This window comes from Thamnophis sirtalis, unplaced genomic scaffold, assembly GCF_051295495.1.
Source record: "Thamnophis sirtalis isolate CommonGarterSnake01/CBP01778 unplaced genomic scaffold, rThaSir2_p1.2 scaffold_3, whole genome shotgun sequence".
In the NCBI taxonomy this organism is placed as follows: domain Eukaryota; kingdom Metazoa; phylum Chordata; class Lepidosauria; order Squamata; family Natricidae; genus Thamnophis; species Thamnophis sirtalis.
The window spans coordinates 15,877,611-15,949,699 of record NW_028261383.1 but is presented as its reverse complement, the minus strand read 5'-3'; the positions used below and the strand labels follow the sequence as shown (position 1 = coordinate 15,949,699).

Genomic DNA, 72,089 nt, shown 5'->3' with positions numbered 1-72,089 from the left:
CCAACAGTGGAAGCTTTAAAGAGATTAGATAACCATTTGTGTGAAATGGTATAAGATTTCCTGCCTAAGCAAGGGGTTGTACTAGAAGACCTCCAAGGTCCCTTCCAACTCTGTTATTCTATTCTATTCTGTTCTGTTCTGTTCTGTACTGTTCTGTTCTGTTCTGTTCTGTTTGTTCTGTTCTATTTTATTCTCATAACTTTCAAATACTCATAGTTGGGAGAAAAAGTGTTCCTACTACCTCCTAAAGTGCAGAATAATGTTCAAGCAAATTTTTTCCAATCATGTATTGACAAAATACATACTGAGAAAATATAATTGACCAAATTTCTCAATTATAGTAAATGTTCTGCATAAAATGAACAAAGAAACAAAAACATAGAAGGTCATCAACAACAAGGGATTAACAGAAAGCATGGATATATTTTTATAAAGTTACCAGACAATCTTCTTCCAGTACATCACTTGGAGAACATAATGAGATGAGCTAATTCTACCTCTTTGTAAGGTTAGGTTATGAGCAGCATTTAATATCAAAATATAATTGTCATTGTACGTTGATCATTATGCCCTGAGCAATTAGATTATCCAAACCTGCAGGTCATTGGTTGTACAAATTGCTTTATAAAGTCCCATCCACCCGCCTCATTTGGGTTAGTTCTATAAAGGAACTAAGTTTTTATGGGTCCTTGTTGGGCCCCCATACCTGCCATGGCTGCAGCTTTTGAGACATCAACATTTCTCTGCCTTCTTTCATTGTCTTTCTGGATCTGGAAGAATAAGCATTCAAGGCATGGGCCAGAGTCTTTACGACACTGTAGAAATGGTAGTCATTTCTGATCTTATACCATTTGCTTTTCCTTTGGGTGTCTAGTGGCGCTTTCTGGGTACATCTTTTCCGGCCTTTGACAGAGAAGATGTGCTTTGAAAAAGAACAATGAAAAGACTTTGATGCCGCTTCCACAAAGATAATTTCCTCAAAGGCATCATCCTTTGGCCATTTCTTTTCCTGAACACGAAAACTCCAAATACTATGGATGTATTTGTGAAATTTTTGAATTTCCTTTGGCAATTGTTCAAAGAGTGTGACAATCCAGATTTTCCCTTCAATGGGTGGTGGCAAACCTTCAAGCATGAAATGGACCTTCTGAAATCCATTAGACATGCTATTATAGTCTGTAAGGAAAAGAAAGACATTGACTTGCTTCCATTTAAGGATGGCATCCCCGAGGGGGGCTGTAAGTCTAGTCATTGACATTTTTTGAGATATAAAAACACAAATTCCATTGCTGAGAAGCAAAGGAGTTAAAGTCCTCATGAAATTCTCCCCATACTCTGTGTCTGGAGCAAAGAGACCAATCAAGGTCCATCTGAAATGGAGCAGCAGTTGGACGATTGCTGGGTACTGGATCACGTTCTTGGGTGCCATCCGGTAGAAAAAGGGGAACTGACTTTTATCACGCTGAGCCTCTGAAAATAATCCATAACTGATCTGAAAACCCCCCAATGAAGAATGCTTTGTTATATTGGGGGTCATGTCAAATCCAAAACATTAGCTTTTAATTAATCCCACTTTGTTCTCAAGAAAATATTAGTCTGTTGTTGATTAGCCCTAATCACAACTCAGATTACAAAACAACATAACATTAACAAGATCGTATGTAGCACTACAATTTACCACAAAGAAACCAATATTTACAGATCTCAACTGAAGTGTTTTAGAATATAGAATAACAGAGGAGGAAGGGACCTTGGAAATCTTCTAGTCCAACCCCCTGGTAGGAAACTCTACAACATTTCAAATAAATGGTTGTCCAATCTGTTCTTAAAAACTTTCAGTGTTTGAGCATTCTGTTATTCCACTGTTTGAGCATTCTGTTATTCCACTGTTGGAGCAGCAGGTTGTTCCACTGATTAATTGTTCTAATTATCAGGAATGTATCCTTACTTCTAGGTTGTATCTCTCCTTGATTAGTTTCCACCCATTGCTTCTAGTCTTGCCTTTAGATGCTTTGGAGGATAGTTTGACTCCCTCTTTGTGGCAACCCTTGAGCTATCAGAAGACTGCTATCATGTCTTCCCTAGTCCTTCTTTTCATTAAACTAGACAATTCCAGCAATCATTCTTCATCTGTTTTAGCCTCCAGTACCCTAATTATCTTGGTTCCTCTTCTCTGCACTCTCTCTAGTGTCTAGAACATGTTTTTTACATCATGGAAACCAAAACTGGATGCAGTATTCCAAGTGTGGCCTTACCAAGGGATCATAAAGTGGTATTTGGGCTAATACCATGTACAAAACATAAGCTTCCTGTAATTGCTGCACTTTGCTTTTATACAGAAGATACTTTTATAGGATATAAAGCCTCTCCTCATCTTTACAAGTAAACCAAAGCAATGGGATCATGAGTAGATTGGATTAGACTGTGGATTCCAATATCTAGCCATATAGCTACAACTGCCATGGTGAAAAGCAGCTCTTGAATTCCATAGAACATATGTATGGTTGGATCTATTAGTCACCTACCCATTTCCTTTACTAGAGAAAGAAAGACATACACAAACCTGTGGGACTTTGTAGGTTCCTGCTAATGTTGACATCTGGATGGAGATGTCCCTGTCAGCTCCGTCAATAAGAGCCAAAAGGTTGTCTTTCCTTCCACAGCTGTAGTTGGGAACATTGGCTTCTCCAGTTGAGAGCATGTCCAGCAAGGCGTCTGAAGTGACGAGGGTGTTCAAATAGTTGTCATGGATGTTGTAGCCAAGTGTGAGATTGCCCAGGAGCTGCGGATCCTTCTTGATGAATCGAATGCCGAAAATGAAAGGCAGCATTCTTGGCAGATTAATCTTTCTAGTACTGTGCAAATATGTTTATGTTATCATCATTATCATAAACAGGAACAACAAAATGCTTTTTAAATATTCCTCTTTTTCTCCACAGCCCTATTCAATTTTAAGCCAATGATGATTACAACCAGAAGTAAATGATATAGAATTTAATTTTTATGAGTGTTGAGACTATTGGTAGTCATCCAATAGGTTAATAGTCACAAATATCTCATTATTTGTAGTAGAGCTGATTTTCATATTTGGAATAACTAGGATTCAAAATAATTCAACTATTAAAGTATTGCCACTATTAAAGCTAGAACATGGATGAATAAGTCATTCAACAAAACACACTTGAAATTACATCCTCCTTATTCCTATGAGTAGAGGCATTTAAAATGCGTTGGCAGAGGCAACTAAAATCATTTCAAAAAGTGCATGAAATAGAATTCAGAATTCAAAGGATGAACTCAGAACTTGAAAAGAAGAACGTCATCTGGATTTCTGTGTCTCTTTTTCTCGGTTATTTTTAAAGTTCCTTCTGCCCCATCTTTGCATTTGAGACTTACACAAATTAGGCAAAAATGGGAGAGCCCTAGAAATCAAAAGGATCGAAGAACATACACCTGCCTTGCAATTTAAGAACAAGTGAAAGAAGAAGAAAGGAAGAAGAGTGTTAGAAATGCAGATGGAGGGAATGCAGCTCAATCACACTGCATGACTTACGGAAGAGAAGAAATATAACGAGCACCATTGAACTGTAACAGCTCAAGTGAAGGTTTGGTTGCAGAGACAACCACACTAATGAGATGGTCTCCTGCCCTGTACAAGTCCCATGGAGTTCCTCTCTCATTCAGCTTCAAAGTCGGTGGGCATTTGCTTCTGAGCCTCCCAGAATTTCTCTGGGTTAGCACAAACAGGAGCATCAGAAGGAGAAGCACAAGATCCATCCCTCTTTAGGCTGAATCAGCCAAGTCTCGGTTTCTAAACCACAAGAAGAGTTAGAAGAATTAAAAGCACAAGAGGGAAATGCCAGTTCCTTTCCTGATTTGGACAAAGAGAAACCTAGGAAAAAAGGGAAAGATATATCCAAGAGCACATCTCCTGCCTGTCTCCAAACCTGTGATAAACAACCAGCATAACTAGTGTCATTTATCCTTTTCTGATGCAAGATCCCTTCCATGTTGCTTCAGTCTGATGTTTACATCAAAGACAACTAATGGAAAAGTAGCAGAAGAGGTCTCAAAGACAGGATAATTACAGTCAGAAGCAACTTCTCCTCTGAGATCCTAAACTTCTTCAAAGACCAGGATAATTAAAGTTTAGAAGCAACTTCTCCTCTGAGATCCTAAACTTCTTCAAAGACCAGGATAATTAAAGTTTAGAAGCAACTTCTCCTCTGAGATCCTAAACTTCTTCAAAGACCAGGATAATTAAAGTTTAGAAGCAACTTCTCCTCTGAGGTCCTAAACTTCTTCAAAGACCAGGATAATTAAAGTTTAGAAGCAACTTCTCCTCTGAGGTCCTAAACTTCTTCAAAAACCAGGATAATTAAAGTTTAGAAGCAACTTCTCCTCTGATATCCTAAACTTCTTCAAGTTTATATGGGAAAGTGGCAGCCGGGGAAAAGAACATTACCATATTTTTTGAAGTATAAGGCGCACCAGAGTATAAGATGCACCAAGGCTTTGAAGAGGCAAATTTAAAAAAAAGTAGGTAGGTAGATAGAAGGAAAGAGAGGGAGAGAAAGAAAGAGAGAGAAATACAGTAGGTAGGGAGAGATAGGTAGGTAGATAAAGGGATAGAGAGAGAGAAATAAAGAGAGTTGGACAAATACAGTAGGTATGTAGGGAGAGAGAGAGAGTAGGTAGGTAGGTAGATGTTTCCAGGTGTATATATCCATGTGCTGGAGAAGGAAATCGCTGACAATCTGCAGCACCTTAGGACTTTGTTTCTGCTGGCATAACACTTGATCAATGTAATTCTCATCAATCAGTTAAAGAGCTTTCCAAAAGGAAAAAGAAAGTTTTTGCACTCTGCAAACCTCCCAAAAACAGCCCTTTCCCCCCCAAAAAAAGGCATGAATAGCCTTGGGAGGGGCTTGCTCCGGGGGAGGGGGGACGCAAAAAATGAGGAAAAAACAGTCCATTTTTCACAAAAACGGGCCCGTTTTTTGTCAAAAAAACAGATGCATAGCCTTATGGAGGTTTATAGAGTGCTGCTGGGGGCTGGGGGGGGGAGCAAAAACAGCCCATTGTCTGCTCATTTCTGCCCTCCACAACCCCCAGGAGCTCTCTGAAAGCCCCCACAAGGGTATGCATAGCCATTCTGGTGAAGGAGGAGGGGCTTCAGGAGGCAAAAAATGCTGTATTCGATGTATAAGACCCACCCAGATTTTCAGCCTCTTTTTTGAGAAAAAAAGGTGGGTCTCATACTCCAAAAATACGGTGGTTAAAAATCACAGAAACATTTCGTGCTGAAATGCACGAAACATTTTGTGCTGAAATGCACGAAACATTTCGTGCTGAAACACAGAAAAATAACAGAGGAAGAAGGTGGGGCTTAGCAGTGAGAAGACGGAGTTTCAGGCTATTCCTGAAATTCCCCTATTCCGAAGGAATTTTGGACGGGTCATCGGACCCTAGCTGTCCCGGAGAAGACAGTGAAAGGTGAGGGGAGATCCAGTGACCTCAGAGACGTTCGCAAAGTCTCTGGGGGGGCTTGGAATTAACCCCTCCTGCCAACTCCTTTCTGGATTAGCTGTATGCTAACTGAAAATGCAGGTTGCCCCTAAGAATGGTCTAAGTGGATTCAACTGGTAAGCTGATTTTATTACTCAAAGAGAGACGGTCCGCACTAAAACTTAAGCTAATTGAAACCAAAGAACAGAAGAATCTAGCGGCGAATTGGTTTTTTTTTAATGGATTTATGGCCGGTGGTTACCCTATTTCTTAAACGCCAGAAGAGGGCACCCTAAGCTCAACTGGAATAGTCATGGGTCCCGATCGGGAACTTACCCAGCGTTCATCGTCAGAGTCACTTCCTTCCGAAGAGTTGGGGGTGTCCTCCCTCCCTTCACCAGGGCTGAAACGCTGAGGAGGTTCCTTCCCCTTCAGGGCAGGTTCTTTCCTCTTGCTGGGTGGTTTTTCCAGCCTCTTCTCTCTCTGAGGGGGGGCCTTTTAGGTCATCTTGACTCAGCAATTAACTGCACGATGCCCCTCCTTCCCACAGCGGAAACACATGAAGGGTTTTGGTTTGTTTGCAGATCCACTTTTCCCTCCTTTCAGGGCTCCTGGGGGGGAGGTTGGCAGTGGGGGATTTTTCACCCTCACTCTCCCCTTGGTAATTCAGCCTGGCCAGGTCAATTTCCACATCAGCAGCCACTTCATACCAGGGCTGCAGTCTACAGGGAGGTCTACGGTTCACCCAATGCTGGTAAATTTCTTTGTTTAACCCATCAGCGAAATGGGTCTAAACAGATGGTAAGAAGAATTTCACTTCAGGCTTAGCAATTTTAAAATCAGCTGTAATTTGGGAATGATATATGGAGATCTAATAGAAAAGAAAACCCCAAACATTCTTAACAGGGATCAAGGACATGCCCTGGCAGGAAGGACCATAAGCAACAGTGCCCCAAAAATGTTACTGTGATTTTTAACTACCGTATTTTAGCAATAGCAGTTAGACTTATATACTGCTTCATAGGGCTTTCAGCCCTCTCTGACCGGTTTACAGAGTCAGCATATTGCCCCCAACAATCCGGGTCCTCATTTTACCCACCTCGGAAGGATGGAAGGCTGAGTCAGCCCTGAGCCAGTGAGATTTGAACAGCTGAACTGCAGAACTGCAGTCAGCTGAAGTAGCCTGCAGTGCTGCATTTAACCACTGCACCACCTCGGCTTTTTGGAGTATAAGATATATTTTTCCTCAAAAAAGAGGCTGAAAATCTGGGTGTGTCTTATACATCAAATACAGCATTTTTTGCCTCCTGAAGCCCCACCCCTTCACCAAAATGGCCGTGCATACCCTTATGGAGGCTTTCAGAGAGCTCCTGAGGGCTTTGGAGGGCAGAAATGAGCAAGAAATGGCCGCTTTTGACCCCCGCAGCCCCCAGCAGCACTCTATAAGACTCCAGGCTTATTGACATGAAACAGGCTGCTTTTTGCTCATTTTTGGCGCCAACCTCCCAGGAGCACTCTGCAAGCCCCCCAAGGCTATTCATGCCTCTTTTTTTTTTGGCGAAAATGGGCTTGTTTTCACGAAAAAGGGCCATTTTGGGGGGGTTTGCAGAGTGCAAAAACTGTTTTTGGGAGATTTGCAGAGTGCAAAAACTTTTTTTCCTTTTGGAAAGCTCTTTAACTGATTGATGAGAATTACACTGATCAAGTGCTATGCCAGCAGAAACGTCTTAAGGTGCTGCAGATTGTCAGTGATTTCCTTCTCCAGCACATGGATAAATACACCTGGAAACATCTCCCTACCTACCTACTGTGGGAAAGGTTGTTGAGAAGGTGGTGGCCTTTCAGCTCCAGCGGTCCTTGGAGGAAACCAGCTATCTGGATCCATTCCAGTCAGGCTTCAGGCCTGGCTACAGCACGGAAACTGCTTTGGTCGCATTGACCGATGATCTCTGGAGAGCCAGGGATGGAGGTTATGCCTCCATCCTAGTGCTCCTTGACCTCTCTGCGGCTTTCGATACCATCGACCATGGTATCCTTCTGCGACGACTGCGGGAGGTGGGGGTGGGAGGCATTGTCTTACAGTGGTTCTCCTCCTACCTCTCGGACAGGTCGCAGTCGGTGTTAGTTGGAGGGCAGAGATCGACCCCTAGGCCCCTAACATATGGGGTGCTGCAGGGTTCGGTCCTGTCCCCCCTTCTTTTCAATATCTACATGAAACCGCTGGGCGAGATCATTCGACGGCACGGGATAAAATACCACCAGTATGCGGACGATACACAGTTGTATCTGTCCGCCCCGTGCCAACTCAATGAAGCGATGGACGTGATGAGCCAGGGCCTTGAGGCCGTTAGAGACTGGATGGGGGTTAACAAGCTTGTACTCAACCCAGATAAAACCGAGTGGCTGCTGTGCTTCCCTCCCACTAATTGGCCAAGTGTTCCATCTCTCAGGCTGGGGGGGTCAAATTTTACACCCCTCAGATAGGGTTCGCAACTTGGGAGTCCTCCTGGACCCACAGCTGACCTTCGAACATCATTTGTCAGCTGTGACCAGGGGGGCATTTGCCCAGTTTCGCCTGGTGCACCAGTTGCGTCCCTACCTGAACCGGGAGGCACTCACAACAGTCACTCGTGTCCTTGTGACCTCTAGGCTGGAATACTGCAACGTGCTCTACATGGGGCTGCCCTTGAAGAGTATTCGGCGACTTCAGCTGGTCCAGAATGTGGCCGCGCGAGCAATCGTGGGTGCCCCTCGATTCACCCACGTAACACCTATCCTCCGCGAGCTGCACTGGCTGCCTGTTGATCTCCGGGTACGCTTCAAGGTGCTAGTTGTCACCTACAAAGCCCTTCATGGTATTGGATCTGGGTACTTGAGAGACCGCCTACTGCCAATTACCTCCTCTAGACCAATAAGATCGCATAGATTAGGCCTCCTCCGAATTCCATCAGCCAGCCAATGTCGACTGGCAACTACCCGGAGGAGAGCCTTCTTGGTGGCTGCTCCGACCCTCTGGAACGAACTCCCCGTGGAGATTCGTACCCTCACCACCCTCCAGACTTTCCACATAGCCCTTAAAAGCTGGCTGTTCCAACAGGCCTGGGGCTAACGACTTGTAACCCCACTCGAATGGTGTGACTGTTGTGTTTTTAATGGTGTATGACTCTATGTTTTGTAACCTGTCTGTCTCCCCCCCCCCCTTCAATTGTGAGCCGCCCTGAGTCCCCTCAGGGAAAAGGGCGGCATACAAATAAAGTATAAATGAAAAAAATGAAATGAAACTCTCTCTCTCTCCCTACATACCTACTGTATTTGTCCAACTCTCTTTATTTATCTCTCTCTCTATCCCTTTATCTACCTACCTCTCCCTACCTACCTACTGTATTTCTCTCTCTTTCTTTCTCTCCTTTTCTCTCCCTCTATCTACCTACCTACTTTTAAATTGCCTGTTCAAAACCTTGGTGCGTCTTATACTTAAAAAAATATGGTAATGTTCTTTTCCCTGGCTGCAGCTTTCCCCATATAAACTTGAAGACGTTTATGATATCAGAGAAGTTGCTTCTAAACTGTAATTATCCTGGTCTTTGAAAAAGTTTAGGATCTCAGAGGAGAAGTTGCTTCTAAACTTTAATTATCCTGGTCTTTGAAGAAGTTTAGGATCTCAGAGGAGAAGTTGCTTCTGACTGTAATTATCCTGTCTTTGAGACCTCTTCTGCTACTTTTCCATTAGTTGTCTTTGATGTAAACAGACTGAAGCAACATGGAAGGGATCTTGCATCAGAAAAGGATAAATGACACTAGTTATGCTGGTTGTTTATCACAGGTTTGGAGACAGGCAGGAGCTGTGCTCTTGGATGTATTTTTCCCTAGGTTTCTCTTTGTCCAAATCAGGAAAGGAACTGGCATTTCCCTCTTGTGCTTTTAATTCTTCTAACTCTTCTTGTGGTTTAGAAACCGAGACGTGGCTGATTCAGGCTAAGGAGGAATGGATCTTGTGCTTCTCCTTCTGATGCTCCTGTTTGTGCTAACCCGGAGAAATTCTGGGAGGCTCAGAAGCAAATGCCCACCGACTTTGAAGCTGAATGACAGACGAACTCCATGGGACTTGTACAGGGCAGGAGACCATCTCATTAGTGTGGTTGTCACTGCAACCAAACCTTCACTTGATCTGTTACAGTTCAATGGTGCTCGTTATATTTCTTCTCTTCCGTAAGTCATGCAGTGTGATTGAGCTGCATTCCCTCCATCTGCATTTCTAACACTCTTCTTCCTTTCTTCTTCTTTCACTTGTTCTTAAATTGCAAGGCAGGTGTATGTTCTTCGATCCTGTTGATTTCTAGGGCTCTCCCATTTTTGCCTAATTTGTGTGAGTCTCAAATGCAAAGATGGGGCAGAAGGAACTTTAAAAATACCCAAGAAAAAGAGACACAGAAGTCCAGAGGACGTTCTCCTTTTCAAGTTCTGAGTTCATCCTTTGAATTCTGAATTCTATTTCATGCACTTTTTGAAATGATTTTAGTTGCCTCTGCCAACCCATTTTAAATGCCTCTACTCATAGGAATAAGGAGGATGTAATTTCAAGTGTGTTTTGTTGACTGACTTATTCATCCATGTTCTAGCTTTAATAGTGGCACTACTTTAATAGTTGAATTATTTTGAATCCTAGTTATTCCAAATATGAAAATCAGCTCTACTACAAATAATGAGATATTTGTGACTATTAACCTATTGGATGACTACCAATATTCTCAACACTCATAAAAATTAAATTCTATATCATTTATCTCCGGTTGTGATCATCATTGGCTTAAAATTGAATAGGGCTGTGGAGAAAAAGAGGAATATTTAAAAATCATTTTGTTGTTCCTGTTTATGATAATGATGATAACATAAACATATTTCCACAGTACTAGATACATTAATCTGCCAAGTATGCTGCCTTTCATTTTCGGCATTCGATTCATCAAGAAGGATCCGCAGCTGCTGTGCAATCTCACACTTGGCTACAACATCCATGACAACTATTTGAACACCCTCGTCACTTCAGACGCCTTGCTGGACATGCTCTCAACTGGAGAAGCCAATGTTCCCAACTACAGCTGTGGAAGGAAAGACAACCTTTTGGCTCTTATTGACGGAGCTGACAGGGACATCTCCATCCAGATGTCAACATTAGCAGGAACCTACAAAGTCCCACAGGTTTGTGTATGTCTTTCTTTGTCTAGTAAAGGGAAGGGGTAAGTGACTAATAGATCCAACCGTACATATGTTCTATGGAATCCAAGAGTGCTTTTCACCATGGCAGTTGTAGCTATATGGCTAGATATTGGAATCCACTGTCCAATCCAATCTACTCATGATCCCATTGCTTTAGGGGCTTCTTCTGCATACTTGTAAAGATGAGGAGAGGCTTTATGTCGTATCAAAATATCTTCTGTATAAAAGCAAAGTGTAGCAATTACAGGAAGCTTATGTTTTGTACATGGTATTAGCCCAAATACCACTTTATAATGCCTTGGTAAGGCCACACTTGGAATACTGCATCCAGTTTTGGTTTCCACGATGTAAAAAACATGTTCTAGACTCTAGAAAGAGTGCAGAGAAGAGCAACAAAGAGCAGAGGTGGCGCAGTGGTTAGAGTGCAGTACTGCCGCCACTTCAGCTGACTGTTAGCTGCAGTTCGGCGGTTCAAATCTCACCGGCTCAAGGTTGCCTCAGCCTTCCATCCTTCCAAGGTGGGTAAAATGAGGACCCAGACTATGGGGGCAATATGCTGACTCTGCTTAGAGACGGCTGAAAGCCCTATGAAGCGGTATATACGTCTAACTGCTATTGCTATTGCTATTGATTAGGGTACTGGAGGCTAAAACAGATGAAAAACGATTGCTGGAATTGTCTAGTTTAATGAAAAGAAGGACAAGGGGAGACATGATAGCAGTCTTCTGATATCTCAGGGGTTGCCACAAAGAAGAGGGAGTCAAGCTATTCTCCAAAGCAACTGAAGGCAGGACAAGAAACAATGGATGGAAACTAATCAAGGAGAGATACAACCTAGAAGTAAGGATACATTCCTGATAATTAGAACAATTAATCAGTGGAACAACCTGCTGCTCCAACAGTGGAATAACAGAATGCTCAAACAGTGGAATAACAGAATGCTCAAACACTGAAAGTTTTTAAGAACAGATTGGACAACCATTTATCTGAAATGTTGTAGAGTTTCCTCCAACAGGGGGTTGGACTAGAAGATCTCCAAGGTCCCTTCCTCCTCTGTTTTTCTACATTCTAAAACACTTCAGTTGAGATCTGTAAATGTTGGTTTCTTTGTGTTATGTACACATACATACACATACATAAATTTGCATAAATACATTTGCATTTTTATTCTTATTCCTTTTTACTTAATTTGTGCATTTTATTTTTATATACGATCTTGTTAATGTTATGTTGTTTTGTAATCTGAGTTGTGATTAGGGCTAATCAACAACAGACTGATATTTTCTTGAGAACAAAATGGGATTAATTAAAAGCTAATGTTTTGGATTTGATATTACTCCCAATATAACAAAGCATTCTTCATTGGTTTTTTTTTCCAGATCAGTTATCGATTTTTTTCAGAGGCTCAGCGTGATAAAAGTCAGTTCTCCTTTTTCTACCGGATGGCACCCAAAAACAGGATCCAGTACCCAGCAATCGTCCAACTGCTCCTCCATTTCAGATGGACCTTGATTGGTCTCTTTGCTCCAGACACAGAGTATGGGGAGAATTTCATGAGGACTTTAACTCCTTTGCTTCTCAGCAATGGAATTTGTGTTTTTATATCTCAAAAAATGTCAATGACTAGACTTACAGCCCCCCTCGGGGATGCCATCCTTAAGTGGAAACAAGTCAATGTCTTTGTTTTCCTTACAGACTATAATAGCATGTCTAATGGATTTCAGAAGGTCCATTTCATGCTTGAAGGTTTGCCACCACCCATTGAAGGGAAAATCTGGATTGTCACACTCTTTGAACAATTACCAAAGGAAATTCAAAAATTTCACAAATACATCCATAGTATTTGGAGTTTTCGTGTTCAGGAAAAGAAATGGCCAAAGGATGACGCCTTTGAGGAAATTATCTTTGTGGAAGCGACACTAGAGACTTTTCATTGTTCTTTTTCAAAGCACATCTTCTCTGTCAAAGGCCGGAGAAGATGTACCCAGAAAGCGCCACTAGACACCCAAAGGAAAAGCAAACGAGATCAGATCAGAAATGACTACCATTTCTACAGTGTTGTAAAGACTCTGGCCCATGCCTTGAATGCTTATTCTTCCAGATCCAGGAAGACAATTAAAGAAGGCAGAGAAAAGTTCATGGCTCAAAGGCTGCAGCCATGGCAGGTATGGGGGCCCAACAAGGACCCATAAAAACTTAGTTCCTTTATAGAAGTAACCCAAATGAGACAGATGGATGGGACTTTATAAAGCAATTTGTACGACCAATGACCTGCAGGTTTGGGTAATCTAATTGCTCAGGGCATAATGATCAATGTACAATGACAATTATATTTTGATATTAAATACTGCTCATTTTAACCTAACCTTACAAAGAAGTAGAATTAGCTCATCTCGTTATGTTCTCCAACTGATGTACCTGGAAGAAGATTGTCCGGTAACTTTATAAAAAGATATCCATGCTTTCTGTTAATCCCTTGTTGTTGATGACCTTCTATGTTTTTGTTTCTTTGTTCATTTTATGCAGAACATTTACTATAATTGAGAAATTTGGTCAATTATATTTTCTCAGTATGTATTTTGTCAATACATGATTGGAAAAAATGTGTTTGAACATTATTCTGCACTTTAGGAGGTAGTAGGAACACTTTTTCTCCCAACTATGAGTATTTGAAAGTTATGAGAATAAAATAGAACAGAACAAACAGAACAGAACAGAACAGAATAGAATAGAATAACAGAGTTGGAAGGGACCTTGGAGGTCTTCTAGTCCAACCCCTTGCTTAGGCAGGAAATCTTATACCATTTCACACAAATGGTTATCTAATCTCTTTAAAGCTTCCACTGTTGGATCATTTACAAGTTGTTCTACTTATTAATGGTTCTCACTGTCAGGAAACTTCTCCTTATTTCTAGGTTGCTTCTCTCCTTGATTACTTTCCACCCATTGTTTCTTGTCCTGCTTTAGAGAATAGCTTGACTTCCTCTTCTTTGTGGCAACCCCTGAGATATTGGAACATTGCTATCATGTCTCCCCTGGTCCTTCTTTCTATTAAATTAGACATATCCAATTCCAGCAACCGTTCTTCATAAGTTTTAGTCTCCAGTCACCGAATCATCTCTGTATTAGAAGGATCGAATGTGAAAATATTACATGGCATAAGAAACCAAGTTTTCCGCAGTTAAAAGTCATGGATGTTTCTATTATAGTTTCATTCCTTTCTGGAGAAGAATGAGTTTTGCAATCTTTCCAACATGAAAGTGTACTTGGACCAAAATGGAGATTATGCAGCAGATTGGAATATCATGAGCTTGGTGGTTCTCCCTAAGGAAGATCCCATCAAAGAGCAACTGGGGAGATTTGAAAGACAGAGACTTTTTATCAACCAAAATGCTGTGTCACGGCTAAAGTTGCTCAAGGTGAGTGAAAGTTTGGCCTCCAAGGTGGATGATCTCCACATTGATTTCAAGTATTCTGAGCCTGGTCACCAAGCTTGATAATCTCCACTGAGAATTGAATATGGGGAGTAGAACCCTTATAGTTCTACAAGGTGTGCTTCAGAGTGTATAATATGGAACAATGTTTTCAGCTGATTCAGCCATATCCAACATAGGATGCTGGGTGATGGTTCTTTAGGGCACAGATCATGGCTCTTTTGCATCATCTTTGCAAAGTTTTCCCTTGCACACATGTGGTAGTCATTCCCAACTCTAGGGGGAAGTGCTCATCTCCATTTCTAAGCCAAAGAGCTAGTGCTTTCTGAAGATGTCTCCATGGTCATGTGACCGGCATGACTAAATGCCAAAGGCGCACGGAACACTGTTATCTTCCCACCAAAGTGGTTCCTATTTTTCTACTTGAATTTTCACATGCTAGGTTGGCAGAAGCTGGGACAAGTAATGGGAGTTCACTCCGTTACACAGTGCTAGAGATTTGAACCGCTGAACTGCCAACCTTCTGATCTACAAGCTAAGCTACTGAGCCATGCGGTGATAGTGATTTGTACCGCCACACTGCCGACCTTTCTGATCGACAAGTTCAGCATCTTAGCCACTGAGCCACCACGTCCCTTCCTGCAAAAAATGTTTTAATATAAAATTTTTATTTTTTTAATTTTCATAACAAATAACCACATGTTTACTATTACATAACCAACATCATATTATTAAATGTTTACATCAATTCGTCTTACCATCAAAAATGATTATTGGATCTTCTGCTCTCCATACACCATATTTGTACCTTATCCATGACTTTCTTCTCCCTCTCTCCTCCTCCTCTCTACCTCCTCTCTTCCAGCTATCATCCTTCTCTTCTCTACTTCCCCTCCCTCTCTCCTTCTCCTCTCTCCCCTTTCCACCCCTTCTTTCTCTCCTCCCCCCCCCGGGCCTCTCTCCTATCCCTCTCTTCTTCCTTTCCCTTAATTGTCTTTAAATAACAATCCTTACTGTTCAATGTTCATTACAATTCCTTTAATCTACTATATAGAATAACAAGCGGTATACATCTCACTTTGTTCATCATCTTAGGAGTTCTAGATGTGTCCATATTTCATATACTTTAATGCATACTTACCGTAATTGTTCTTCCATTGTCATATTCAATCAATCAGCAACTAAGTTTTGGTCGCCACAATGTAGAAAAGATGTGGAGACTCTAGAAAGAGTGCAGAGAAGAGCAACAAAGATGATTAGGGGACTGGAAACTAAAACATATGAAGAACAGTTGCAGGAACTGGGTATGTCTAGTTTAATAGAAAGAAGGACCAGTGTTCCAATATCTCAGGGGTTGCCACAAAGAAGAGGGAGTCAAATTATTTTCCAAGGAACCTGAGGGTAGAATAAGAAGCAATGGGTGGAAACTAATCAAGGAGAGAAGCAACTTAGAACTGAGGAGACATTTCCTGACAGTTAGAACAATTAATCAGTGGAACAGCTTGCCTCCAGAAGTTGTGAATGCCCCAACACTGGAAGTCTTTAAGAAGATGTTGGATAGCCATTTGTCTGAAATGGTATAGGGTTTCCTGCCTAGGCAGGGGGTTGGACTAGAAGACCTCTAAGCTCCCTTTTAACTCTGCTATTGTATTGTATTGTAAGTTTAATTATCATATATAAAAGTGAATCACATACCTCTGCTTTACAATTTCCACATAACAGTTTCATATTTATCCATATTCCATATATTTTAAACTTTATTTAATTATATCTTCATTATCATATTCAATGAGTTAGCAACTGACTTTTATTATTATGTATAGGAGTAAACCATATATCTCAGCTTTATATTTCCCATATAACAATTTCTAAATGTCTGATTTTTTTTCCTAGTAAGTCTTTTGTCCCACTTCTTTATTCCTGTCTTCTCCCTTTTCTTTGTTTTGACATGTCCACCCTCATCAATTTTCCCCAAGCCACTGTCAAATCCAGTGAAATATTTTATCTGCTTTTTATTTTCCACTGTTTATGCCCCTTTATTATCCCCCCTCTTCTTCCTTCACTTCTTCCTTCACTTCCTGTTTCTCCTCAATATCTGACTTCAAAATTCTATTTAGACTTGATTTTAATGATTTATGCATATTTTTTTATAATTTCACGTAGTTCCTCAAATTCCCACTTTTCCATTATGTCCAGTTCCAAAGTTACAGTTAGATAGATATACAGTTCTTATTTCAAAGTTCTGGTCCACCTTAAATTTAGCTAGTTCAGCTGATGTGGAGAGGAAGAGAGGTGGAAGCCATCTTGATCCTTTGTTCTTTCTTCGGCAACAAAAAATGAGAAAAAAACATTTGTACTTTCCCAGCTTTTAATTTTAACCCCCCCCCCCCTTGGTAATTTAATGTCCAGTTCCAAAATTAAAGTTAGTTATACAGTTCTTATTTCAAAGTTCTGGTCCACCTTAAATTTAGCTAATTCAACTAATGTGAAGAGGAAGAGAGGCAGGAACCATCTTGATTTTTTGTCCTCCCTTCAGCACACAAAAAAAAACCTTCATATTTTCCCATTTCTTGATTTTATTTTTCCCCCTTGTTATCTTCCATCTCTCATTCATTATAGTTGCTCAAAATATATTAATTGGAACAAACTTGAATGCAGCCAAACTCCACTATTTTTCTCTTTGTCTTCTGCTTTTCCAACTTCTGATTTATGGCAATTGGTTAATTAAAACTTCCTGCTCAGAGTTTCGCATTTCATTCGCCACACAGGCAAGATTAGGTTTCAAGCAAAGGCTCTTTTTGAGCTAGTGATTCAACCCTCCATTTTTCCCCTTCTTTCTTTCTTTTTGCCAAAATAGAAAATAGTGAGAAAATAGTTTTTTCTTGATTTTTCCCCTTGTTACATTCTACCTCTCATTAATTGGAGTTGCTTAAGATATATTAGTTAGAAGAAATTCGAACGAAGCAAATCTCCTCAGTATGTTTGGTTTACATTTCACCCTCCTAGTTTCTTTTAAAAATACAATCTTTTCAAATCCAAAATCAAATTTAGAGTTTGAGTCTGTTTGAGTGGGTTTATCACTTCTCTACTTTCTCCTTTCTATCCAAATTGTTTCAAGCAAATGGGTCCTTTTGGGCTAGTGATTCAATCCTCCATTTTTCCCCTTCTTTCTTTCTTTTTGCCAAAATCCCGATCTGTCCATCAATATTATCTGTACTCTTAAGGTTCTTTGCCTTTTCCAAATTCTGATTTATGACTGTGGTTAATTAGATATTCTTAACAGGCTTTCGTTTCATCTCCTGCACCCTATTGCTCAGTTGCTTTGGCCTGAAGTAAGCTTCTTGTGCAGCCATGTTGAGATGCTGCCTCCCTGATTCCGATTCAGAGAGCAAATCTCCGACCTACAATGGACCTGTTGCAGTCCCTCTGGGTCTGATGAGATGCTTCCCCTTCTTCATCCCCCCCCCGGAAGGTTCTGATCCAAAAAGGATCTTCGAATTAGCTTGTCAGACACAGTTCATGTGAGACTTTTAAGAACTCACACCTCCTCATCTGTGCAGGTGGAGAACTTCCGGTTCAATCCTTCTTAGAAATTTAGTATGTAAATGAAAACTTCCATTTTCAATGTATTTTGACTCTTCATATATTTTCTTTGGTATACCCTTTTTATGTTTAGCCTCTGCCTCAGTCCAAATGTGTGGAGAATTGTCAGCCTGGATTTTTCAAGCAGGCTCAGGAAGGAGAGCCAGTTTGCTGCTATGACTGTGTTCCTTGTCCAGAGGGGACCATCTCCACTCAGGAAGGTGGGTGACATGACAGGCAGGGGAGCTGGATTCATCCAGAGCGTTTAAACCAAAGCGCTTTTTTAAAGATACATTTTTCCCCTTACTGACATATTTTGTAATGAGATGCTTTTAAGATAAAGCAATTGTCAGTAGTGGATTGGCTGAGACCCAAGAAAGAATTCAGAAATGAGCAGCAAAGATGATGATGTCAAGACTGACTCAAACTTTTATCTATATTCCACTTCACTCGCATCTTGACAAAGGAAAATGTGTTGGTGGATTGGAATGCAAGGGTGTGGGAGATGGCAAGATTTGCCAGTTCCCATAAGACATTGCTCCCCCTTCAATGACACCCAGAGCAGATGTCACAGTGTGACTGGCTGGTTCCCATAACAAAATAAACAGAAGTGATTGGTGGATGTAATGGACTGTGGGTGGCCTATGGGGAAAGGGAAAATGAACTTTGCATGTTTTTATGCAGGAATCCCAGAGCTGGTTTTGCTTCTTATGTGCCAATGCAGATTTCTTCAGTAAAATGTATACTCTTTGTAAAATAAAGTTTCTTTTTTTTATTCGCCAAAGGGACAGTTGACAGATAAGGGGTCTGGAGGCTAAATTGTATCAGTTGAAAGCACTAGGTATGTCTAGTGTACATAATTTGAACAATTAAAAATAATTTGCTTTTCATTTTAATTATCAAAAGTAAAAGAAACACAAAAGGGAGATAATAGATAATGTAAATGTCAGCGTTCCAAATACCATGCAGAATTAAATCAGAGTCGAAGGCAAAACTATGCTTAAAGTTCCAGTTTAATAAGGCAGGCATGTTGGCATTGTGCTGTGGGATTCTAACTCGGGAAGTTACATCAGAATCCCACACAATTAAAAGTTCATGATTTTGTCCTCACACCCACAGTCCATCACATGGTCCAATCTTCTTCTTCCACGCTGGCATCTCCACCCAGCTGCTTCTGGTCAGGTGTGAAAGTATGGAGACAAAGGATGACCTTGGCTTCTAGTAAAGAATGAAAAACAATACATTCCACAATTCTACTCCTTCTATTCCCCCCTCCCGTCAACTATACTAATGAAACAGCATAATGAAATAAGAGAAAGTGTTGGAGGCCAAAATTCTAAAAGGAATATAAATGCAGGCCTGACAGTAAAAGGAAGAAAAATCCTAAAGCTACTTGATTTAATAGTAAATATGAGAATTAAAATGAATACAAATCAGGAGTTTATCCCACAGCTGTCACTCTAGTAGAATATTGAGTGGGAGTCTCCAGGGATTAGCATTAATCCATTTAATACTGGATGTTTACATTGGAAGGGGTGGCACAACCTAGGATGCATGGGATGCATAACTGGTTGACCTTGAAATGTCAAAGGAAAATCTATAATAGAAGTCTTACTTTCTGTTTTCTCAGATACTGAAAAATGCACCAAGTGCCCGAATGATCACTATCCAACAGAGAACCGAGTCCAATGTATCCCCAAAAGAATAACCTTCCTATCCTACAAAGAACATCTGGGCATCATCTTGGTCTCTTTTGCCATACTCTTGTTCTTAACTACTGGTCTTGTTTTAATAATATTCCTTAAATACCTTGAAACTCCCATTGTCAAAGCCAACAACCCCAAACTCTCCTATATCCTCCTGGTTTCCCTCTTGTTGTGCTTCTTGTCCTCCTTTTTCTTCATTGGTCGTCCAAGAAAAGCCACCTGCCTTCTCCGTCAAACGGTGTTCAGCATTGTCTTCTCAGTAACTGTATCTTCCGTATTGGCCAAAATAATCACAGCGGTGTTCACCTTCCTGGGCTCAAACCTAAGGAACAGGTTGACAGGATGGTTTGCAAAGAGATTGGACAACTCTATCATTCTTTCTTGTTCCACTGGCCAAATTTTAATCTGTGCCTTATGGCTGGGAATTTCTCCACCATTCCCTGAATCTGACCTGCATTCCCACTCTGGAAAGATCATTCTTCAATGCAATGAAGGTTCTGTCATCATGTTTTATGTTGTTCTCAGCTACATGGGTTTCCTAGCTGCCATTTGTTTCATGATAGCTTTCCTGGCCAGAAATTTGCCTGGGGTCTTCAATGAAGCCAAGCTGATCACAGTCAGCATGCTGGTCTTCTGCAGTGTTTGGATCTTCTTTGTGCCCATTTACCTGTCCACTAAAGGAAAGCCCATGGTGGTCGTGCAAGTCTTCTCCATCTTGGCCTCAAGTGCTGGTCTGCTGATCTGCATCTTCTTCCCCAAGTGCTACATCATCATCCTGAGACCAGATCTAAACACTAAGGAACATCTAATGATAAAAATAGGGATATGATCATGAAATTGTTTCTTAGGCTCATATCATGTAATTTTTCATTGCAGTTATTATTGTGTTTCTTTGCTTGTTTGCATCTGTTTGATAATAAAGTTTACCTAAAATGGAAGAATATAAAATATGAAGAGTATAAGACTGTTCAAATTAAAAACCAGGATAACCTTCAAACAATAAAAAAATGAATTAATAATTTTCATGCAGTCATGGAAGGACTAAAAAAGAAATGCTATCCACATACACATACACCAGCTGCAAAAGGGATAAGACAATAGAACAGAATAACAGAGTTAGAAGGGACTTTGGAGGTTTTCTAGTCCAACGCAATGCCTAGGCAGGAAACCCTATAATACTTCAGACAAATGGTTATCCAACATCTTCTTAAAAACTTCCCGTTGGAACATTCGGAACTTCTGGAGGCAAATTGTTGCATAGTATAATTGTTTTAACTGTCAGGAAATTTTCTTTAGTTCTAAGTTCCTTCTCTCCTTGATTAGTTTCCACCCTTTGCTTGTCGTCCTAACCTCAGTTGCTTTGGAGAATAGTTTTCCTCCCTCTTCTTTGTGGCAGCCCCTGAGATATTAGAATACTGCTATCGTGTCTCCCCTAGTCCCCCTTTTCACAAAAGGGAATATTTCCTAAGGTGAGATGAATAGAGAAATCTAAGTATGTCTGAACAGCTGAACATGGTCTCTTTATCTGTATGACTTGATCTCAAAAGTAGGTAAGGGCAGTTAACCTGGATGTCAAGAACATGTTGTTGTTGTTAGTTGCAGAGTCATGTCTGACCCATCGTGACCCCCTGGACAATGTTCGTCCAGGACTTCCTGTCCTCTACCAACTACTAGAGTCCATTGAAGCTCACACTGACTGCTTCTGTGACTTCATCCAGCCACCTCATTCTCTGTCGTCATTCTCATACAAGAACATGTAGTTGACTCCAAGTTGAATGGCCTACCCTTGTTATTCCAGAAGGTGATGATGTAATAAATATTGTGGGACCTCAGAGTTCTATGACCTTGGTGTAAGTTCATCAGTGTTCCAACACCCTTTCTGAACATGTCCCCAAAGAAATGACCCCACTGCCAAACAACAAGGCTCAAAACCTGTTGGGAAGTCATGATCCAGGAAGGAAAGAATTAAACAGACTGAGGACAGATGGATCTTTTATCCAAAGAAGCCACATGTTCCCAAATGGAAGCTCTCAGCACTGTACCATACGAAGGGCAAAAGAAAATGGGAGGTGGGCATCCCTGAGGATTCACGATTCAGACAGTTTGGGAGCTGCAAGGAGAACCCATCTTCCCCAGAAGGTGCCTGGATGCCAACTGCCTTTGATGCATCCAAACATAGGGAAAGGGTGGGATCTGATGCCCAAAGCGGGGAGGAAGGAAAACTGGTGGTTGATTCTCTGATTTTTCCTCCACTCCTTAAAGAAACAGTTCTAAGAAGAAGAGAGAAAGAAAAAATATGCCACCTTTGCCATTTTAGTCATGGTTGAAACACCAGAAGGCAGGACATGAAGTAATGGGTGTTAGCTTATTAAAGAGAGATCCAACATATAAGTAAGGAGAAATTTCAGGGGTCACCTTCAGGGGTGACAATAAAACTTCCTTAGTAAAGGATCCAAGTGGTGGTACGAACAATGGACTCTGGCCTTCTTGAAAGGTCTTGCTTGAAACCAATTCTCCAGGTTTCTCAAGAATAAAATATGTCATTCTATTTCATTCTGGATTCCAAAACTCACCTCATATCTCCCTGGCCCAGAAATTTTAATGGGTTTAAAAATGAAAATGAATTACACAGAGGATTTATTTCAGTTTCAAGCTACAAGATTGTCCTTTAAATGTGGAACTGGTGATAACTCAGTCAGTATTACAGATGGTTCATATTGAGTCCAGACTGACAGGAATCTGAGTGTTACCACCAACAAAATATTGTAATAACCAGACACAGCAACTAAGTAACAACTCTGCAGGCATCCTCTCATCTAGGAAAGAACTGACCACTAGGACAATATCACCAGATAATAAGTGGCCAATACAGTAAGGGAGGAGTAAGATGCCGTTATCTCTTTTATTCATGTACATGGTCCTGAACATGATCATGGCACTCTCTTGGACTGATCTTCTAGTTACCACTTATATTTTGATATATTTGACAAAAATAAACTCTGGGCAATTTTCTAAGCCCCTGCTAGTTTGAGAAATTGGTTTTCCTGGAGAGCAGGCAGACGTCTGTAGAGCCCTCTGGTGAGAAAGTGGGGAACACACAACACACTGATTTAGCCACAAAGACTGGCAGCAAGAATGATTAGTCACTAACTCAAGACAAATGCACCAGTATGTGTGGTCTTAGATGGGAATCCTAACCGGAAGCCACAGGGGCCTCTGCCAGGATATCCCTTTGAAGTTGACTCTCCTGGATCTTACTAAGAGAGCAGGATCCCTCTTTGAAAGAAGGGATCACAAAAAGACAAGGGAGGGAGTATTATGGAGACCATTCAAACACTCACAGCTTCCAGGCACCAAGATAGAACTTCGATGGCACCTTCAACGACCATAGTCCAGGGTCACAAGGCAAAACATGGGTAGCCTGTTAATCCCAGATCCCAAACTCTCACATAACCTCTACAAACAGATCCCCATGGATGTTAAAGAGCACATGGGAAAGAACTGCCCCAATGAAATCATCAGGTTGAGTTCTGCCCCCAATAACCATCAACTATGGAAGCATCAGAACCACAGAAAACCAATGCCCAAACTCCTGCTCTTCAGTCAGTAGGACAACATGCAAGTATTCATCTTCCAATTATGCTAAGGTCATCCAAGATCATAGAATCTCTACTTTCTCAGACATAAAAAACTGAATCCCAGATAATGTAGCTGGTTGAGGCCCCCAGTCACTACCATGGAGTGTCCAGGTGTTGCCTAGCCAGGAGCTGTAGGAGCTTCTTCGAAAGAATTACTTTAAGGTTTCCTCTCCTACGTCCTGCAGGGAATGAGAAACTCCCCTTGTAACAAAGGATAATAAAGAGGGAAGGGGGGTATTGAGGAGAGCATGAAAGATCTATAACATGACTACCCCAACTGTGCTCTAATCTGGATAAATTTATTATTCTGACATTATTAGCCATTATGTACACTGAGACTTTCTACACTGGAGACAAATTCCTTGTGTGTTTAGTCACACTTGGACAAATAAATGATTCTCTTCACTTCCCTTCTCTTCCCTTCCCTTCCGCCCCATCCCATCCCATCCCATCCCGTCCCATCCCACCTCACCTCATTCTATCCATTCCATTCCATTCCATTCATATTCTATTCTATTCTATTCTATTCTTGTATTGGTGTGGAATTAACTTAAAATTTAAGGCTTATGGTCTGTTAAATATAAAGGTGTCTACTAGTCATACTAGTACATTATTTCATTATTTCACTCCCTTGATTGCTTTTCATTTAATCAGAAGACAAATCCGCTTTTCTTGTGGATTTACTCTCATGACTTCTTGAATGCCTTTTAGCTCATCCATGTTCCTAAGAAATACAAACAGCTCAAAGTGAATTACACACAAATATTTTGGTAATCGAAACGGCTGTCAGTTGTGGGGCTTTCCTTCTTTCCTTTGTCTCAAGAGCCCCATGACCCATCAAGTGTGATGGGATTCCCCAGAGGGGAGAATCACATGGAAACAATCTGATGTAATTCTTCAGCCTCCCTCCATATTCTAAGCAGTTACCAAGGGATTGGACAGGTCATCCAACAATGGAGATGGGTATTATTGGCCTTTAACAGTACCGAAGACCAGGAATGCGGGAGACCTTGCCCAATCATCTCTGTTAATGTTGAAAACCATAGAAGAGAAGATTCCATCCAAAAGGACATCAGAACTCTTTCACCTGGGGGATTGAACTTTCATCTCCCAACCTCAATTTCATAGCATGTCCCAGCAGGAAGTACCACAACCATTACAGAACAGTGTCTCCAGGGTTGTATCTGTGGGTTTCCACTAACTTGCTGTCCTCCAGCTGCCCTTCTGCACATGGAAAAACTTCAAAATCCACAGAGAATTTGCTTATTACTGTAATTATCATCATCCCGGTCTCTGTGACCTCTTCTGCTCCTTCTCCTTTGCCTGCCTTTGTTGTAAACATCAAACTGAAGCAACGTGGAAGGGATCTTGCATCAGAAAAGGATAAATGATTCTATTCATGCTGAGTGTTTTGCACAAGACTGAAAACAGGCACAGGCTGTGCTGTTGAATGTGCCTTTCTCTCCTTTCCAGAAGAAGCTCAGTTTGTCTCCGTCTGAATCAGACATTTCCACTGATGTATCCATTCTGAGAGAGAGCTTTGAATTCTTCTTGGAGTTCAGAAACAAAGAACTGGTTGATTCATCTCAAGGAGGAATGGACCTTGTGCTTCTTGTTCTGATATTGATGCTTTCCCAAAGAAACTCTGGGAGGCTCAGAACCAAATGCCCTTCAACTCTGAAGAAGCGGGACCGAGAAAATCCACGGAACTATTACAGGCCAGGAGACCATCTCATCAGCGTGGTTATTACTGCAACAAAAACTTTGCTTCAACCATTACAGTTAAATGGCTCTCGTTTTATTTCTTCTCATACGTAAGATATTCAATGGTGGACTTACATTCCATCCATTTGCATTTCTTCTTCCTTTCTTCTTTCACTTATTCCAAATTTGTAGGACTTGTAAATTCTTGGATCATTTTGATTGATAGAAATCTCCTCCTTTGCCTTCTTTTGTGCTAGAGACTTCATGAATTGATGGGGCAGGGAACAAAACAGTAAAAGATCATGAGAAAGAGCCACAAAAATCCAGATGATTTTTATCTCCTCTTTCAGTCCTGAATTCATCCATTGAATGCTGACTTTTATTTGATGTACAAAGGGTTGTTGTAGTTGCCTCTGTTAATCAGTATTAAATGCCTGCTCCTTATAGGAATAAGAATTATTTGTTTTTAGAATTACTTTTCTGGGTCAGCTGTTCTTGCTTTTATGTGGGTTCTACTTGAATGACGGAATGGTTTTGATCCTGTTTACGAGGCAGATGACAATTAATAATCTAAAAGATGTATATTTACAATTTTAACGCTGGTGGTGTCAGGCCTGCAGGAGGATTATCTCCATCCCATCTTCTCAACATGAAAAATAAATAGTGATAAGTAACCAGCATTTGCTTCTGTTTTGGGATCAGTATTGACTTAAGAGTCATACGTTTGTGGAGACAAATATTTATATGTATGTTGATCGATCAATAGATAGCAATAACAATAGCGTTTAGATTTATGTATATTCCACCCATAAAGCTTTGTAACACTCTCTATAAAGTGGTTTACAGAGTCAGCATATTGCTCCCAAAAATCTGAGTCCTCGTTTTACCAACCTTAGAAGGCTGAGTCAACCTTGAACTGATTAGGATCGAACTCCGGGCTACAGGCAGAGTTAGTCTGCAGAAACGCATTCTAACCATTGTGCCCCCACAGCTTAGAGATAGATAGATAGATAGATAGATAGATAGATAGATAGATAGGTAGGTAGGTAGGTAGGTAGGTAGGTAGATAGGTAGATAGGTAGATAGGTAGATAGGTAGATAGGTAGATAGGTAGGTAGGTAGGTAGGTAGGTAGGTAGGTAGATAGGTAGATAGGTAGATAGGTAGATAGGTAGATAGGTAGATAGGTAGATAGGTAGACAGGTAGACAGGTAGACAGGTAGACAGATAGGTAGACAGATAGACAGATAGGTAGACAGATAGATAATAGATAGAGATATAGATAGACAAAGAGACAGATATTTACTGTTTGTGATGATGATAACATAAACGTTCTTTTACAGTCTATTATCTTCTGATCAATCAAGAATCATATGCTTCATTTTTGCCATTCAAATGGTGAATAAGAATCCCCAACTCCTGCACAATCTCACACTTGGTTACACCATCCATGACAACTACTTGGACACCCTTGTCACTTCAGATGCCTTGATGGACATGCTCTCTACTGGAGAAGCCAATATTCCCAACTACAACTGTGGAATGAAGGACAACATTTTGACGCTTGTTGACGGAGCTGAAAATGATATTTCCATCCAGATGTCAACATTAGTAGGTGCCTACAAAGTCCCACAGGTTTGTGTTTGTTTCTCTATCTGGTAAGTGAGTCGAAGGGTTGTGGGTGAACTGATGTCATAGAGAACCAGATCTTTGCCACCATTTCAAATCATATCTTCTCTATGGAATTTGAGAACGTTTTTTCATGATGACCTGTTAACTCGTAAAGCATTTGCATGTCTGTTATCGAGTTGCTATGGGAGAAAAGGGGGCAACACATTCCATGCATACCTTCAGCTAGAATCAGATCTCAGATTACCACAGCAGGCTTGTGAGGCATGGAATTCTACAACCTGCTGGAGCGCCTTGTTGAATAATGTGATTTATATATTTGTATAACAGAAAGATACTGCAATGATTGGAAGCTCATTTTTTATACATTCGTTATTCATATTGTTTTTACTGATTTTGTTTCTTTAAATTCTTATTGTATAAGGTTTTATTAATGTTCTGTGTTTTATATTTTTAATGATGTGTTTTCCCCAAAATAAGACAGGGTCTTATTTTCTTTGGAACCTGAAATAAGCGCTTGGCCTTATTTTTGGAGAGGTCTTATTATTTTTGAGGTGCAGGAGGTGGCAAGTGTGGTCACCTCATGGCTGCTGCAATATTTTCAGCGAGGGTTTATTTTTGGGGAAGGGCTTATTTTCAGGGAAACAGAGTTGTGATATAGCCTAATGACTAATCCAGAATAAAGTGTTCTAATATCTTCTGTTAAACACAGGAAATCCAAGCAGTTCAGATGAATGTATACTTTTATTTTAAGCTAAAGCTCTCTACAAGAATCTGAACTACTATTGATTGATGATACATTTAACTCCCCCCCTCATGTTCAGCTTGGTCTTTTTCTACATGTTCATTTGAAACAAGTAGCATTTATTTAAAGTTTATATTTTGGATTTGATCTTCCCCCACACGTAACCCAGCAATCTTCATTGTTTTTCCAGATCAGTTATGGGTTTGTTTCAGAGGCACTGAGTGACAAAAGTCAATTCCCCTTTTTCTACCGGATGGCCCCCAAAGAAGGGGTTCACTACCCAGCAATTGTCCAAGTGCTCCTCCATTTCAGATGGACCTTGATTGGCCTCTTTGCTCCAGAAACAGACGAGGGAGAGAATATCATGAGAACTTTCAGTCCTGTGCTGGTCAGAAATGGGATTTGTGTAGTCATATCGCAACAATTCATAATGACTGGAGTTACAGCATACATCAGGAATGCCATCTCTAAGTGGAGACAAGTCAATGTCTTTGTTTACTTTATAAAATATGGCACCATCATGGACAGGATTTTCCCTGTTCACTTAGCACTGGAAGGTTTACCAGGACCCATCCAAGGGAAGGTCTGGATCATCTCAACCTGTAAGGAATTAAAACTGAAAAGACACAGGTTTTACAAATACGTCCATAGTATTTTGAGCTTTACTTTTCAGGAAAAAAACAGGCCAAAAGATTATGCCTCTGAGCCCTATCTAATTATTCATCCCAAATACGCAGATCAGTCTTTTCACTGTTCTTTTTCAAAGCATGCCTTTTCTGTCAAAAGCCGGAGAAGATGCATCCAGAAAGCACCAGTGGAGACTGAAGACAAAGGGAAAAGTGTTCAGATGCGAAACGACCACCATGTTTACACTGTGGTTAAGACTCTGGCCCATGCCTTGAATGCTGCCTATTCCTACAGATTTAGGAGAAGGAGGGAAGACAAAGAGAGGTCGGTGGCCACAAGACTGCAGCCATGGCAGGTATGGGGTCCTAATCAGAATCCATCCAACTTAGTTCTAATGACAATTAGAACAATTGATCAATGGAACAACTTGCTTCCAGAAGTTCCAGAAGACTGTGGAGGTTTCAAATTGTCTTGCTTGTCTGTCATGGAGCAACCACAACTTATGAAGGCAAGCTATTCCATTGGTTAATTGGTCTCACCCTTAGGAAATGTTTTCTTAGTCCTTGGCTGTTTTTCTCTTTGGTTAGTTTCCATTCATTGTTTCTTGTCATGCCTTTTGGTGCTTTGGAAAATGGATTGGCCCCCTCATTTTTGTAGGAGCCCCTCAAGTTTCCTGACAAAACAATTGATCACTGGAACCACTTTTCTCCAGAAATTGTGAATGCACGAATACAGGAAGTTTTTAAGAAGATGATGGATAACCATTTGTCTGAAGTGGTGTAGGGTTTCCTGCCTAGGCAGGGGGTTAGACTAGAAGATCTCCGAGGTCCCTGGCAACTTTGTTAATCTGTTCTGTTCTGTTCTGTTCTATTCCATTCCATTTCATTCCTTTCCTTCTCTTCCCATCCCATCCCATCCCCATCCCCATCCCCATCCCCATCCCCATCCCCATTCCCATTCCCATTTCCATTCCATTCCATTCCTTTCTTTTCCGTCCCATCCCATCCCATCCTATTCTATTCTATTCCTTTTCTTTCCTTTCCATCCCATCCCATCCAATCCCTATTCCCCTTCCCCTTTCCCTTCCCATTCCCATTCCCATTTTCTATTCTATTCTATTCTATTCTATTCTATTCTATTCTATTCTATTCTATTCTATTCTATTCTATTCTATTCTATTCCTTTCCTTTCCTTTCCTTTCCATTCCTTTCCTTTCCTTCTCTTCTCTTCCCATCCCATCCCCATCCCCATTCCATCCCCATTCCATTCCGTTCATTTCCTTTCCTTTCCATCCCATCCCATCCCATCCTATTCTATTCTATTCCTTTTCTTTCCTTTCCTTTCCATCCCATCCCCATCCCCATCCCCATCCCCATCCCTATTCTATTCTATTCTATTCTATTCTATTCTATTCTATTCTATTCTATTCTATTCTATTCTATTCTATTCTATTCCATTCCATTCCTTTCCTTCCCTTCCCTTCCCTTCCCTTCCCATCCCATTCCCATTCCCATTCCCATTCCCATTCCCATTCCCATTCCTTCCCATCCCATCCCATCCCATCCCATCCCATCCCATTCCATTCTATTCTATTCTATTCTATTCTATTCTATTCTATTCTATTCTATTCTATAGCAATAGCAATAGCAATAGCAATAGCAATAGCAGTAGACTTATATACCGCTTCATAGGCCTTTCAGGCCTCTCTAAGTGGTTTACAGAGAGTCAGTATATTGCCCCCAACAATCTGGGTCCTCATTTTACCCACCTCGGAAGGATGGAAGGCTGAGTCAACCCTGAGCCGGTGAGATTTGAACCGCTGACCTGCTGATCTAGCAGTAGCCTGCAGTGCTGCATTTAACCACTGCGCCACCTTGGCTCCTAGTTCTTTAAAAAGAAGTCCAAGGGAGATAGAGGGGAATCTTCTCTACCTCCTTATGGTACAAAAGCCACGATCTTTTGCCAGTTGAATTTCAAAAGCCCAGAAGAAAAACCTCTGTCCGGGTGACCAATCCAGATTGGATCCTGTAACATTATCCTGGGACATACATATTTGCCCTCATTTGAAAAAGGACCTTACCTAATTTTCAGCATGTCAAATGAATTGGTGGAAGATCTAGACATTCAGATTTTCAAGATTCTCTTAATATAGCCTTCCAATACAGTAGAGTAGAATAACAGAGTTGGAAGGGACCTTGGAGGTCTTCTAGTCCAACCCCCTGCCTAAGCAGGAAACCTTATACCGTTTCAGACAAAGAGGTCTGAAGAGCTCCAACATCTTCTTAAAGACTTCCAGTGTTGGGGCATTCACAACTTCTGGAGGGAAGCTGTTCCACTGATTAATTGTTCTCACTTTCAGGAAATTTCTCCTCAGTTCTAAGTTGCTTCTCTCCTTGATTAGTTTCCACCCATTCCTTCTTGTTCTACCCTCAGGTGCCTTGGAGAATAGTTTGACTCCCTTTTCTTTGTGGTAACCCCTGAGATATTGGAACCACTGTTACCATGTCTCCCCTAATCCTTCTTTACATTAAACTAGAGATACCCAATTCCAGCAACCGTTCTTCAGATGTTTTATCCTCAAGTCCCCTAATCATTTCTGTTGCTCTTATCTGCACTCTTTCTAGAGTCTCAACATCTTTTCTACATCGTGGTGACCAAAACTGAATGCAGTATTCCAAGTGTAGCCTTACCAAGGCATTATAAAGTGGTATTAACACTTCACACACATAATACAAAAGGGTACCACCTATACTGTACCTGTGCATTTGGTTTTTTTTTGCCTAAATGCAGAACTTTACTTTTTTCACCCTTGAATTTCATTTTGTTAGAAAGCACCCAATGTTCAAGTCTGTCAAGATCCTTCTGTATCTTAAGCCTGTCTTCCAGAGTGTTGGTGTTGTCTGTAAATTTGATGAAAGTTAGCTCATCTGATCATGTTTCCCATCTGATTTACCTGAGAGAAGATTTTCCTTGCAACTTTTTTCTGGACAAATCTATGATTTCTTGTAATCACTTTGTGTTTTTTCTCTGCATTTAATAATGCTCCTGTCAGGCCTGCAGTTTTCTTTTGGATCTTTGGCCTGCCACACTTTCTATTATTCTACTATGCCTTTTTCTATTATGGGAAAATGGGAGGGGGGAATTGTATGGTGTTACTTACAGTGTAGCCATAACAAAATCCTTTCTAGAAAGCCAAGGTCATTCTTTGTTTTTGCACCTCTGCACCTGACCAGAACTGGGTGGCTGGAACTGCCAGCATGGCAGTGGGTGATTGGACCATGTGATGGACTTGTAGGTATGGGGGCAAGATCTTAAACTTTCAACTAGTTGGGGAAAACCAGGAAGCTTTGAAATTCAGGCTTTCCCTGATGTGCCAACATGGCTCTCTTAATAAATTGGATCTTTGATCCAATACTTTGCCTTGGACTTTATTTTTGGATGCTATGACAGCTCTCTTTATTAATTTGTTTGTTTCATGTACCTGTTTTAGAATGTTTTCATAATTGACACATTTATTAGTTGTATTTTGTCATTATATACTTTGTCAATATACAATTTTGCTGATTTTGCTGAGCCTTTTTGTTCACTTTTGAAGACAATGGTAACTTTTGTTGTTTCAAGTTATTTTCAAGTTAGATACTTGTAGAAAAAATATGCCAATGTGAAAAAACTGTGTGGGAAGGTTTCTGCTCTCAAAAGTCCTGTATTTTTCCATTCTAGTTCCATCCCTTTCTGGAGAAGAATGAATTATGCAATCTTTCCCTGCTGAAACTGTACTTGGATGAAAATGGAGATGTAGCTGCAGATCTGAACATCATTAGCTGGCTGGTTCTCCCTAAGGAGGATCCCATCAAAGAGCAACTGGGGAGTTTTGGAAGACAGAGACTTATTATCAACCAAGATGCTCTTTCTCAGTTAAAGCTGCTCAACAAGGTGGGGGAAATATTGGTCTTTTTTCTTTTTTCCAAAAGGACCATTTCAATTTAGTGAAGCCTACTAAAGATTAGTAGATACAAATTTTTTTTAAAGAGATATAAGCAAGAGAAAGCGAGATAAAAGGATGACCAAAAAATCAATAAATGATGGAATTCTAGAAAGATTAAGAGATGATGGATAATGAGAAAATATATGAAAAAAATGGGAAATAATCCCAATAAGTGCAGACTGGTAGATGGTAATCTAAGATTAGCTAATGTAACTGTATTATTAATATTAATACCAATTTGGTAATGCTAAACCTCCCCTCTCCTTGCTATCTTGAATTGACTTTACTTTAATACTCGCTTTTCATCCTTGCCAAATGAACCTAGAAGTTATTTTGTTTAATTCTTGAAAGAAAGTTTTACCCAGGTTAATAGGTGCAGCTTGCAACAAGAATAAGATTCTTGGTAAAATATTCATTTTGACTATGGCTATACGTCCCATTAGTGACAGCTGAATATTTTTCCAGCTTTCTAAATCTTTCTTTATTTGTGTCACTAGTTTATTATGATTATCATCCTTAATTGTGAAACATTTTGCAGACACCCAGATCCCCAAGTATTTCACTTTCTTAGTTATTTGCATTCTAGTTGCTGATTCCAGTTCCTCTTCTTGCCTTTTTGTCATATTCTTGGTTATCATTTTTGTTTTGCCTTTATTGATTTTTAATCCTGCCACTTTGCCATATTCTTCTAATTTTTTAATTAATTTCAGACTGGATTCTAATGGATCTTGTAGAAAAAATACTAAAAAAATACTAAGTCATGGGCATAAGCTTAGGCCTTATATTCTTCTTTTTTGAGTCTCAAACCTTTTATTCCCTGGTCCTCCCTAATTTCATTTAATAAAATTTCCAGGGTTAATATAAACAGCAAAGGAGAGAGGGGGGCTCCCTTTTTTATTTCAATCTTCTCTATCAGGGAAAAGGGCGGCATACAAATAAAGTAAAATCTAAAAAAATCTAAATTAGTTCTCCATTCATCAGAACTTTGGCTGTCTGACTGGTATAAAGTTTTTCTATCATTTTTGTAAATTTTCTTCTGAATTTCATCCTGTCTAATAGTGTTATTATAAATTTCCAAATTAGTTGTCGAATGCTTTTTGTGCATCAAGGAAAACCAGTACCATTTGTTTTTCTGGATGCGTCTCGTAATATTCTATTATGTCTAGGATGAATATGAATAGATCATATGATTTTAAAATCATGGCTAGATGAAGAATGGAAGAATCCATTTTAATATAGCCATGAGGAGGAAGCCCCTGTTTGTCACTTAATGCTTAAGTCAATTCCTTCCCTCCAGACTTTGTTAAGTAGAAAAGTCCTTTATTGCAATGTAATGTGCCACAAGCAAAAGGAGGAACTAATTAAAGAATCTACCAGTAGTTGTATTTCTTAAAACTGTTTTGAATTAGTTCAAGATGTTTTATTTATGTGAAGTTGAGACATTACTTAACTTATGATCACACTGAGCTCCATTTTCCATGGATGGTTAGTCCTGAGATGTTTTCATCAGCACTCATTTTTCTGTTTAGTCCCTGCCTGAGTCCAAATGTGTGGAAAATGTCATCCTGGATTTGTGAAGCGAGCACGAGAAGGAGAGCCAGTTTGCTGCTACGACTGTGTTCCTTGTCCAGAGGGGACCATCTCCACTCAGGAAGGTGGGTGAAACTGGATTCGTCCAGAGCATTTGGATTAATGTGTCAGACCTGCCATAACTTAAACTATATTTAAGTTTAAGTATATAAGGTATATTGCAGTAATGCAAAGCCAGAACTGAGCATTGCATGCCAAAATCCCTAAATTCTACATTTCCCTTCCTTATCTATCTCACCTTCTCTACCCCAGCATAACCAATCAAGTTCAGGCAAGATAGTTTCATAAAGATTGGTCCAAGCATAGGCTGGTATGTAGCTCCTTCCTTCTTCTAGCTGGATGACCTTGAAGCAGCATCTCGAGTAAATACAATGTATACTTTCATTTTCCCCAAGCCTTCCCCCCTATATCATAAGCAAACAGCTAAGATAATGATTAATGGAGACCTGACAGAGTCCATTAAAATAAAGAAATGGATGAGACAAGACTGCCCACTATCACCTTTACTTTGTGTCTTAACATTAGAAGTATTAAATAGAAACATCAGAGAAGAAAAAGAAATTAAAGAAATGAGAATCAAAAAGGAAGAATATAAGCTACAAGCATTCGCAGATGATTTGTTTTTCATCCTAGAGGATCCATTAGAAACAGCACCTAGGCTGGTAGAAAAAATAGAGGAATATGGAAAAGTAGCAGAACTGAAAATAAATAAAGCTAAAACAAAGATCTTGACAAAGAATATACCAACCTGATAAAAGGAAGAACTGGCGGGAACTTTGGAGATGCTAGTTACGAATAAGGTGAAATACTTAGGGATATATATAACAGCAAGATGTAGTGCTCTTAAAGAGAACAATTACTATAAGCTTAAACAACAGGTTGCGATGGACCTGAAGAAATGGGAAAATTTACAACTATCGATGATAGGGAGAATATCTACAATTAAAATGAACATCTTACCTAGAATCTTATATCTATTCCAGACAATTCCATTTAGAGTAGGGAAGGAATACTTTGATGACTTAAGTGAAATAGGGTTGAAGTACATACGGCAGGGGGGGAAAGCAGGAATAAAACTTAAACTGTTACAAGATGCAAGAACAAGAGGCGGACTGGGCCTTCCCAATTGGGAATTATATTACCAGGCAGCAAGTTTGATGTGGGTTAAAAATGGATAACATTAAGGAACACTAGATTATTGACTGTTGAAGGACATGATCTATTGCTGGGATGGCATGCCTTTTTATGGTACAAGGGAATCAAATCACAGGGGTATTTTAGAAGACATTACCTAAGGGAGGCTTTGCTACTAAATTGGGAGAAGATTAAAAGACAATACTATCTAAAAGTTCCACTCTGGCTATCAAACATTGAAGCTTTTTCATATTCAATAATATACAAAAAGAACAAAGAGTTTAGATATGGTGAAATATTGAATGCAGCGGGTGAACTTAAATAAAGAGTTGGAACAGGAAGGAATGAAGATGAACTGTGCAAATATGATCTAGATATGAGAAAGATCGTAAAAAGGAAGGTTTTTATGATAAAATGACTCAGCTAGATAAAATTTTGACCGGTACTGATGAAAAAGTAATTTAAAAACTATATGGACACTTATTAGAGGTTAAGCTTGACTATTTTGCTGTTGTTCTTTATTATCAGTATGCTCAATTTCTTTCATAATGGAGCTACACGGGCTATTAGTTTCCAAGTATAATTCAATTCACTTTAAAGGATTAAATACATTACATGGCACAGAACCAAGTTATCTGTGGGACTTCCTGTACCTGAGGAGATTTTTCCCACCAAGTATAATAGGCACGCTCCAGGTCCATTCATAGATATTTGTTACCTTGTCAGTCCTTGCAAGCCTGTTGTCATGGTTCCAAATAGCACTCAAAATTAAATCAGAGTCCTAGGCAAAGGATTCCTCAAAGTTTCAATTTATTAAGACATCTATGTTGGCACATCTGGGAAAACCTGAAACCAAAGCTTCCCAGTTTTCCCACCTAGTTGAAAGTTCAAGATCTTGCCCCTACACCCATAAGTCCATCACATGGTCCAATCTTCCAATGCCATGCTGGCAGCTTCCACCCATCCAGTTCTGGTCAGGTGCAGAGGTGCAGAGACAAAGGATGGCCTTGGCTTTCTAGAAAGAATTTTGTTATGGCTACACACCACACAACTCTGTACAATCCCCCCTCCCATTTTCCCACAATAGAAAATGCATAGTAGAATAATATAAAGTGTGACAGGCCTGAACTCTAAAAAATAAAAGATGGCTTGCAGGCCTGACACCTCCCTTTTCTGTTATAGTTCCTCTGCAATGGAAAACCCCTTCCCCTTGAAATTGAACACCCCCATTCTTTTAACTTTCTTGAGAACTGGCTCTTTTCCCAGGCATTGGGATGAGGTGAGATCATTGGAGGATGAGAATGTAGTGGATTGACTCAATGAAGGGTGGTTGTGGTGCCAGCCATTTAAGTTTTATTTTTTTCTTGTTGCTTTCATTGTTGTATATGTCAAGGGGGATGGAGGTTTTCTACTGCTTTAGGCTTCCCAAAGATTGGTTTAAGATGGGCAACCAGGCAAATGGGGTATATTTTTACTACTTGCTATGGCTCTCCTCTCTGTTGGTATCATGTCATCCAAAGAAGCTCTTGAAATGTAAAAAGAAGTATAAAAAGAAATATTCCTTTCTTTTTATCAGATACTGAAAAATGCACCAAGTGCCCAGATGATCAATATCCAACTAAGAACCGAGTCCAATGTGTTCCCAAAAGAAGAATCTTTCTGTCTTATGAGGAACATCTGGGCATCATCCTGATCTCCTTTGGCATATTCTTTTTTCTAACTACAGGATTTGTTTTAATCATATTCCTTAAATATCAGGAAAGCCCCATCGTCAAAGCCAACAACAGGGACCTCTCCTATATCCTCCTGGTCTCTCTCTTGCTTTGCTTCTTCTCCTCTTTTCTCTTCATTGGACGACCAAGGAAAGCCACCTGTCTTCTCCGACAAACAATGTTCAGCATTGTCTTCTCAGTAGCTGTGTCTTCTGTGTTGGCCAAAACAATCACAGTGGTGCTGGCCTTCCTGGCCACAAAACCAGGAAACAGAGTAAAGAGATGGTTGGGGAAGAGCTTGGCCAACTCCATCATCCTTTCTTGTTCTGGTATCCAAATTTTCATTTGTGCCATGTGGCTGGGAGTTTCTCCCCCATTTCCTGACTCTGACCTACACTCCCAGCCTGGGGAGATCATCCTTCAATGTAATGAAGGCTCTGTTGCCATGTTCTACATCACGCTCAGCTACATGGGTTTCCTAGCTGCCATTTGCTTCATGGTGGCTTTTCTGGCCAGGAACCTGCCTGGGGCCTTCAACGAAGCCAAGCTGATCACCTTCAGCATGCTAGTCTTCTGCAGTGTCTGGGTCTCTTTCCTGCCCACCTATTTGAGCACCAAAGGAAAGTCTATGGTGGCTGTGCAGGTCTTCTCCATCTTTGTCTCTGGTGCTGGTCTGCTGGTCTGCATCTTCTTCCCCAAGTGTTACATTATCATCCTGAGGCCAGATCTAAACACTAAGGAACATTTAAAGATAAAAATAGGGAACTGATAGTGAAATTGCACTTAGAGTCATTAATTATAGGTTTCAATTATTATTGGTTTGTATGCTTCCTTTCTGTTTGACAATTTATGTTATTTAAAACCAAAGGAATTAAAATATGAAAAGTGTAACAGTAATCCAACAAAAATCCAAGATAATTATCAAACAATAAAACAAATGAATTAATAATTAATTTTTGTTTCTTTAAAAACTGTTGGAGAAGTCTGTTGATTCACAGGGTTATAACGCTGGCTTCGAAATCCACAAGCCATTTTCAAAATCTGAGTGCTGCTGTGTGAGGGGGTGAACTCCCAAACTGAGAAACTTCAGAAATCTAACGGATCTCATTGTTTTATATCAATATGGAAAGGCAACACAGGAGCTGTCAAGAAAAAGAAACACAAACATTTCTATCCTCTCCCTGTCTTCCTTTTTATCAAAGTATGCAGTCCACAGGACATCACTTTCTTTTCCCTTAGTCAGCTATCCTCCAAGAATTTATATTGCTAAACAGATGGTAAATATAATTTCACTTCAGGACAAGCAATTTTAAAATCAGCTCCAATTTAGGAATGAGACATGGAGATCTAATAGAAAAGAAAATCCCAAACATTCTTAACATTAAGCAGGGATCAAGGATTGCTTCCTTCCTTTTGGACATCCATTTGTCTGGACTGGCATAGGGCAGTGGTAGGGTTCATTTGGTTTGCACTGGTTCAGGAGAACCATTTGTTACCTTTTTGTGGAGTTCTGCAAACTATCTGAATAGTCAAGGCTGCCTGCCTGCCTGCCTGCCTGCGTGCCTGCCTGCCTGCCAGCCTGCCTAATGATTCAAGTAGCTCACACACATCTCAGACATTCCTGCCCATTTGTAATTAGCCAAAGGAAAAGGAAAAGAAGAAATAACCAAGTAGCCATTCCCTCAGACCCTTTAAAACTTCAGGGGCAACGGGAATAAAGTGAAAGAGACCATGGAAACTATCAAGGTCACCACTGCAGGTACTGGAGAAAGAGATGGACTGTTCCCATAACAAAAGAATGTCCCACAATTGGACAATGTGACCATCTAGGGGTGGAGAGAAGAAAGTATTGTTTAACTGAAAAAGCATTTGTGCAGGAAACCAGAACTGGTTTTGAGCAGGAAACCAGAATTGGGACAGCAATGGTCATAAGTATGAACCAGTTGCCAAGCATCTGCATTTTGATCACGGGTTGCTGCAAAGGAAGGAACTGTGAAAAATGGTCATACGTCTCTTTTTTTCCATGTCATTGAATGGGGATTCTGTGACTCAGTGGCTAAGACACTGATCTTGTTTATCAGAAGGGTCGGGGTAGGATATTGTAAATCCAGGGGAAGGATACTGTAAAATCTCCATTCCCTCCACACTCCCAGGGTAAGGATACTGTAAAACCTCCATTCCCTCCCAGGGGAAGGATATTGCAAAATCCCCATTCCCTCCCCACTCCAGGCAAATGATATTGCAAAATCTCCATTCCCAGAGGGGGCAGCCAGAGGTGATATTTGCTGGTTCTCCGAACTATTCAAAATTTCCACTACCAGTTCTACAGAACCTGCCAAATTTCACCCTTCTCCCTGCAGTATTCTCACCTTCCTTGAAATGTAATAAGGAGGGAGGGCCATGTGGGTTGTTTCCATTTTCCGTTTTCAGGACGGCCATTACAATAAACATCTTCACACATCTGGATTGGCTAAATCTACATTCGGACTGGAGGGAGGGGATTCTAAAGCCCTATTTCTAACTGTATAGTTTTTTTTTGGGGTGGGGATTTAGAGTCTGCTTCACCTGTCCTGCTGTCACTTCTTCTCAATAAAAGGTTCCTTTTGAAATACCACATTTTAAGAATCTATACTTTCTTGAGAAAGGAGGAGAGGCAGGTCCTTACAGGGAGTATCAAACACAAAGCATGGAGGGCCACCTTATCCAGTTGTCTCAGTTAATTAGGAAATGCATAGAGGAGAAGATGCCATCCAAAAGAATATCAGAACTCTTTTATCTGGGGTTGAATTCTTAACATTTATTTCCTAACATGTCCCAATAGGAAGTATCACAACTACTGCACAATTGGGCCCTCAGGGCTATACCTCTGATTTTGTAGTAACATGCAGTTCTCCAGCTGCCCCTCTGCACATGGAGTCCTGGAAGAAGTTCAAGGTCCCCAAAGAAGTTGCTTCTCTCTCTGTAATTATCACCATCCTGTACTTGGAGCCCTTGTCTGATGCTTCTCCAGTGGCTGCCTTTGATGTAAACTCAGACTGAAATAACATGGAAGTAACCTTGCACCAGAAAAGGATAAATACTTTTAGTTATGTTGGGTGTTTTCACAAGATTTAGGACAGGCAGGGGAAGTGTACTTGAATGTACCTTTCTCTCCTTTTCTTGTGAAGCTCAGTTTGTCTCTGTTTAAACCAGGGAACCCACCGGCATTTCCATCTTGTGAGAATGCTTTGAATTCTTCTAACTTCTTGAGGTTTAGAAATAGAGAAGTGGCTGATTCAGGCCAAGGAGAAATGGACCTCAGGCTTCTGCTTCCCGTGCTGTTGGTGGTTCTGATGCACAGAAACTGTGGAGGTCTCAGAAAGAAATGTCCCCTGACTTTGAAAAAGCAGGACAAAGGAAACCCTTGGAACTATTATGGGGCAGGAGACCACATCATTAGTGTGATTGAAACGGTAGCAAAACCTTCTCCTGAGCTATTACTGTTCAATGGGGCTCATTACATTTCATCTCCTCCGTAAGTCATTCACTGTAATGGACTTGCTTCTCCTCTGTTTGCATTTCTAACACTCTTCCTCCCATCTTTTTATTTCACTTACACCTAAATTGTAAGGTTATGTATCTGATCCTGGGTCATTTTAATTTGTATTACTCTTCTCTTTTACTGTACCTTGTATGGGATTCAAAAGCAGGGATGGGGCCGAAGAAAATTGAAAAGAACCTAAGAAATGGAGAGAGAACAACCAGAGGATCCTCTCCTCTTCCACTCCTTGAATAATTTTTTTTTAATTTCATGTATTTATTGAAAGAGGAGTAGCTGCCTCTGCCATCCTATATTAAATGCCTGCTCCTTATAGGAATAAGGATGACTTGATTTTTGAATTGCTTTGATGATTCACTTATTCATCAATGTCATTATTGTGTCTCTACTTTAATGGTTGAATGAGGTTGAATCCTGCTGTCAGAACTGCTACCTCAGGTCTGAATTCTGCTATCACTTGGTACCACTTGAACTCTGGGAGGGAAGAAACTGGATGGGAGGGGGAAGGCTTCATTGTTCACATTGCTTCAAGGTGAGACAGCTGGGAATGGAATGCATTTGCATATCAGTCCCTACAAGAAGGGACCATTCAAAAAACATTTTTTTTAAAATTGATTGGGCAATGGGGTCCAGCAATGGGAGAAACTTAAAGTGGAGGAAAGTTACCCTTGGAGATTTTGGCATGCAAATTTCAGTTCTGGCTTTGCTTTACTGCAGTTGACATTCCTTTCGCAAGAAATGAAACCAAGGATTGTTTTTTACTTAGGAGTTCAAGCTGAGCACCTGCTTACTCAGCAGATGAAAATTAGTACTATTAGAGATAAGGGTTTACTTGTGTTTCTTAACCCTGGTTGAAGAATATCTCCATTCCATCTTCTCAAAATTGACAAAAATAATAATAGTTGACTGTCACTTGACTATGGTTTTGAACCAATATTGGTTTAAAACTCAATACACTCATGAAGATAAATAGGAACAAATAAAATATTTTTTTCATGCTGTTTCTGGTGGTGATAACATGAAACATTTGTACAGTACTAGACATATTAATCTGGCAAAGATGCTTCCCTTCGTTTTCGCCATTCAATTGGTCAACAAGAATACCTGGCTCCTGCATAATCTCACACTTGGCTACAATGTCTATGACAACTATTTGAGCACCCTTCGTACTTCTGATGCCTTGATGGATACACTCTCTACTGGAGAAGTCAATGTTCCCAACTACAGCTGTGGAAGGAAGGACAATCTTCTGGTTATTATTGATGGGGCTCTCAGGGAACTTTCCACACAGATATCAACATTAGTAGGCACCTACAAAGTGCCACAGGTTTGTGTTTCTGTATATCTATATAGTAAAGTTAGTGGGGGTAGGGGTGGGGGTGGGTGAGCAATAGATCTAACCATGCCTGCTCTATTGAATTCAAGAATTGTTTCTTACCAGGGCCAGCATCTATATTGTCTATATTTGGTTATTGTATTTCTACTGTATGCTGCCCTGTAACATTCGGTAGAAATATAATAACCAAATATAATAACCAATGATCTGGCTAGAAATTTTTATCCAGAGTGGGGAGGTAGCAAAGATCACAGCTTGCCCTATCCTGCCATGGGACCCTATCCATTGCTTTGGAGGCTTCTGCTTCTCACCTCTTATGGTGAAGAGAGTCTCTGTGTCCAATGAAAGTTCTTCTGTACAAAAGATGTAGCAGTGATGGAAGCTAATATTTTGTACATGACCTGAGGCAATGATGAACAAATTCCAGATTCATAAAAATAATAATTCCAATGTATTATCTTACCTACTCTTGATAGAACATATACAATATGTCTTATGGAGTCATTACTACTGTTAGCAGTAATTGACAATTTTACTTAAAATGTTACATTTTTAACACATTAGTTAACACATTAAGTATTTTTACCCTAATCTGTTCATGATCATAAAAGCTTCAAAGAGAGTCCATAGTTAGAATTTCCTATTGAGCCGAAATGGCACAGTGATTTGAGTGCAGTACTGTAGGCTAGTACTGCTGACTGCTGGCTGCCAGAAATTTGCCAGTTCAAATCTCACCAGGCTCAAGATTGACTCATCCTTCCATCTTTTCGAAGTCGGTAAAATGAGAATTCAAATTGTTGGGGAAAATATCCTACTCTGTAAACTGCTTAGAGAGGGCTGTAAAGCAGTGTGAAGTTGTATACAAGTCCAAGTGCTATTGCTACCTTCTGTGAATAGAGAAAAAAGTATAATAGTTTTCCAAAAAAATCCATTCAAATAAAACAGAGAAAGATACAGCTGTCCTCAGTAAGCTGGCCCATTGAAATGAATACATCATTACAAATGGACCTTCCAAATTGCCAAGTATTGAAAAACAGAAATATTTAAACATCTTAGCATGGTATTTACTGGAACAAGATTTTAACAACTGGACATAATGGTTAAATCTGGAAGGCTTAACTTAGTCCATCAGAGGGAATAGGGTTGTATTTGATTCATTCTTTTTCTTAATCTGTGTCTTTTATTCCACTTTATATACAATCTTATTATGTTGTTCTATTTTATATTCTGTATCTTGATATGGGCTAAGGACTAATCAACAGTAAATAATATCTTGTCACGAGAATTAAGTTGGATTCATTAAAAGGTAATATTCTGGATTTCGTCTGACCCTAAATATAATACAGCATTCTTCATTGCTCTTTCAGATCACTTGTAGATTTGTTTCAGAGGCTCTGAGTGATAAAAGTCATTTTCCCTTCTTCTATCGAATGGCCCCCAAAAGTGAAGTCCAGTACCCAGCAATTGTCCAACTGCTTCTCCATTTCAGATGGACCTTGATTGGTCTCTTTGCTTCAGACACAGAGAGGGGAGAGAATTTCATGAAGACTTTTACTCCTGTGCTGGTTAAGAATGGAATTTGTGTTGTTGTATCACAACAATTCTCAGTGACTATACACATAGCACCCTTGAAGGATGCCATCTCTAAGTGGAAGCAAGTCAATGTCTTTGTTTTCTTTACAGACTATAATACCATGATTGATGGAATTTCTGCTGTCCATTTCATACTTGGAGATTTGCAAAGACCCACTGAAGGGAAAGTCTGGATCATCACACTCTTTGGAGCATTACCAGTGAGAAGTCACAGAGTTTACCAATATGTCCATAGTATTTGGAACTTTCAGATCCAGGAAAGAGGTTATGAGAAGACTTACCAATCACCTATTGTGGTGGCACCCCTACATAAATGTTTTCACTGTTCTTTTTCAAAGCATGTCTTTTCTGTCAAAGGCCAAAAAAGATGCACCCAGAAAGCACCACTGGAGACTAAAGACGAAAGGAACAGTTACAAATTTGGAGTTGATCCCCGTGCTTACACTGTTGTTAGGACTCTGGCTTATGCTTTAAATGCAGCATATTCCTCCATATCCAGGAGAAGAAGGAAAGAGAGTGAAGAGGCTTTGGGGGCTCCAAGGCTTCAGCCATGGCAGGTAAGGGGTTCCCACTAGAATCCATCCAGCTTAATCCAAAAAGGGAACCATATCAATCTCCTTCTACTACAAGACTCCCAACAAGTTTGACCAATCTGATCTCTTGAGTCATAATGTTCTCAAGACTGGAAGCTATGAGAGATATTGGAAGAGTGTTGTCTCCTCCCTTTTCCAAATGTGAGTTTGTGTTAGTTTCAAAAGTACTGCCAGATGCTTTCTGATTTTCCTGTAGACAAACATGGCTCTTCTCCTTAAAGCTAAGAGCAGCTCCTAAAATGAGATATACAAAAATTATCACCATAGAAAAAATGAGATATACAAATATAAAAAATGAGATATACAAAAATTATTACCATGTCAGTTAATCCTCAGTTGGGTAATCTTTAGCATGAAGTACAGCCTTACAATGTCTTTCCATGGAGTGAACCAAGTCTGTTAGTTCTTCAGCTGTTATAATATTAAACCAAGATTTAATTATTGCTTCTATTAATTGGGTTTTTGCTGGCTATATTTGGCTATAACCTTTCATAAAATACAGATAATTAAACTTTGTTGCATTGCATTCTTTTTTTTTAAAAAAATTTTTTTTTATTACACAGACAACAATGGGAAAGGGAGAGGATGGGAAAAAAAAGAAAGAAAAAAAAGGGGGGGGGAAGGGAGAACCCATCTTCACATATAATATGTCGTTTAATCACAGGTGCATCCCTACTAAGTTTATACATCCCGTATCTCTCTATTGTATATTTGATAAGCACCACAATTAGCTAGGGTTTAAGAAACAAAAAACAACAAAATAAAACAAGGGAGAGAGAGAAGGGAAAAAAAGGAAAAAAGGGGTAGGGGGAGGAGGGGGAGGCCAAAAAGGGCAAAAAAAGGTCCAAAAAGGAATGGAAAAGAAAAAAGGAAAAAAAAGAAAAAAGGAAAAAAAAAACCATCATCACATGCAACATGTCGTTTGATTACGGTTGTTTTAACATCTAAATCTTCAAATAATGTTTACCATCTCAGATATTTCCTCTAATGTAACTAAAGGTCTCATTTTCCTTCTACAATATATATTCAGTTAACATTAGCATTATTTTCCCCCAGAGAATATACTTCTATTCATTGTTAATCTTGCATTTCATACCTTCAAACAGAGTTGCATTGCATTCTTGATTAAATAAATCTTTCCATTGATATATAATTGATACTACTCCAAAAAAGGTTGTCTTATTACCCATCAAACCTCAAAAATACACTTTTCCCAAAAGGTTTCCACAATTTTGGCCACTACTGTAGCTCACCTGGTAATATTCCCCATGTGGTCTGCATGGCAGAATATTGGCCTAGCAACTTCTTTTCAAATTTTGAAAGAAAGAATAATCTTTTTTGTTTGTATTTTTGACCTGTTCTTGAATGCTCCCTATAACTGACAAATTGTGTCAATTATTTATTTTGTCAATATATGATTCAACAAAATTGTTGAATCTTTATTACTTTGCTTTCTGGTTATCACACTGTTACTTTCAAGGAGTTTAAGAAGTTTCTTAAGAAGAGTTTATTTATTCAATTTATTTGTGATCAGCTCTAGAATGTTTAATATAACTGACAGGTTATATTTGTCAATATACTGTTTATTTAGTCAATATAAGATGAACAATTTTTTGAATCTTTTCCCCTTTAAAATAGTGGCAACATTTGTTCCCTCAACAAGAACATTTCTAAGTTAGACAACTGTATTAGATAGATTCAAATGTGAAAAGACCATATGGGATAAAAATTAAAGTATCATTTAAATTCCTGGATTTTTCCATTCTAGTTTCATCCCTTTTTGCAGAAGAATAAATTTTGCAATCTTTCTGAGATGAAAATGTACTTGGACCAAAATGGAGATCTGGTAGCAGATGTAAACATCTGGAACTTGGTGGTTCTCCCAAAGAATAATTACATCATAAAAATGCCAGGGAATTTTGAAAGACAGAGACTTTTTATCAAGCAAGATTTTCTTTCACAGCTAAAATCGTTGAATAAGGTGAGCAAAATATTGGGGTCTTTTCTATGTTTTCCAAAGCCTTAGGATTCATTTCAAATGGGCAAAGCCTAATCACTAAGAAGGATAATTTGAATGTGGAGAGGAGAACACTTATTTTTTTCTTAGACGGCTTGGGAGGTTTGGGAGGATTTTAGTCCAAGGTATCTTTCAGATGTTATAATATGGAACAATGCTTTAAGCTGATTCAGCTGTGACTAAAATGAGATTTGGGGTGATTATTCTTGAATATCCTAATGTCAAGAGTTCAATATCTTTATTAGAATAGAGCAATCATCATCAAAGTTTAAAATCATGGATATATGAAGAATGGAGGAATTCATGTTAATATCACCATGAGGAAGAATCCACTGGTTGTCACTTAATGCGTAAATATTTTTCTCTGAGAGCATATGCACCAAAGACAAATTCCTTGTGTGTCCAATCACACTTGGACAATAAAGAATTCTATTCCATTCCATTCCATTCCATTCCATTCCATCCCATCCCATCCCATCCCATCCCATCCCATCCCATCCCATCCCATCCCATCCCATTCTATCCTATCCTTCTACAATGTATTAAGTAGAAACTCTTGTATTGCAATGAGATATTCCAGAAGCAAAATGGAGGAAATAAATGAAAAATCTGTTAGTAGTTGTATCTCCTGCAATCCCATTTATTTATTTTAATTTCTTAGTTTGTCAAACATGTACAAGATAGCAGGTATAAATATGAAGTTGGACATGAACAAAGGAAATGAATGCAAATAAATGGGGATAGTAGGACAGGGATGGTAGGCACACTGGTGTTATTTTGCACACCCCCTTTATGGACCTCTTAGGAATGGGGTGAGGTCCATGGTAGACAGTTTAAGGTTGAAGCGGTGAGGGTTTGACGATGTAACAATGGTGTAATGTAGAACATTCAAGGCATTGACCACTCTGTTGCTGAAGTCATATTTTCTGCAATTGAGTTTGGAGTGGTTTACCTTGAGTTTGTATCGATTGTTTGCCTGTGTATTATTGAGGTTGAAGCTGAAGTAGTCATTGACAGGTAGGCGACACAGTTCCAGATTGTCGAAGCTTACAATTTCAAGCCTGGTGGCATACGGGATTCTATTGTGAGTAGAGAAGTGGAGGACTCTTCTCGTGAAATACCTCTGGACCCGCTCAAATGTATTAATGTCTGATATACAGTGTGGATTCCAGGCAAATGAGCTGTATTTGAGAATTGGTCTGGCAAAGGTTTTGTATGCCCTAGTTAGTGAGCCAAGGTGGCGCAGTGGTTAAATGCAGCACTGCAGGCTACTGCTAGATCAGCAGGTCAGCGGTTCAAATCTCAGCGGCTCAGAGTTGACTCAGCCTTCCATCCTTCCGAGGTGGGTAAAATGAGGACCCAGATTGTTGGGGGCAATATGCTGACTCTCTGTAAACCGCTTAGAGAGGCCTGAAAGGCCTATGAAGCGGTATATAAGTCTACTACTGCTATTAGTAATACAAGGTTACTGGAGAAGAACCTTTGCAAATTCAGGTTAACAATTCTTGATTTTTTTGGCACTGCTGTTACGGTGAGCTCTGGGGCTAAGATCATTTGAGATGAGTACTCCTAGGTCCTTGACAGAGTGAGGGTCGTCTATGAGATTGTTTCCTCCCAACTTGTATTTGGTGTTCTGATTTTTGTTGCCAATTTATAGGACAGAGCATTTGTTAGTTGCGACCATTCTGACACATAGTCAAGATCGCTTTGAAGGGCAGCTGCATTGTCGGTGGTGTTAAATAATTTTTCATCATCAGTGAAGAGGACACAGCTGCTTTTAATATGAGCACATAGGTTGTTGATGTAAAGCAGGAGTTTGGGTCCCAGAACTCTGCCTTGGGGGAAACGGCTGTTAACAAGTTTGGGAACTTGTTAGAGATTTCATATTTATCAAAAGGGAATCCTGTGGGCTACTTCACTAACATTACTTTTGAGCACCATTTTTCCTGAATGCTTTGCCATTCATTGTTTTTCTGCATAGCCTCTGCCTCAGTCCAAATGTGTAGAAAAATGTCATCCTGGATTTTTCAGACAGACTCGGGAAGGAGAGCCAGTTTGCTGCTATGACTGTGTTCCTTGTCCAGAGGGGACCATCTCCACTCAGGAAGGTGGGTGACACCCCCGGAAAGAACATTAGATTCATCCAGATCACTTGGAAGCACAGCTAAGCTTGGTTATTTTATTCTTGTTTATTTCAAGTTGCCCGATTTCTTCCATTATGGGTTGAGTAAGAAAAAACATTTGGAAGGATAAGGTAGACATAGATAGAAAGACATGGTGCATCTGCCAGTATGAATCTCTCTTCTTCTTGTCAGTTTGGAAGTGTCCTTCCATGTTGTCCTTTCTTGGAAACAATTGAACTTTTTTTTAATATGAGGTATGGTTTCAGGTCAATAGATCTCCCTCACCCATATCAAATTTTCCTTAAGGGTATCTCTCTTTCTCTCTCCCTCCCTCTCCAATATTAGGAATAAATCTGTATCTTCTTTCTCCAGTGCTCTAAATGTCTATATTATAGTTTAAGAGTTAAACACAAATATTATTTGTAGCTTATATCAATATTCCCAGGTTCACTATAACCACCGAAATGGATTCCTTGGTAGGATTGCTACTTGGTCTTCCCACTTCTTCCCATCCTTCCAATTGTTTTGGTTATTAAATAGTGAAATAGAAAGAATTACAGCAGCAAAAGAAAAGAAAAGAAAGAAAGAAAGAAAGAAAGAAAGAAAGAAAGAGGAAAGAAAAAGAAAAGATTCTATTTGTAGGATTAGAAGGACCAGGAGTGACATGATAGCAGTGTTCCAATATCTCAGGGGCTGCCACAAAGAATAGGGAGTCAAGCTATTCTCCAAAGCACCTGAGGGCAGAACAAGAAGAAATGGGTGGAAACTAATCAAGGAGAGAAGCAATTTAGAAGTAAGGAGAAATTTCCTGACGGTTAGAACAATTAATCAGTGGAACAGCTTGCCTCCAAAAGTTGTGAATGCTCCAACACTGGAAGTTTTAAAGAAGAGATTGGATAAACATTTGAAATGGTATATGGTTTCCTGCCTAGACAGAGTGTTGGACTAGAAGACCTCCAAGATCCCTTCAAACTCTATTATTCTATTCTATTCCATTCTATTTCATTTAAATGTTTAAATCTTGATTTACATCAGGAATTAACCTTTTCGTTTAAATATTTTAAAATTTTTATTTATCACACAAAGTGACTCAGGGTGACATACAGTAAAATCAAGAAGAAAACATATTAAAAATGAGATTAAAACCATGACATTGTTTAAAATAAATAAGATTGTTAGAAGGAAATTAAAAATAAAGTTTGTGCACTCTGCAAACCTCCCCAAAATGGCCTGTTATTTTAAAAAAAGGCATGAATAGCCTTTAAGAGGCTTGTAAAGTGCTCCTGGTGGGTGGCCCCCTCAAATCAGCAAAAGTGGCTCATTTTTCACAAAAATGGGCCCATTTCTTGTCACAACATTGCATGCATAGCCTTTAGGAGACTTACAGAGTACTCCTGGGGGGGAGGGGGACAAAATTGAGCAAAATATGTCCCATTTTCCCCTCATTTCTGCCTTCTCCAGCTACCAGGAACTCACTGAAAGCCTTCTACAGGCTCTACATGGCCATTTGGGTGAAGGGGGGATGGGTTCAGGAGGCAAAAAATGCTGTATACAGTGTATAAGACGCACTCAGTTTTTCAGCCCCTTTTTTGAGGGGAAAAAGGTGTGTCTTATACTCTGAAAAATAGGGTAATCAGCACACAAGCTACTTGTTCCCAGGGGATCCTCAGGCCTATTGAAAGGAACACATTTTAAGAGATTTCTAGACCTCCAATCTTGGAGCTACTCTCACTTTGAGGTTAGTTTGTTGACCCAAGACCATTCCAAGAGAAGTACCTGGGGTCCATTCCTGTATCTTTGCATAGAAGTAAATTTGAGCCCATGGGTACCAAGTCCAAAGCAAGTATATCTGCTGATACTTGTTTTTATACCATGAAATGCACCATAAACAAATGGTTCAGAATGCAATGGCACACACCACTATTTGGTTCCCCTGAGTGGTGGGATTCAAATTTTTTAACTACAGGTTCTGTGGACATGAATGTGGTGTGGCTTGCTGGCTGTGGCTTGCTGGGCGTGGTAGGAGAAGGATCCTGTAAAATCTCCATTCCCTCCCTACTCCAGGAGAAGGATCCTGTAAAGTCTCCATTTCCTCCCAATCTGCTGGGACTCTGGAGGCAGAGAAGAGATGGGGGCGTGGCCAGTTAGAGGTGGTATTTACTGGTTCTCCAAACTACTTAAAATTTAGGCTACCAGTTCTCCAAAACTGGTCAGAATCTTCTGAATGCTACCTCTGGTTCCCCTACATTCTACCATCTTACACCCCTGTTGTGTGAGCTCCACAAGCACGCAACCTTTCCTCAAATGCAAATAAGTTCATCTTCAAAGCTCTGGATGGCATAGAACCAGGGTATTGATGTGAATTCCTCACTTTGAAGCTATCTGCTCATCTCATTATAGCAAATATGAAAAGCATGTTCCATGTCCATTCCCTAAAATTTTACCACTTTGTGGTTCCCTGGAAGCCTGCCTTTTTTTTGCAGTCCCTTCTCTGTTAAGATCCAAAAGACCTCCTAAACTTCCAGAGAAACGACTCTTCTCCCCAGACACTGGCATAGGGCAGTCATGGCGAACCTTTTAGGCACCGAATGCCCAAACTGTGTCTATACACACATGTCCAAACTGCATGGCACACCTGTATGAACATGTGCCTGAGAATGTGCAAACATGTGCCTGAAAAAAATGCATGCTTGGACATGCTTGGACATGGGCGGACACATGCGCTGAGACCATGGGGTGATGGAGTGTGTGCCCACAGAGAGGGCTTTGCATGCCACCTCTGGCACGTGTGCCAGAGATTCACCATCATGGGTATAGGCTGAGGTCAGAGCAGGCTGAAAGTGTGGGTAGACACAGTGAAGGGTAGTTGTGGTACCTGGAATTACTCTTTGGGGTATTATTTTGTTATTCCTTATAAAATCATACATATACTGAAATTGTGTATGTGTATCTTTATGTACAGGCTCCTTTTTACCATTTACTAGGGCTTTCCTGTCTCTCACTATCAGCTGTCATCTAAGCAAGTCTTTCTCGAAATGTGAGAGACTATAAAAGAAATATTACTTTCTATTTTTCTCAGATACTGAAAAATGCACCAAGTGCCCAGATGATCAATATGCAACCGAGAACCAAATCCAATGTATCCCCAAAAGAATAACCTTCCTGTCCTATGAAGAACATTTGAGCATTGTCCTTGTCTCCTTTGCCCTACTTTTGTTCCTAGTTGCAGCCTTTGTTTTAATCATATTCATTAAATACCTAGAAACTCCCATTGTCAAAGCCAACAACCGGGACCTCTCCTACATCATCCTTGTATCACTCCTGCTTTGCTTCCTGTCTCCTTTACTCTTCATTGGTCAACCAAGGAAAATCACCTGCCTTCTCCGACAAACAGTGTTCAGCATTGTCTTCTCAGTAGCTGTGTCTTCTGTGTTGGCTAAAACAATCACAGTGGTGCTTGCCTTTCTGGCCACAAAACCAGGAAACCGAGTAAAGAGATGGTTGGGGAAGAGCTTGGCCAACTCCATCATCCTTTCTTGTTCCACTATCCAAATTATCATCTGCTCCATCTGGCTGGGAGTTTCTCCCCCATTTCCTAACTCTGATCTTCATTCCCAGCCAGGAGTGATCATCCTTCAATGCAATGAAGGTTCTGTCACCATGTTTTATATTGTCCTGGGCTACATGGGTTTCCTAGCTGCCATATGCTTCACAGTAGCTTTCCTGGCCAGGAACCTGCCTGGTGCCTTCAATGAAGCCAAACCGATCACTTTCAGCATGCTGGTCTTTTGCAGTGTCTGGATCTCTTTCATGCCCACCTATCTGAGCACCAAAGGAAAGTCTATGGTGATTGTGCAAGTCTTCTCCATCCTGACTTCCAGTGCTGGACTGCTGGGCTGCATCTTCTTCCCCAAGTGCTACATTATCATCCTGAGACCAGATCTAAACACTAAAGAACATTTAATAGTAAAAGTAGGGAACCAATAGTAAAATTGTTTCTTAGGCTCATGATAATTAATATTTCATTGCAGTTATTATAAGGTTTGTATCCTCCCTTTCATCTGTTTGATCATTAAGGTTATTTAAAACTGAAATAAATAAATCTATAGATACACTGTGAGCTAGCTATAACAGTAGAAAAGAGGGGAAAAAACTTTAAAAGAACCTATATAACATCCATTTTTATCAACCAGGAATTAATTCAATCCTTAAACCTTTTTTAAGTATAAGCTTTAGAGAAACACAGTCCTTCATTTTCTTTGAAAAAATAGATAACAGGCTTAACAGATAACTTATAACCCATACATATTCTTTAATATTCAGGTTAGTTGCATAAAATCATTATATACTTTAGTAACATAATTTACATCACATCCACATTTTAACTCTTACATTTCTGTCCAAAATAGTTTTCATGTAAACTTTGATTTGAAGCAACAAGGGTGCTGTAGAAAAGAAATAATAGGAACTTAAATAGAGTCCTTAAATTTTGGATGAGGGGATAAATGGGGAACTCATCAAATTTTCACATGACACCAAGATGGCAGGAATAGCCAACACTCCAGAAGATAGGCTTAAGATACAGAAGGATCTTGACAAACTTGAACATTGGGCACTATCTAACAAAATGAAATTCAATGGTGAAAAAAGTAAGGTTCTACATTTAGGCAATAAAAACGAAATGCCAGGACGAGGAGAAGAGGCAGTCTAAATGGCTGCCATGAAGCTGGGAAGTCAGATGACCATCTAAGGACAGAAGGAAAAAGAATTAAAGTGAAAAAGACAGAAAACATGAAGCCGCTGTGTGAGATCATTTGCCAGCACGGGATTAAGTACCACCAATATGTGGACGATACTCAATTGTATCTGTCCGCCCCGTGCCAACTCAGCGAAGGAGTGGAAGTGATGTGCCAGTGCGTGGAGGCTGTTAGGGTCTGGATGGGAGTAAACAAGCTGGCACTCAATCCAGACAAGACCGAGTGGCTATTGATGTTTCCTCCCAAGGACAGTCCAGATTTTCCATCAATTAGCCTGGGGGGTGAAAGTTTGCACCCCTCAGAGAGGGCCCGCAACTTGGGTGTCCTCCTGGATCCGCAGCTGACTTTAGAACACCATTTGTCAGCTGTGACCAGGGGGGCTTTTGCCCCAGGTTCACCTGGTGCACCAGTTGCGGCCCTATCTGGACTGGGAGGCACTTCAAATGGTTACTCATGCCCTCGTCACCTCAAGCCTCGATTACTGCAATGCACTCTACATGGGGCTGCCCTTGAAGACTGTTCGGAGACTACAGTTGGTCCAGAATGCAGCCGCGTGAGCGGCTATCCTCTGCGAGCTGCACTGGCTCCCTATTGGTCTCCGGATGCGCTACAAAGTGCTGGTGATTACCTTTAAAGCCCTACATGGCATTGGACCTGGATATCTGAGAGACCATCTCCTGCTACACACCTCCCAACGTCCGATTAGAACCCACAGGCTAGGCCTCCTCTGGGTGCCGTCGACCCGACAATGTCGGCTGGCGACCACTCGGGGGAGAGCCTTTTCTGTAGCTGCTCCAGCTCTGTGGAACGCATTACCAGCAGTGATCCGGACCCTCCCCACTCTCGTGGCCTTCCAAAAAGCCACCAAAACCTGGCTGTTCTGACAGGCCTGGGGTTGCTGATTTTAAATCAGGTCCAAACCCCCAGATAAGCCAAATGTATGTTGTGTTTTTTAAACTGTTTTTGTTCTTTCCCCCTATGTGTTATTTTATTTCATTTCATATTTGTAAGCCGACTGGAGTCCTTCGGGATTGGGCGGCATATAAACTCATTAAATTGCGAATTGCAAAAATTGCAAAAATCATTAAAATACAGAAAATCGGATTTTAAAACTGGTTAGTCAAAATGCTTTGGATAAGCATTTTGAAATGCTGGGATTATCTACTTAAAAATCAACCTTATTTTTCCATTGTGGGAAAATTGAAATAGTGGTTAATATTGACATCCAATCTAAGAGTACCATCTGCTGACAAAAAAAGAATAACATACTTCAAAAATCTTGGAAATATAACACAAAGGACAATGAATGATCAAGATGCCCAGGAAGAGGATGAGCTAACTGAAAGAGTAGATGAAAAAATAGAACAAACAAAACAAATCAAACAAGATGATAAGGAGGAGATAATAACAAAAATAATAAGGATTGATGACATAAGCCAGGGGAGAGTATTTCAAGGGAATTAAAAAAGAAACCAGAGAACCAGGAAGAGTCTTATGGGAGAGAGATAGGGACAAGAGTAGATATTTTAGAAACTAGCCAAGAGAGAGGAGAGCTGACGTCGTGATGGCACAACATGTGATCTTGGTACTCCAAGATCGCAGTTGAATTTCTGCCGCTGGATGGTCCATTTGGACCTAAACTGTCCCACAGAGACGGTGATTGAGAAGGGCACCTCCTGCTGATCTCAGGGATATTGCAAAGCACCTGAAAGATCCAGGAATAGCCCCTTTTTTTTCCTGCGACAGAAACACAGCTAATGAAGCTACTGAAGTTGGGACAGCTCTGGAACAGGAAGAAAGCGGAAAGAGAAAGTGTGTCAAATTGGTGAGGAACTTTTATTATTATTGGAAGAGACTACCCAAGAAAAAAAAATAAGTTAAGTTAATTTTGAAGACAGAAGACTGTAGGTGGCGAGATTGATCTACATTGAACTTAGTGTGTTATCCAGTTTCTAATTTTTTTTCACAAATGGAACTTTTGCAGGGGCTCCCTATTTTGTAAACTGAATGGATTAATTCTTTCTTCTTCTTTTTTCACTTTTGCTTATACCTATGGATTAAAATTCTCCTTTTTTATAATGCTTGATTTGATTGATTGGATTGTTTTTGATCTCCATTTAAGGGTTTTTCTTTCTTAAGCTTGGAATATAAAGAAGATAATAAGAAGGATTATAAAGAGGTTTGTAACAACAGGAGGAAAGCAGTTACATTGCCACTTAGAGGCTGGAGGCTGGATACATTGTTTTTTCTTCTTATCCCTCAACATTCATTTCCTAACATGTCCCAATAGAGAGGAGGGAGGAGATTCTACAGCCCTTTTTCTAACTGTATAGTTTGGAAGGCATTAAGAATCTGCTTCAAATGTCCTGCTATCACTTCCTTTCAATAAAAGATTCGGAAATATGACATTTTCAAGAGTCTATACTTTCTTGGGAAAGGAGGAGAGGCAGGTCCTTACAGAAAGTATCAAAAACAAAGCATGGAATGCCACCTTATCCAGTTGTCTCAGTTAATTAAGAAATGCATAGAAGAGAAGATGTCATCCCGAAGAATATCATAACACTTTCACCTAAGGTTGAACTCTTAACATTTGTTTTCTAACATGTCCCAGTAGGAAGGGCCACGACCACTCCACAATTCTGCCCTCGGGGCTATTCCTGTGATTTTGTAGTAACATGCAGTTCCCCAACTGCCCCTCTGCACATGGAGTGCTAGAAGAAGTTCAAGGTCCCCAGAGAAGTTTCTTCTCTCTCTGTAATTATCACCATCCTGTACTTGGAGACCTTGTCTGATACTTCTCCAGTGGCTTCCTTTGATGTAAACCCAGATTGATGCAACATGGAAGTAACCTTGCACCAGAAAAGGATAAATACTTCTAGTTATGTTGGGTGTTTTCACAAGATTTAGGACAGGCAGAGGATGTGCACTTGAATGTACCTTTCTCTCCTTTTATTGTGAAGCTCAGTTTGTCTCTGTCTAAACCCGCATTTCAATCTTGTAGCTTCTTGAGGTTTAGAAATAGAGAAGTCTCTGATTCAGGCCAAGGAGAAATGGACCTCTGCCTTCTGCTTCCGATGCTGCTGCTGGTTCTGATGCAAAGAAACTTTGGAGGGCTCAGAAAGAAATGTCCCCTGACTTTGAAGAAGCGGGAGAAAGGAAACCCTTGGAACTATTACGGGCCAGGAGACCACATCATTAGTGTGATCGAAAGTGTAGCAAAGCCTTCTCCTGAGCTATTACTGTTCAACGGGGCTCGTTACATTTCATCTCCTCCGTAAGTCATTCACTGTGATGGACTTGCTTCTTCTCTGTTTGCATTTCTAACTCTTCCTCCCATCTTTTTATTTCAATTATTCCTAAATTGTAGGGTTATGTATCAGATCCTGGTTGGCTTTGATTTACAGGGCTCTTCTCTTTTACCATAACTTCTATGAGACTCAAATGCAGAGATGGGCAGAAAAAAAATTCTGAAAAGAACCAGAGAAATGGAGAGACAGAAGTCCAGAGGATCTTCTCCTCTTCCAGTACTGACTTCACCCCTTGAATAATGTTTTTTTTTTCAATTTCATGTAATAATTGAAAGAGGAATAGTTGTCTCTGCCATCCTATACTAAATGACTGCTCCTTATAGGAATAAGGATGATTTGATTATTGAATTGCTTTGGTGACTCACTTATTCATCCATGGTCTTGCTTTTATAGTGACTGTATTTTAAGGGTTGAATGAAATTGAATCCTGCTACCTCTTGCCTCAACTCTGCTATTGCTTGGTATCAGTCTGCCATGAAATCTGAGAGAGGGAAAACTGGTATGGGAGGGTGGAAGGCTTTACTGATTACTGTGTCTTCCTAAGACATGGCTTCAAGGAGAGACAGCTGGGAATGGAATGCAGCTGCATACCAGCCCCACACTCGAAAGGACCATTCCAAAAACATTTTTTTTAAATTGATTGAGCGATTGTGGCCAGCTATGGGAAGTACTTAAAGTGGAGGAAAGTTACACATAGATATTTTGGCAAACAAATTTCAGTTCAGGCTTTGCTTTACCACAATTCACTTTCCTTTCACAAGAAATGAAACCAAGTATTATTTTTACTTAGGGGATCAAGCTGAGCAGCTGTTTACTAGGTAGATGAAAATTAGTACTACTAGATATAAGGGTTTGCTTGTGATTCTTAACCCTGGTGAAAGAATATCCCCATCCCATCTTCCAAAACTGTAAAAAAAAAAATGGTAAAGGGTGACTATCATTTGACTACAGTTTTGGATCAATATTGGTTTAAGACTCAATAGACTCATGGAGATAAATAGGAATAAATTAAAATATTTTGTTCTTGCTGTTTCTGGTGGTGATAACATGGAAAATTTATATAGTACTGAACATATTAATCTGGCAAAACTGCTACACTTCGTTTTCGCCATTCAAATGGTCAACAAGAATTCCTGGCTCCTGCATAATCTCACACTTGGCTACAATGTCCATGACAACTATTTGAGCACCCTTCGCACTTCTGATGCCTTGATGGACACGCTCTCTACTGGAGAAGTCAATGTTCCCAACTACAGCTGTGGAAGGAAGGAGAATCTTCTGGTTATTATTGATCGAGCTCTCAGGGAAGTTTCCATACAGATATCAACATTAGTAGGCACCTACAAAGTCCCACAGGTTTGTGTTTCTGTATATCTACATAGTAAAGTGAATGGAGGGTAGGGGTGGGGGTGGGTGAGCAATAGATCTAATCATGCCTTCTCTATTGAATTCAAGAACTGTTTCTTACCAGGGCCATCATCATGACTGTTTATCCATATTTATTTATTACATTTCTACTGTATGCTGTCCTGTACGATGACCCTGGCTAAGGATTGGGATCCAGAGTGGGGATGTGGGAAAGATCAAAGCAGCCATATCCTGCTTTGGGGGCTTCAGCTTCTCACTTCTTATAGTGAGGGAAGCCTTTGTGTCCAATCAAAGTTCTTCTATACAAAAAAAGATCTAGAAGTGATGGAAGCTGATATCTTGTACATGTTCTGCTCAAAGGAATAATAATTCCAATGTATTATCTTACCTACTCTTGAGAAAACATATAAAGTATGTCTCACAGAGTTTTTATTACTATTAGCATTAGTTGACTATTTTATTAAAAATATTACAAGCATATTAGTTAACACATCAACTAGTTTTACCCTAATCTGTTCATGATCATAAAAGGTTCAAAGAGAAAGAGATTCCATACTGAGGATTTCCTACTGGTTAAATCGTTTGAAGAAATATGCTGGCTGGTGGGGCCCTTTATTGGCAGGTTGATTTACATATGTAAATGATGGCTCCCATATCTCAGATGGATAGAAGATGGCAATATCTGTTCTGCATTTTAAAAATAGTAGAAAAATGTCTTTGGAAAATGAAATCATAGCCATGGTTGATTACTTAATGGAGAGCCACTAGAGCAAATAATACCTTTACTAACTTAGAGAATTTTCTCTGAGACTGGGTGACAAACTCAGACAAAAAAAGCTAAGAGTAAACAACAGTTAATCAAGGAACCGCAAAGGCTGCTCCCACCAACATAGACAGGGCACTGGTACATAAAATAAGACCAAGCCCCACTTCCTTCTAGTGCTGATGATGCTATTTTGTTTGGTAATGAAATGTCTGCAAGAAAACATCAAAGGTCAAAGAACACCCATTTAGATAATTTGTTCTTTGTCTGAAATTAGAGCATATATTTATTGGTGTGAAATTAAAGCAATAGCAATTTTTCAGTTAGAAAAAACAAAATGTAAATGAAAGTCCTCTTGAATTGTACAAATTATATTTGGAACAGTGGTTTTCCTGCATTTAAGAACCATGGTGGTGCAGTGGTTAGAATGCAGTACTGCAGGCTACTTCTGCTGATCACCAGCAGTTTAGCAGTTCGATTTTCAACAGCCTTCCATCCTTTTGAAGTTGGTAAATGAGAACCCAGATTGTTGGGGGAAATATGCTAACTCTGTAAACTGCTTATAGAGGGTTGTAAAACACTGTGAAGTGGTATATCATTCTAAGTGCTATTGCTATCTTGTGTGAATAGAGAACAAAGTAAAATATTGTTCCCAAAAAAAAATCCACACAAACAAAACAGATAAAGATATAGCTGTCCTCAGTAAGCTGACCCATTGAAATGGAGAAGTCATTACAAATGGATCTTCCAAAATGCTAAGTATTGAAACACGGAAATATTTAAACATCTTAGCATGGTATTTACTGGAAAAAGATTTTAACAGCTGGACATAATGGTTAAATATGGAAGGCTTAACTTAATCCATCACAATGAATAGGCTTGTATTTGATTAATTCTTTTTCTTGATGTGTTTTTTATTCCATTTTATATAGAATCTTTTTATGTTGTTCTATTTTATATTCTGTATCTTGATATGGGCTAAGGACTAATCAACAGTAAATAATATATTGTCACGAGAATTAAGTTGGATTCATTAAAAGGTAATATTCTGAATTTCATCAGACCCTAAATATAATACACCATTCTTCATTTCTTTTTCAGATCACTTGTAGATTTGTTTCAGAGGCTCTGAGTGATAAAAGCCAGTTCCCCTTTTTCTACCGAATGGCCCCCAAAAGTGAAGTCCAGTACCCAGCAATTGTCCAACTGCTTCTCCATTTCAGATGGACCTTGATTGGTCTCTTTGCTTCAGACACAGAGAGGGGAGAAAATTTCATGAAGACTTTTACTCCTGTGCTTGTTAAGAATGGAATTTGTGTTGTTGTATCACAACGATTCTCAGTGACTATACACATAGCACCCTTGAAGGATGCCCTCTCTAAGTGGAAGCAAGTCAATGTCTTTGTTTCCTTTACAGACTATACTACCATGATTGATGGAATTTCTGCTGTCCATTTCACACTTGGAAATTTGCCAGGACCCATTGAAGGGAAAGTCTGGATCATCACGCTCTTTGGAGAATTACCGGTGAGAAGTCACAGAGTTTACCAATATGTCCATAGTATTTGGAACTTTCAGATCCAGGAAAGAGGACATGAGGAGACTTACCAACCAGCTATCATGGTGGCACCCCTACATAAGTGTTTTCGCTGTTCTTTTTCAAAGCACATATTTTCTGCCAAAGGCCGAAAAAGATGCACCCAGAAAGCACCACTGGAGACTAAAGACAAAAGGAACAGTTACAAATTTGAAGGTGATCACCGTATTTACAGTGTTGTCAGGACTCTGGCTTATGCTTTGAATGCGGCATATTCCTCCATATCCAGGAGGAGAAGGAAGGAGGGTGAACAGAGTTTGGGAGCTTCAAGGATTCAGCCATGGCAGGTAAGGGGTTGCAACAAGAATCCATCCAACGTAATCCAAAGAAAAAGAAAGGGAACCATATCAGTCTCCTTCTACTACAAGAGTGCAACAGGTTTGACCAATCTGATCTCAACTATGAGAGATATTGGAAGAGTGTTGTATCCTCCCTTTTCCAATCATAAGTTTATATTAGGTTGAAAAGTGCTCCCAGATGTTTTCCGATTTTCCTGTAGACAAACATGGCTCTTCTTCTTGTTTTGACTCAAGGCTAAGAGCAGCTCCTTTAATTAATGCCTTGGCTTCATTGCCCTTCTTTAAAGCCGATCCAGTTTTTATACAAAGTCCCTTCCAAGCAAAGTGCCTGCAATGGTACGTGGTACTTAAGAACAGTCGTTTTCTGAGATTCTTATGGATTCATTTGCTTCTTTCCATTATTATCACACTGCTGAGTCATATTCAGTTTGCAGGAAAACTTCAATACTTTTCTGGGAGTTTGGTATTTTTAAAAAGACATCAAAATAGCTTTGTCTACAAGATGATATTAAACTTGCATCATAAATTCATCACTTCTACCTGCCTTATTAATAAAAAGGTAGAACAGATGATAGAGGACTAATTGTTATTCATAACTTTCCAGTTTTATGAGGAACATTGAAAATTATTTGACTACAATTTTATAGCCAGTTTTTATCCATTTAATGGTTGCACCACCCAGCCCTCACTTAACTAGGTTTCTAATCATGACCTCATGGAGTACTGTGCTGAAATTAAGTTATTAAATCAAGCATTTCCACAATCTAACAAGAGAGGCCCCAATACCCCAATCAACAAATAAAAAGCTACAGGCACTATATAAATACCACACACAGAATAGCCAAAAGCCCACACTCTGCTAGATAGAATTTCTCTGAGGATGAGTCTGAAAGCTCAAAAGACTAAACCTCTGGTCAAGGGGTTGGATCCTACCGGTGTAAACACCAGTTTGTTGGGTGCTTGCTTCATGCGTGCACTTTCCGCATGTGTGCGATTGCTTCCTAAACCTAAACCTCACCTTCTGCATTATTGCCAGCAAGGAAATCTGCCGGGCTTCAGAAAAGGAAATATAGGTATGATGCAGAGGTGGGTGGCTGGGCCCACTTCAAAGTCGGAGAAAACTGGTTCACTGCCAGCTGATAGTCGGAGCTAACAGTTTGCCCAAACCAGTCCAAACCCCTTAGAATCCCACCCCTGCTCTGGTCCTGGTGTCTCACCCAGATTTGATCCTGTAATAAGAAAGTGCAATTATAAGTGGGAATTATTCAGGGGATTGAGGGAAGAGATGTTTCCTAGAGAATGGCCAGAGCCCACTGTACTAACATTGCCAAAAAGGCATTGCGAGTTGTTAACCTAATCTTATGGAGCTTCTCCTCTGGTAATATAGTACTGCTCAGCAGATCATACAAAACATTTGCTAGACCAATTCTCGAATGCAGCTCATCTATCTGGAACCCGCACTGCATATTGGACATTAACACAACTGAGTGAGTCCAGAGGTATTTCACAAGAAGAGCCCTCCACTCCTCGCCTCGCAACGGAATACCTTATGCCACCAGGCTTGAAATTTTGGGCTTAGACAACTTAGAACTATGCCTTCAGTCTGACCTAAGCGTAGTACATAAAATTATCTGCTACAATGTCCTACCTGTCAATGACTACTTCAGCTTCAACCACAATACATTGCACGCAATAGATACAAACTTAAGGTAAACCGCTCCAAACTCGATTGCAGAAAATACGACTTCAGCAACAGAGTGGTCAATGCCTGGAATGCGCTACTTGAGTGTGGGATTCCTAACAGGTCTGTAAGAGGCATGCATATGCACACCAGTGTGTCTACTGTCCCTGTTCTTTTTTATTCGTATCCATTCCATGTGTATACTTATATATGTTATCTGATACATGATTGGCGAAATAACTAGATAAATAGATGATAGATAGATAGATAGATAGATAGATAGATAGATAGATAGATAGATAGATAGATAGATAGATAATAGATAAATAATAGATAAATAAAAGTGGTATCTACTGTTTTTCTCTAACAGTAGAGAAAAAAATTAAGAATGGATCTGAACATTTTCAGGCTTTAAAAAGCATTGGTGGGAGATTTGTACTTTCACACTTGCAGGATACTTTTAATGTAGCATTACAATAAAATAGAATTAGCTCACCTAGTAGCATTCCCCATCTGGTCTACATGGCAAAATATTAGCCTACCAAATTTTGAAAGAATGAATAATCTGTTTGTTTGTTTGAGTACCTTTGACCTGTTCTTGAATGCTCCATATAACTGACAAATTGTATCAATTATTTGTCCTGTCAATATAAAATTGGAAAAATTTGCTGAATCTTTATTTCTTTTCTTTCTGGTAATCACACCGTTACTTTCAATGAGTTTAAGAATTTTCTTAAGAAGAGTTTATTTATTCAATTTAGCTGTGACCTGCTCTAGAATGTTTAATATAATTGACAAATTATATTTGTCAATATAAACTTAGTCAATATGATTGCATTTTTTAAATCTTTTCCCCCTTTAATACTATAAATGGTAACATTTGTTCCCCCAACAAGAATATTTCCAATTTAGACAACCGTATTAGACAGATTCAAATGTGAAAAAAGTATATAGGATAATATATTAAAGCTTCATTTAAAATTCCTAAAATTTCCATTCTAGCTTCATCCATTTCTTCAGAATAATAAATTTTGCAATCTTTCTGAGATGAAAATGTACTTGAACCTAAATGGAGAGCTGATAGCAGATGTAAATATCTTGAGCTGGGTGATTTCCCCGAAGAAGAATACCATCTTAAAGTACTTAGGGAGTTTTGAAAGAGAGAGACTTTTGATCAACGAAGATGTTCTTTCACAACTAAAATTGTGGAATAAGGTGAGAAAAATATTGGTATCTTTTAGGACTCATTTCAAGTGGGTGAAACCTAATCACCAAGAAGGATGATCTTCACTGAGATTTGAATGTGGAGAGTAGAACACTTATAGTTTTCTTAGACTGCTTGTAAAGCTTGGAGTACTGTACTATAGTCCAAGGTGTCTTTTAAATGTTATAATATGGAACACTGATTTAAGCTGACTCAGCTATGACTAAAATGAGATTTGGGGTGATTATTTTTGAATATCATGATGTCAAGAATTCAATATCTCTACTGGAATAGAACAATCTGTCAGGCCTACAAACCATCTTTTCTTTTCGGACTTCAGGCCTGCCATACTTTCTACTACTCATTTTCTATTGTAGGAAAATGGGAGGGAGGATTATACAGAGTTGGGTGATATGTAGCCATAAGAACATTTCTTCTAGAAAACCAAGGTCATCCTTTGTCTCTGCACCTGGCCAGAACTGGATGGGTGGAAGCTGCCAACATGGCAGTGGAAGATTGGACCATGGGTTGGCACATCTGGGAAAACCCGAATCTGAAGGCTTCCCGTTTTCCACCCAGTTGAAAGTTCAAGATCTTGCCCCCACACCCACACGTCCATCACACTGTCCAATCTTCCACTGCCATGCTGGCAGATTCCACCCATCCAGTTCTGGTCAGGTGCAGAGGTGCAGAGACAAAGGATGGCCTTGGCTTTCTAGAAAGAATTTTGTTATAACTACATACCATCTAACTCCGTACAATCCCCCCTCCCATTTTCCCACAATAGAAAATGCATAGTAGAATAATAGAAAAGTGTGGCAGGCCTAAGATCCACAAGAAAATATGGCTGCAGGCCTAACAGATTAAATGTTTTTCTCTGAGAGCATATGCACCAAAGACAAATTCCTTGTGTGTCCAATCCCACTTGGCCAATAAGGAATTCTTTCTATTCTATTCTATTCTATTCTATTCTATTCTATTCTATTCTATTCTCCTAGAATTTATTAAGAGGAAACTCCTTTATTGCAATGAGATATACCAGAAGCAAATAATTAAAAATCTAAAAATGTTGGTAGTTATATCTCCTGCAATTTTTGGGAACTTGTTAGAGATTTCCTATTTATCAAAGGGAATCCTGTAGGCTACTTAGCTAACATTACTTTTGAGCACAGTTTTTCCTGAATGCTAACATATTTCATTTGGCATTCCTTGTTTTTCGGCTTAGCCTCTGCCTCAGTCCAAATGTGTAGAAAACTGTCATCCTGGATTTTTCAAACAGACTCGGGAAGGTGAGCCAGTTTGCTGCTATGACTGTTCCCCTTGTCCAGAGGGGACCATCTCCATCCAAGAAGGTGGGTGACACCATAGGAAAGAAGACTAGATTCATCCAGAACATTTGAAAGCACTGCTATGCTTGGTTATTTTGTTCTTGTTTATTTTCAAGTTGCCTAATTTCTTTCATTATGGGCAGAATAAGAAAAAGATTTGGAAGGATAAGGTAAGATGGGATATAAAGAAATGGTGGATCAGAATAAACCTCTCTTCTACTTGTCAATTTGAAATTGTCCTTCAATGTTGTCCTCTTGGCAATAGTTAATTTTTTAAAAAAAATATGAGGTATCATTAAAGGTCAATAGATCTTCCTCACCCATATCAAATTTTCCTTAAGGGCTAAAGATACATCTCTCCCCCTCTCCCTCTCCCTCTCTCCCTCTCCAATATTAGGAATAAATCTGCCTCTTTTTTCTCCAGTGCTCTAATTGTCTATGTTATAGTTTAAGAGATAAACATAAATATTATTTGTAGCACATTTCAATAATCCCAGGTTCAGTATAATCACGATAACGGATTCCTTAGTAGGATTGCTACTTGGCCTTCCCACTCCTTCTCATGTTTCTGATTTTTTTATTATTAAATGGTGAAATAGAAAGAATTACAGCACCAAAAAATGAAAAGAAAAGAAAAGGAAGAAAGAATGGAAAAGGAAAGAAAAGAAAAAGAAAAGATTCCATCTGTAGGACTGGAAAGACTGGGGGGGACGGGGGACATGATAGCAGTGTTCCAATATCTCAGGGGCTGCCACAAAGAAGAAGAAGTCAAGCACCTGGGTGGAAACTAATCAAGGAGAGAAGCAACTTAGAACTAAGGAGAAATTTCCTGATAGTTAGAACAAATAATCAGTAGAACAACTTGCCTCTAGAAGTTGTGAATGCTCCAACTCTGGATGTTTTTAAGAAGATACAATACAATAATACAATACAATAGCAGAGTTGGAAGGTACCTTGGAGGTCTTCTAGTCCAACCCCCTGCCTAGGCAGGAAACCCTATACTGTTTCAGACAGATGGCTATCCAACATCTTCTTAAAGACTTGCAGTGTTGGGGCATTCACAACTTCTGGAGGCACGTTGTTCCATTGATTTATTGTTGTAACTGTCAGGAAATTTCTCCTCAGTTCTAAGTTGCTTCTCTCCTTGATTAGTTTCCACCCACTGCTTCTTGTTCTACCCTCAGGTGTCTTGGAGAATAGTTTGACTCCCTCTTCTTTGTGGCAACCCCTGAGATATTGGAACACTGCTATCATGTCTCCCCTAGTCCTTCTTTCTCTTAAATTAGATATACTCGTTCCTGCAACCGTTCTTCATATGTTTTAGTCTCCAGTCCCCTAATCACCTTTGTTGCTCTTCTCTGCACTCTTTCTAGAGTCTCCATATCTTTTCTACATCGTGGCGACCAAAACTGAATGCAGTATTCCAAGTGTGGTCAAGGCATTATAAAGTGGTATTAACCCTTTACGTGATCTTGATTCTATCCCTCTATTTATGCAGCCTAGAATTGTGTTGGCTTTTTTGGCAGCTGCTGCTCACTGCTGGCTCATATTTAAATGGTTGTCCACAAGGACTCCAAGATCCCTCTCACAGTTACTACTAGTGAGCAAGGTACCATGTTGGATAACGATTTGTCTGAAGTGGTACCCTAAGCAGGGAGGTGGACTAGAAGACCTCCAAGGTCCCTTTCAACTCTTTTATTCTATTCTGTTCTGTTCTGTTCTATTTCCCTATGAAAAAAATCCTTTCATCCTTTTAATTCCACTATACAGATTAAAAAGAAGAACACCTGAGATAAAGGAAGGAGAAAGGGGACTTTTTTTTAAAAAAAAAGACCACTTTTATATCATTGTGGAGCTCATTCAGTTTTTAAAACTGTTAGCAAATCTACAATCAAAATATTTTGCATTATCGTCTCATTTTCAAACCCTTTAAATGTTTCAGTCTTGAATTATATCAGGAATTAACCTTTTTGTTTACATATTTTTTAAAATTTTGTTTATCACACAAAGTGACTCAGGGTGACACACAATAAAATCAAGAAGAAAATGTATTACAAAATGTTCTGACCCCCCTCGTCCCACACCAACACACTCCGAGCCAAAGATAAGTTACAGCATTTAATTAACAGACAGACTGGTCCTTGGCAGCAAACCGGCACAGACAAGCTTGGGCAGCAATCCAGCACAGATAAGCCGTGGCAGCAATCCAGCCTGCCAAGCTCATAATAATGTTCTCCAACATTAGTTCCTGCGTTAACTTCTGCAAAAGGGGCGTCTGCACAAGCAGTTCTTTTATAGTCTGGAGAGGAGCCTAATTACCAGCAGCTGAGTGCAATTACCTCCTGTAACTGCGCAACTGTTCCTGACGCCTATTACCTCTTCGGTGCCGTGAATCCAGGAACAACTCACTGCTGATGTCAGGATCACACTCCCTTGTCTCCTCCCCACTGGTCCAAGGCTCAGGCGCCTCCTGGTGGCCAACCAGCCTCTCTGCACCCTGATCGGATTTGGAACCCTGTCCAGGGTCCTCCACATCCTCCAAAGTCGACTCATAGGGCCCCTTGCTGTCGGAGTCTGGTGGCAGCTCCAACGGCTCCTGCTGGGCCACAACACAAAATGAGATTAAAACCATGACATTTTTTTTAAAAAAAATAAACAAGATTGCTAGAAGGGATTACACCAAGACATCATCAGCACACAAGCTACTTGTTACCAGAGGACCATCGGGCCAATTGAAAGAAACACGTTTTAAGTGATTTTTCAAAAGGCTTCAACAGTTGGAGCGACTCTCCCTTTGGGGTTTGTTTATTGGCCACAGCCCATGCCGAGAGAAGTACCTGGGATCCAATACTTTATTTCTGCACATAAATAGCTTGGAATGCAATGGCACACACACCACTGCTGGGTTCCTGTTCTGACCGCCCTCTTCGCTCGTTCACAAATGACAGTCAGACAGAACTTCAAAGGAAATATCTTTATCAGTCCTGGCTCAAGCTGGCGGTGAGCCCAAAAATAAACATAGATAAAGTCTCTGGCAAAAAGTTACACAGCAAAAACAAAAACAAAAAGCTCTTACAGCACACCAAGTTTACAGAAAGCAAATCACTTATCCAAGGTCCTCTTTGAATCAGGTTTACAGAAAGCAAATCACGTATCCAAGTGGCTCTTTGAATCTCGAAACGATGAACCACACACGACGGAGGACGTTAACTTCTGCCACCAAGGCGTGGCACCATCCGTCTTTTATCTGCAGAAGACGACCCTAACGAGCAACAGCTGCTCATTATTCATGCATCCCAACGGAACTCACAGCAAGCTTCTGTTGAGTCACAACAGATTTCCCTACATTCTACAATATTACACACCCCTGTTGTGTGTGCTGCACAGGCACCCAATTTTTTCCCCATGTGCAAATAAATTCATCTTTAAAGCTCTGCATGGCATAGAACCCAGGGTTTTGGTGGGATTTCCTCTCCTTGAGGTTATCTGCTCATCTCATTACAGCGAATAGGAAATGGCATCCTTCAGGTCCATTCCCTAAAACATTTCCCTAAATCTGTCTTTTTTGTTGCAGTCCCTCCTCTGTTAAGATCTGACAGACCACCTACCCTTCTAACCTTCCAGAGAAATGACTCTTCCCATAGGCATTGGGAGGACAGAGGGGGTTGAAAATGTGGGTGGACATTATTAAACATGCATAGAAATATGGTTAGCAGTGAAATGCTAGAATTAAACAATGGGTGATTAGATGATGAAAGAATATATTTTAATGTAAACATGTCTGTTAACAGTAGAATTATATGGATTGGAGGATTGGGAAGAACATGAATAGAGGTACTTTAAATAGTTATATGATTGTGATTGGTGGTAGAAGTATATATTGAGATATTGAGTAATGAAAGAAGGAAGCAATAGCAATAGCAGTTAGACTTATATAACGCTTCATAGGGCTTTCAGCCCTCTCTAAGCGGTTTACAGAGTCAGCATATCGCCCCCACAGTCTGGGTCCTCATTTCACCCACCTCCGAATGATGGAAGGCTGAGTCAACCTTGAACCGGTGAGATTTGAACCGCCGCACTGCAGATAGCAGTCAGCTGAAGTGGCCTGCAGTACTGCACTCTAACCACTGTGCCACCTCGGAAGGATGAAGCTTTAACAAAAATAGATGTGAAGAGCTAAAAAATGGAAATGTGAATAGCAAAATAGGTGAAAGAAAGAAAGGAAGAATATTTGAATATAGATAAATAGATATAGATATACAGTAGATATAGATGATATAGATATAGATATAGAGATAGAGATAGATATATATAGATAGAGATAGAGATAGAGATAGAGATAGAGATAGAAATAGAGAAAGCAAAAGAGAAAGAGAAAGAAAGAGAAAGAGAAAGAGAAAGAGAAAAAGAGAAAGAAAGAGAAAGAGAAAGAGAAAGAGAAAGAGAAAGAGAAAGAGAAAGAGAAAGAGAAAGAGAAAGAGAAAGATAAAGAGAAAGAGAAAGAGAAAGAGATATATAAAAGAACAAAAAGGAGATTTAGAACTGAAGGGTGATAGTAAAAGGTATGTGTAAACAACATGAAACAATGAAAATGAAATGTAATAACCATGAGTAATAATATTATGCTTATTTGTATTGAAACGCACGATACCAAGGTATCACATCATTCACTAATTGATATGTACAAACATAAAATAAAAAACTTGAAATAAAAAAAGAAAGAAAATATGGGTGGACATAATGAAAGATAGTGTAGTGCCAGGTATTTCTCTTTGGGGTATTATTTTGTAGTTCATTATATAATCATATATACTGTAATTGTGCATGTTTATCTTTATGTACAGACTCTTTTTTTTTACAGATTAATTTGGATTTTACTGGCTTTCAGTATCAGCTGTCATCTAACCAAGTCTTTCTTGAAATGTGAAAAACTCTAAAAGAAATATGACTTTCTATTTTCTCAGATACTGAAAAATGCACCAAATGCCCAGATGATCAATATCCAACTGAGAACCGAATTCAATGTATCCCCAAAAGAATCTCCTTCCTGTCCCATGAAGAACATTTGAGCATTATCCTTGTCTCCTTTGCCCTACTTTTGTTCCTAGTTGCCATCTTTGTTTTAATCATATTCATTAACTACCTAAAAACTCCCATTGTCAAAGCCAACAACCGAGACCTCTCCTACATCCTCTTGATATCACTCTTGTTTTGCTTCTTGTCCTCCTTACTCTTCATTGGACGACCAAGGAAAGCCACCTGTCTTCTCCGACAAACAGTGTTCAGCATTGTCTTCTCAGTAGCCGTGTCTTCTGTGTTGGCCAAAACAATAACAGTGGTGCTGGCTTTCCTGGCCACAAAACCAGGAAACAGGGTGAGAAGATGGTTGGGGAAGAGCTTGGCCAACTCCCTCATCCTTTCTTGTTCCTCTATCCAAATAATCATCTGCTCCATCTGGCTGGGAGTTTCTCCCCCATTTCCTGACTATGACCTTCACTCCCAGCCTCAACAGATTGTCCTTCAGTGCAATGAAGGATCTGTTACCATGTTTTATGTTGTCCTTGGCTACATGGGTTTCCTAGCTGCCATTTGCTTTATAGTGGCTTCCCTGGCCAGAAACCTGCCTGGGGCCTTCAATGAAGCCAAGCTGATCACCTTCAGCATGCTGATCTTCTGCAGTGTTTGGATCTCCTTCCTGCCCACCTATTTGAGCACCAAAGGGAAATATATGGTGGCTGTGCAGGTCTTCTGCATCTTGGCCTCCGGTGCTGGACTGCTGGGCTGCATCTTCTTCCCCAAGTGCTACATTATCATCCTAAGACCGGATCTAAACACTAAGGAACATCTAATGATAAAAGTAGGGAACTGATAGCAAAATTGTTTCTTAGGCATATATTTCATTTTTTTTATTGCAATGATTATTTGTATTCTTCTTTTTAATATGATAATTAAGGTTGTAATGAAGGAATTAAAATAATCAATATAAGAATAATGAAATTTAGAGTCCCGTGTCTGTGTTTTTTAGTCATCACTCTCCAAAAACCATATCTTGACATGTCCCAACAACAACAGTGACCCACTGTCAGATCTGTCCCAGGTAGGTCCCTTAGTAAAGAAAGCCCCTCAATTCCATTTGGTTGAAGCGATAGATCAGAATTTTATCTCAGATTCCAGGAGAAAAGGGAGAAAATTTGACAGAAGTAATGATAGAAATTCTGGAAGAAGCATCGATGATAACCAAAGGGAAGCTGATGGAAGGAACAGACAAGGGGTTTCGAGTGCAGTGAAAAACAAGTTGCCAAGATATAAGATCTACCAAAACAATTAGAACACAAATAGTACAAATGGCAAGAGATATAAGATTGTACTACTATTGGATGGGTACAGGATGATGCAGTGAAATGTTATAATAAAAATTAATTTAAATTTATTTAAACTTAGAATATTATGCATAAAATGAAATAATAATAGTTATAATCATATAAATGATTAACAATGATAATAATGTATGTATACATATATATATATACAAGATTGATAATATGAAATTTTACATAAATTGTAAGTGAGGACTATGGAGAGGATGCATAAAAGTTTTGTAACCAAAGATAAACAATTTTATACAGAATACAGTATAAAGATGTAATATTACTGGATGATTTTGGGATGATGTGATGAAATGCCATAATGTAAATTTATTCTAAACTTAGAATATCTCACATAAAAGGAAGTAATGATGGTTGTAGTCAGATAAATGTTTAATAATGATAATAATTGTATGCATATATATTAGATTGATAATATGAGATTCTATATAAATTGTAGGTGAAGACCTTGGTGAGGGAACATAAAAGTTTTGTAACAAATCGACACACTGTATGTAACTGGAGGATGGTTTTATGTTTTATGTTTGTTTATGTTTATTTGTTTAAAAATAAAATACAATTCTGAAAGATTATAATTCAATATGAATTGGTGTGTTTCCTAAATGTAACAAACATGACTAAAATGCTTTATTAAATTGTTGGGGGCAATATGCTGACTCTGTAAACCACTTAGAGAAGGCTGTAAAAGCATTATGAAGCAGTCGGTATATAAGACTAAATGCTATTGCTAGTGCTAAGTGCTAAAATGTATGGCATGCAGAATATGATGATGAACATAAACGTAACATATTGAAATATTGAATAACTAAATAAGTTGAACAAGCAAATGATGGAATATTTAAATTTAGCATAAATGTTTGTACTATTATTAGAATTATATAAGCTTGTTAAACATAATAAATATGATTAATAATATATTATTTGTATTAAAAGGTATGATAGCAATAGCAGTTAGACTTATATACCACTTCATAGGGCTTTCAGCCCTCTCTAAGCGGTTTAGAATTAGCATATCACCCCCACAGTCTGGGTTCTCATTTTACCCACCTCGGAAGGATGGAAGGCTGAGTCAACCCTGAGCCGGTGAAATTTGAACAGCTGAACTGCAGAACTGCAGTCAGCTGAAGTAGCCTGCAGTGCTGCATTTAACCACTGCGCCACCTCGGCTCTTCCAAGCATAGCATAGAAATGACATATTGAAATATTGAATGATTCAATAATAATTTAATAAACAGATTTGTATTATTACAAGGATTATATAAGCTTGTTAAATGAAACAAATATGATCAATACTATTTTATTTGTATTAAAATGTATGACACTCTGGTGCCACACTGTTGAAACATTGACATGTTTGGATATTGGCCATTGCGATCATGTCACTCCAGGTCTTCTTTTCATTAAACTCGACATATCCAATTCCTGCAACTATTCATCGTATGTTTTAGCCTCCATTCCACTCATCATCTTTGTTTCTGTTCTCTGCATTTTTTCTAGAGTCTCATCACCTTTTTTATATCACGGTGACCAAAACTGGATGCAATATTCCAAGTGTGGTCCTACCAAGACATTATAAAGTGTAAGTAACACTACATGTGGTCTTACGGGTATCTTCAGGTGATACCATGATTAGTAGTATCAAAGGCCATAGAGATGTCAAATAGGGGAAGGATGGATACATAACCTCCATTCCACCCTCATCACTCAGCATAAAAGAGTATCAAACCCAAAGCATGGAGGGTCATCTTATCCAGTTATCTCAGTTAATAATGGAATGCACAGAAGAGAAGATGTTCTTTCACCTGGGCTTGAACTTTTAACATTTATTTCCTAACATATCCCAGTAGGAAGGCTACAACCACTGCACAATTTTGCCCTTAGGGTGATTCCTATGATTTTTGTAGTAACATGCAATTCCCCAGCTGCCCCTCTGCACATGGAGTCCTGGAAGAAGTTCAAGGTCCCCAGAGAAGTTGCTTCTCCCTGCA

The 72,089-nt window shown here is 39.6% G+C and overlaps 3 protein-coding genes across 3 annotated transcripts; all 3 read left to right on the top strand.

The window, feature by feature from the left end:
• Window positions 1–6,292: 6,292 nt before the first annotated feature.
• Window positions 6,293–20,276, top strand: LOC148047276 (vomeronasal type-2 receptor 26-like). The gene is made up of 5 exons (XM_087708025.1): window positions 6,293–6,309; window positions 10,416–10,707; window positions 13,935–14,144; window positions 17,836–17,962; window positions 19,372–20,276. The coding sequence occupies exons 1-5, from the start codon at window positions 6,293–6,295 to the stop codon at window positions 20,274–20,276; spliced, it is 1,551 nt and encodes a 516-aa protein (XP_087564151.1).
• A 24,813-nt stretch (window positions 20,277–45,089) lies between these two features.
• On the top strand, window positions 45,090–51,397 carry LOC148047275 (vomeronasal type-2 receptor 26-like). Its single transcript, XM_087708024.1, has 3 exons — window positions 45,090–45,251; window positions 47,269–47,395; window positions 50,490–51,397. The coding sequence occupies exons 1-3, from the start codon at window positions 45,090–45,092 to the stop codon at window positions 51,395–51,397; spliced, it is 1,197 nt and encodes a 398-aa protein (XP_087564150.1).
• Window positions 51,398–58,881: 7,484 nt separating this feature from the next.
• Window positions 58,882–69,584, top strand: LOC148047274 (vomeronasal type-2 receptor 26-like). The gene is made up of 4 exons (XM_087708023.1): window positions 58,882–59,490; window positions 62,186–62,398; window positions 63,613–63,739; window positions 68,680–69,584. The coding sequence occupies exons 1-4, from the start codon at window positions 58,882–58,884 to the stop codon at window positions 69,582–69,584; spliced, it is 1,854 nt and encodes a 617-aa protein (XP_087564149.1).
• Window positions 69,585–72,089: the final 2,505 nt, after the last annotated feature.

Bases quoted from the DNA above. Each gene is read 5' to 3' on its own strand.
- LOC148047276 (XM_087708025.1), top strand. The intron at 10,708-13,934 runs GTTTGTGTATGT...TTTCTATTATAG, and splicing joins GAACCTACAAAGTCCCACAG to TTTCATTCCTTTCTGGAGAA. The intron at 17,963-19,371 runs GTGGGTGACATG...CTGTTTTCTCAG, and splicing joins GACCATCTCCACTCAGGAAG to ATACTGAAAAATGCACCAAG.
- LOC148047275 (XM_087708024.1), top strand. From the start codon at position 45,090: ATGTACTTGGACCAAAATGGAGATCTGGTAGCAGATGTAAACATCTGG. The intron at 45,252-47,268 runs GTGAGCAAAATA...TTTTCTGCATAG, and splicing joins AGCTAAAATCGTTGAATAAG to CCTCTGCCTCAGTCCAAATG. The intron at 47,396-50,489 runs GTGGGTGACACC...TATTTTTCTCAG, and splicing joins GACCATCTCCACTCAGGAAG to ATACTGAAAAATGCACCAAG.
- LOC148047274 (XM_087708023.1), top strand. From the start codon at position 58,882: ATGAAGACTTTTACTCCTGTGCTTGTTAAGAATGGAATTTGTGTTGTT. The intron at 59,491-62,185 runs GTAAGGGGTTGC...TTTCCATTCTAG, and splicing joins CAAGGATTCAGCCATGGCAG to CTTCATCCATTTCTTCAGAA. The intron at 63,740-68,679 runs GTGGGTGACACC...CTATTTTCTCAG, and splicing joins GACCATCTCCATCCAAGAAG to ATACTGAAAAATGCACCAAA.